General features: G+C 39.0%; 4 long non-coding RNA genes across 5 annotated transcripts; 2 read left to right on the top strand and 2 right to left on the bottom strand.

Moving 5' to 3' along the window:
* Positions 1-16840: 16840 nt before the first annotated feature.
* Positions 16841-23097, bottom strand: LOC122989861. The gene is made up of 3 exons (XR_006405184.1): positions 23010-23097; positions 20404-20688; positions 16841-17349 (listed from the first exon to the last, which is right to left on the bottom strand). It is a non-coding gene; the product is annotated as an uncharacterized LOC122989861 (long non-coding RNA).
* LOC122989860 lies at positions 21768-23107 on the top strand. Its single transcript, XR_006405183.1, has 4 exons — positions 21768-22076; positions 22224-22289; positions 22474-22632; positions 23018-23107. It is a non-coding gene; the product is annotated as an uncharacterized LOC122989860 (long non-coding RNA).
* Positions 23108-30927: 7820 nt separating this feature from the next.
* LOC122989865 lies at positions 30928-34013 on the bottom strand. The gene is made up of 2 exons (XR_006405188.1): positions 32946-34013; positions 30928-31409 (listed from the first exon to the last, which is right to left on the bottom strand). It is a non-coding gene; the product is annotated as an uncharacterized LOC122989865 (long non-coding RNA).
* Positions 34014-37756: 3743 nt separating this feature from the next.
* Positions 37757-40835, top strand: LOC122989868. Of its 2 annotated transcripts, none has more exons than XR_006405191.1 (2): positions 37757-38744; positions 40011-40835. It is a non-coding gene; the product is annotated as an uncharacterized LOC122989868 (long non-coding RNA). The 2 variants fall into 2 exon arrangements; XR_006405192.1 differs by having other exon boundaries at positions 37757-37906.
* Positions 40836-61603: the final 20768 nt, after the last annotated feature.

Below are 61603 nucleotides of genomic sequence, written 5' to 3' on the forward strand. Positions count from 1 at the left end.
GTTATAGCTAACATGTTAGCAAAAAAGCTGCCTTCTTACACATCCAGCAGACCAGTAGCAACATGATCATCCCACTGGAGTTGTGTTTGTGTCCACCTGTTGAATGTAAGTCAGGGAGTGTATAGTGAGTTTACACAGTCTAATGGTGAAACAATGGCTGATTCATCAATTATTTGACAGATTAAATAGCCTAAATTACAGCAACTTTTATAACAGATTGTTAGTTTCATTATAAAATTCATTTTCAATTACACTCATTTAATAACAACTCAGTTTTTAGTGCTGTAGAAATCCTTGACCTCATATTTTTACATAAAATTGTGATTCCAATGAGCTCCACATTGTGAGAAATACTAAATTCAAATTTGTGAAAAAAGAGAGTACTCCTATCAGATCAGTAAACCGTAAAAACGCTGCAGAGTTTTCTTGCAAACAATTAAAGTGTACAGTAGGGGTGTGCCCGAATACATATACATTGTTCAGCAAAGCACAAAAAGTGGGGTTTTAATAAGAATATTTGTTTCATACAAATATTTCAAAAATCATTTGTTTTCAGGAAGAAAAATAAACCGTGTCAAATACCAGCGTGCAGGTCGGTTACATCGTTATCTCAATGTCTCTCCTCTGCTCCGCTGTGACGTCTATCAGCAGGTCTCAGTGAGGGGAGTCACATCCACCTGCTACGCTTCCAGAGTTGGAAGTGTTCCCCAGAGATAAAGCTGAACTACTGACACACACTTCATGAGCACTTATTATAACACTTTAATTTTCTAAAATTAAAAGTGTAATAAAAACAAAAACAGGATTTTTAAGCCTCTTACCACTTTTATTCAAATACAAATACAAATAATTTTACTGCCTCAACAGATACAGATACAAATACAAATACTGGGCTCTCTGCACATCCCTAGTGACAGTATGTATTTAGTGTTTCTCACCAAAATGCACTCTGTGTAAACAGAACATGAACATGTTGAATGTGCTTCCTAATACAACATTTAGCAAAACATATATTTTTAAGTCCTGCATTGTTTACATACATTTTTGCTAATTAGTCTTCTTCTTTGTTGATGTTGGTGCATTGCTAAGCTTCTTGGCACGCTAAATCAGTGGACTAGCATGAAACTTGAAGCAGGAATATACAGTATATATTTAATCAAAAGGCTAAATATTCTATAATTGTAGCTTTTAAAATCTGAAGGTTTTTCTGTTTTATATCAATGTAAACAAAGAAGCAATTTGAAGATGTGATCTCTGGGAAACTGTGATGAGCATCAACTATTTTCTGACATTTCAAAGGCAAATAATATAAACTGAAATTATTCTGAAATGAACTGATAATGAAAATAATCACTAGTTGCAGCCCTAATTTATATAGTATGAAGTACAACTAAATCAATGAGCTGAAAGAGGCTCAATGCTGAACTGTGATGCAGAGATGATGATGATTGATGATGATGATTCTCAGTGGGTTCAGCACTATAAGACACTTTCACATTTCATATAATTTAGCCTTGATGTAAGAAATATTGGGTTAGACTGTATTTTACATGTAATTTCCTTAATTTGTTTCCTGTAAAGAGCTATAATTTGGCACTAAGTTTTACTAAAACAGAGACAGTGTTTACGCTACACTAATGAATTCTTATTAAATGCTAAGCTAACATAACCAAGAGTCTTGAAGTTGGTGCACAGCAAGTCAGTTAAACATGCAAAAATATTACATTCGTCAAGTGTACCATTCAATATATGTGAAGAGTATAATTTCCAGTAAAATAAATGATTAATAAATGTGTACTTGGGTTTGTATGGAGCAGCTCTTTAAATAGAGCAGCTGGGTACCAAATTACATAGTTCTTTATTATTAGGAAATAATGGACCTGTAAATAACTGCTGTGCCAGAATGGATGTTGATTATTAGAGCTTTAGCAAAGGTTAAACTGTGAATATTTTGTTATCGTTGAGCAATTACAGCTCTCATAAGTCAAACCTCACAGGAGCTGTAGAACGATGAGGTCCTCAGATTTTAAGATACTCATTTATTTTAGAATTGGAAGACAAATTTGATGTTTAACCTTTTCATAAAGACAATGAAACAAACTTATCAATGAAAAAATACACTGCAGGGCCTCAGTGCTTTGCTCAACAACACTTGAGTGCTTTATTTCGCTTCTGATGGACACAAAAAGGCTGCAGCAGGGTTCCAACCATCCACTTATCTGTTACAGGATGGCCCATTCTTCAGGCTCAAACTCTCAGCATCCAAAACGCTGTTTCTCCTCTTTTGTGTTTTCATTCTGGGGCTGAAAGGAGGTTGTTGAAAGGCTCAGCGCCTGGCTCTAATCCCTGATAGCAGGTTTGTTTTCGTCCCTCGTTGTGAGTTTGTCTCTGTCTCTTTTTGCTGGCACACGTTAGCTGTGTACATCATTTTTTAGCGGCTGACTTAAATTCTATCTCTCCGTCCCAGGTGGCTTTGATCCGCCGCACACGCTCCCTCATCTTCCCTCTTCTCTCCACGCTCTTATTTATTTATTTTTTTTGTCTCTTTCTTATTCTTCCACCTCGTGTTGAAAGTTGCCAAACTCCTGTCCTGCAGGGCTTTAAAAGGAGAAGAGAAGGTGACAGGCGGCCAGGCATGAAAAGAGAGGGAATTCAAAAGCGGTCCCTCCCACAGCGATCCGCAGCGTCGTCATTTACTGCTGGAGACGAGCGCTTGCCCACATTCACATTTTAGAGCCGCGGAGAAGGAAGTGCTGATGTGCAGAAGAATCTGCTTCCAGCTCAACATCAGCAGCATAACAAGAAGGCAGGAGGTCAAAGGTCAGAGGGTGAGACTCCTGACAATACAGCAGCAAAACTGGATGTGTGATGTCGTGTTTTAGTGATATGAATATATATTTAAGGCTTACTTTGCAATTTTGTTTTATTTATTATTATTTTTTATTATTTGTGTAATTTTATTTATACATTTTTGTCTTAATTTAGTCTTTCTTGTTTCTGAACATTAAGTAAACACATTACTATTTATTACTATTATTTATTTTTTAACATGTTTATATTTTTATACTTTTAATTTTTAATATTTAATGGATTAACTTTTTTCTTTTTTATAGATGTCATATTTTTTTACTTTTTTCTTTAGGTTTTTTATTATTATTATTATTGATTGTATTTATTGTTTGTATTGATTATATATTATTGTCTGTATGTACTTTGTTCTTTGAATCAATTATATAAAGTCTATATTTTATTTTGGCGATCTTGTCTGTTTTGCATTCCAGTTGTTGACACCTGTGATTGACGATCACTGCATCGTCTTCTCATGACATGCTTACTGTATGGTTGCCTACGGTTACAACCAATCACTTTCCAGTTTGATCACCTGTAGAAGTGTTGCCATCATTTTGAAACATGTATCTATACTGTGAAGTTTGTTAAGTGCTGTTTGTTCCTGAAAAATATCGCACTGATTGAATCATTGTGGGACATTGTGGGAGCAGAGACTAGTGAACATTATATAATATTGATCAGAGACCAGGGTCCATTAGAAATAAGTAGAAGTTGTTTATACTGTATGTAAGTAACAAAGGAAACAAAAGAAGAAACCATGATAAATACAGATACAGACACACATCTACACACAGCCAAACAGATGTAGAATCTCCTCATTTTCTGTATTTTCACAAACAAAATAGAAAGAAAAAATAAAAAGACATTTGTAAAATCATTCAGGGCCCAATGTGTTGATGCGTAGATCCCTGAATAAATCAAATCGATAAACAGTAACTGAAATGGCTCGTAGGAAGAGGAGTGTAAGAGAGAAAGAAAGTAAAGAAAACGGAGGGAGAAAAGAAGGAAAGACAGACAAATTGATTTTAAAGTCTGCAGAGTGTTTTACAATGATAAAAACAGACGTGATGCTGACTGTGATGGATTATCTGCAGCGAGTTTCAAGTCTTTACTATGTTTTTCTAAAACAAAAAATAACATTCTCGACTTTAAAAAGACAAAGTTATGATTTAGAGAAGGGGAAGAAAATCCAGGAAAGTCTGTAAAGTTTGAGACCTGAAGCTTCCATCTGGCTGTTTGGAATATTTCACTCAAAGTCTTTAAATTCAGGAGTTTTCATCCGGTGGATTTGAAGAGGAAGATCCTCTCTATCGGAAAGACAAACACACTGAGGTACTACACACACACACACACACACACACACACACACACACACACACACACACACACACACACACACACTCAGCGTTTGTGCAGGAAGATTACAGAGCATCGTAATCTCTCCTGGATAAACAGCATTAGTTAAATGATTTGGACAGTAAATATGAAGAAAGGAGAGACAGAGATTAAGAAGTCTGACTCCGCCTTCTGTCTGCCATCCTGACCAATCACAGCAGCCACAGAGCTTTACTGAACATGTTGATGCTGAAGACAGTTTGGAGGCTTTATTGTCCACGTTATGGAAAAATGATCTTTGGTTTCACTACACGTAGTATTAGAAACAATAGAAAAAAAGATTGATTTAATACAAGACAATGTTGAGGACAAGCAGCAGGGACACAGCATCAGCAGGAAACATGATTTAAAATACATAAATACATTAAAATAAAGTACGATAAAGTAAAATAGGAGAAGGGTTAGGTTTTTGTGAAATTCAAATTAGGCTGTGCATGGTGGCTCTAACTGTTTATAGCGCCTCCCTGAGGCTAAGAGTTCAAAGTGCAGATGTAAAGAGTCTGAAGGATCACTTATAACCTGGGAGGCTTTACTTTTTATATTTAAAGCCTCTGGAAACGTGGTTTGAAATCATAAAAATGCGTATATGATATCAAAGTTGAGTGTCTCATTAAGCATCCGCAAAAATCAGAATGAAAATTAACATTCATAACTATTAGAAAACTTAGTTTTAATTCATATTTCTCACTTGGTCACATCTGGGGTTTCCCTATAATTTTGCTAGACATATTTACTTTTCTCTATTGCATATATATATATGTATATGTTCCAGTCCCCCCAATGTGGTCAATGTGGCTCTTTAGCTGCTAAATGTTCCACCACATATGTTAGTGCAAATGTGCTGTAAGGCTCGATTTATGGACGATCAGAACTGGTTCTTATGACTTGTAGTCCGACCACATTGCAAATCAAGTGTGTTCATAGCAGTTATGAACTGTCACATTCAAAGATGGAGTGTAAAGCTGACCGTCATAGCGAGGGGAGGGGCAGCAGGGGAGACATAGCGTTGCACTCTGTTGTTCACATAAAAAGTGACAGAAATACAGTATTGTCCTTAATATAATAAGATGTTTCATTCTGGGAACTATGTTTGAAAAAGTGAGCGTTGTCTTATATTCAAGGACCAGACAATTAAATGTTTACAAGATCGAATATTCTTTTTGAGAGAGAGAGTAAAACCGACTTCTATAGAGTGTTGCATTATGGGTTATTTGTAGCATTAATGTTGTTAGGCTAGCGAGTTTCTTCCAGTCTGTTTATGGTGAGTCAGTCAGCAATTAACAGTGTTTCATTAGTCCAGTTTAACCTGCAGGAGTTTCTGAACACTCGTGTGACGTATTTTTAATTCATGATGTCCAAAGTCTGGCGTCTTCACCGCAGAAACGGACCCCAGACTGAATGTGCCAAGCTGACAGGAGAGAGAGTGATTATATGACTACACTAACTGACTAACAGGTGTTGGAAAAGGCAAAGGCAAGTTTGTTTGTAAAGCACATTTCAACATCAAGGCAATTCAAAGTGCTTTACATAGAACATAAAAGGCATCAAGAAAGAATATTAGTATTAGATTAGTAAAAGTATTAGATTAGAAACAGAAAATAATCTAAAATAGAAAAAGACAGATAAAACAGGAGAATAAAAGTTACAGTGCAGTGTAAGATACTAACCCTCAAATTTGGTTTAATAAAAAGGCAAACAGAAAAGTCTTTGGCAGTGATTTAAAAGAACTGAGAGTTGCAGCAGACCTGCAGTTTTCTGGGAGTTTTTTCCCAGATATGTGGAGCTGAAAGTTGAAAGTCTGAAAAAACTGAAAGTTGCTTCTCCATATTTAGTTTTGACTGTGGGGACAGAAAGCAGACCTATCCCAGACCACCTGAGAAGTCTGGATGGTTCATAATGTAGCAGCAGATCAGAAATGTATTTTGGCCCTAAACCATTCAGAGATTTATAAACCAACAGCAGTATTTTAAAATCAACTCTTTGACAGACAGGAAGCCAGTATAAAGATCTGAGAACTGGAGTGATATGATCCACTTTCTTGGTCTTAGTGAGGACTCGAGCGGTAGCATTATGAATCAGCTGCAGCTGTCTGATCGATTTTTTTAGGGAGACCTGGAAAGACACCGTGGACAAGTTTTTCCAAATCCTGCTGAGACATAAGTCCTTTAATCCTTGATATATTCTTCAGGTGATAGTAGACTGACTTTGTAATTGTCTTAATGTGGCTGTTGAAATTCAGGTCTGAGTCCATGACTACACCAAGATTTCTGGCTCGGTTTGTGGTTTTTAGCATTATCGACTGAAGCTGAGCACTGACTTTTAATCACTCTTCCTTGGCTCCAAAAACAGTTACTTCAGTTTTGTCTTTGTTTAACTGAAGAAAATTCTGGCACATTTAACTGTTGATTTGTTCAATACACTTACTCAGTGCTTGTATTGGACCATAGGCCCCTGGTGATACGGTTATGTAAATTTGTGTGTCGTCTGCATAACTGTGTATTTTGTTGTTTTCCATAATCTGAGCTAGTGGAAGCATGTAGATGTTGAACAGAGGAGGCCCCAGAATGGAGCCTTGGGGAACTCCGCATGTCATTTTGATCCGCTCAGATGTGTAATCTCCTAGACACAAAGTAGTCCCTGTCCTTTAAGTAGGATTCAAACCAGTTTCGTACTGTGCCAGAAAGTCCCACACAGTTTTCCAGTCGGTCTAGTGATATGTTGTGGTCGACCATGTCAAATGCGGCTCTGAGATCCAGTCATACTGATACTGAAATTCTGCCACTGTCTGTGTTTAAGTGGATGTCATTGAAGGCCTTAACAAGAGCAGTCTCGGTGCTGTGGTGTGGTCGAAATCCTGACTGGAAGACATCAAAACAGTTGTTTAGTGCCACGAACTCGTTCAGCTGTCGAATAACAGCTTTTTCAATCCTTTTACTACCTCACATTTAAAAATGTGAGGTTTGATATGGGCCTATAATTGCTCATTAGTTAGGTGTCTAGATTGCTGTTTCTTAAGAGTGGTTTTTCAGGGCCTGTGGAAGACACCTGAGAGAAGAGACGTGTTTACAATTTGCAGAATATCTGAGGCCATGCAATTTGAAACAGTTTTGAAGAAGCCTGCTGGCAGAATATCAAGGCAGCAGAAGGATAATTTCAGATCTTGTATAATGTTGTTTTGGTTGATAGGATAAAATTGTGCCACACTACTTGAATTTTCTCTTGCACTGGAGGGAATCATTAAACAAATTAAACAAAATGGCAACTCCACCTCCTTTCTCATGCATTGTAGCTTCACTCATAAAACTGTAGTTGGGATGGGTTGACTCGATAAACACAGCTACACTGTTATCTCGGTCTAAACAAGTTTCAGTTGAAAACATAAAATCAAGATTCTGCTTGACAATAAAATCATTGATTAAGAATATTTTTTCCTGCCATAGACGTTACGTTTAATATAGCTAGATTTAGTGTGTTACAAGCATTATCCGCCCAATTTTTTGCGACAGGCTGTGGCTGACGAGGAATGCATGCAATGTCGGAAAAAGTGTGGGGGGGAAGGGGGTTTCCAGGGCTATATGACCAAACAAAAGGCACATCTAAAGGAGTATAACAGCCCCTTTAGACCAAAACTGGGTGCTAAAGAGGCTAAAAATCTCTGACATGGGTGAAATGTCACTACTATGAGCGAGGCCTTTCATATGTTTTACACTTTTGATCTGTCATATATATATAAACAATGATTAGAGCAGCTTTAAGTCAAAAACCCAACCTTCCACAAACACTGCTTAATTAATTAATGATTGAGGCGACAACATCTGTCTTGAGTGAAGTGAAATGTGAATGAAGTCTGGAACCAGGACCTGACTGATGGTGAAGGTACTTAATAAGGCAAAAAAAGAATCAATATTATTCACGCAACAGCTAATCAATAAAGGAAATGCCAAAATAATCAATTGTCATATTGAGCTAATCAAAGACCTTTTTATCGAACAAGACGGTAATCAATATTAACGCTGTGAGCTTTAAAGAAGCACAACTCGAAGGCTGAAATATTCTTCACACAGTAAGTATTTGTGTGAAAAATATGTCTCTAATAGTGTTGAATCCTCTTCATTTTATATTCTTGTGAAGAACAACCTGTGAAGGTCAGAGGTCACGCAGCCTTTTAAAACCACTCTCCTCTGAATGAGGAAAAGCACTCCAAACTTTTCAGTTCCTCTTTGTGCTTTTTCCTGGAATCAGACTCGGCAGAGATCGTCCTTGGTTGTGAGACAAAGCGGTTCATCAGCGTCTTTGTTGTCAAACCAAACGACGCGCTTGACATCAGAGTGAAATACGGTGTCATGGCATATAGGAGACATGTATTCAGAAACCAAAAGACTTTATACTTCTTTGAAAAGGGTCTTTAATTTTACATTTTTATCTTCGTCACCTATAACCAAACGTGTACTCTCAATTTCTTCAGAGATTCTGGAGAAAAAATCCTTTTATATTAGAAATTCAAAACCACTTTAAATTACATTTATTAAGACAATTAAGATGAATTGTTCTTGGAATAAATGAAAAATAAATAAAACAAATGGAATAACCAATAATAAAATTAGTCTTTAATGAAAAAATTCAGGGTATTAAATGTTGTTTAATCATGACGGATTTAATTATTATCAGTTGATGAGATGATTAAATGTCTTCAATTTGCTTGTTTTGTCTGACTAACAATTTATTTTAACAATTAACTGTTGAATATGACAAAGATAAACAGCAAATCCTCAAATTTGAGAAGCTGGAATCAAAGAATGGTTGGCATTTTGTTTGAAAAATGACAAGCAATGATCAAAATGATTGCTGATTCATTTTCTTTCAATCAACGAATCAATTATTCGACTAATTGTTGCAGCTCTACTGTACATTAACTGACTGTATTTATTTTAATATTAATATTAATAGCAGAAAGACAGGCACCTGGCAAAACATACACTTACTCCCTGTAAATAATCAAAATAAAGTTTATTTTCTTAAACAAACAAGTGAAAATGCACAGAATAAGCTTTTTTTAGTACATGCTGTTCCTTGTTTTCTGTTCAGATTATCCAAAAGCGAGTGTAGTATCGGAATTTTTTGTATTATGTTTGTTCTGAAGCAATTAAAGGGCAGGTTTACAATTTTTCGAGTGTGTCTTAAAACAACAGTCAGGTGTCCATATGAACAGTGAAAGAGGTTTTCCTCGCTGTAATCATTCCTCCTGTTCATACTGGATATTAAAAGATCCCCTTTAAATGTGCTTTCAATGTAAGTGATGGAGGCCAAAATCCACAGTGTGTCCACACAGTCATTTAAAAGTTGATGTGAAGCTTATATTCAGCTTCAGCAGTCTGAGTTAGTCATATCAAGTGGATATCTGACACATTTACAGTCTTTTTAGCATCAAATTCCCTCTTTGTGTTTCCTCGGACAGTGTTTCCCTGTTGAGCTTCAGATCAACTTTTAAATACAATTTTGCACAGAAGGAGGACTGTGGATTTTGTCCTCCATCACTTCCATTGTAAGTGCATTATGAAGGGATCTTCTAATGGTCAGTATGAACAGGAGGAATGATAACGGTGAGAAAAACCTCTTTCAGTGTTCATATGGGCACCCAACTATTGCTTTAAGACAAATTTGAAAACTTGTGAACCTGTCCTTCAATGTTTGGGGTGAAATAATCAGCTTAAAAAGGCATAATACCAATGCATTCCAACTTTTGTATTTGTCACTCCGTCGCTTGCCAGGTAGACCGAGAACTTTAATCTCTTTTATTCTCAAATTCAATGCTTCCGTAGTTACTGCCTTTGTCGGGCAGTATGGCCATGAGTTTTGGGTTACGACCAAAAGGATGAAATCATGGAAATGAGCAGCTAAAGTTAGTTTCCTTTGCAGAGGACATGTCTTAGTAATTAGGACATCTGCGCTATCTTGCTTAGCCTGCTGGATAAATGGGGGAAAAATGGATGGATGGAAAGACAGCCATTTTTAAGGCATGGTTGTTATTGGTTTTAATTTTTATATAAAGAAAACAACATCACAGACACTCCATTTCAAGGAGAGAAGAAGCTGTTGGGATCCTGATGGGTTTTATCTTAACTGGTAAAACATAGACCGTGCAGTTCATAAAGAACATTCTTGTAATGTAGTCACATGTCAGCTGTATGAGCTTTTAATCTTCAGACTCAACAGTTAAAAGCAGCTCAGAGCGTGGAGCAGAAGCTGCAGTTTAACGTCGGCGGCTGACTTGGACAGAAACTCGACATGAAAAGAAAGCATTATGAAAGCACCGAGAGGAGCTTAATTCATCAGAACTGGATTTTCTTCAGCCGCTGCACATTCAGCCTGTCAACCTGCCGTCATTAGACGTCAGCCCTGATTGGAAGGCTCTTTTGAAAATCAGGAAGCTGTGATTATTCACTATCATTTAGAGGGAAAGACAAAGGCCTCCAGGCTGTTTTATTTCAAGATTGCGACAAGGTAAATTGTAGTTCAGAGCTCCTCAGAGAAACGTCTCAACGGGTTTGAACATTTTAACACAACGCAGGAAAAGAAAAAGAAGGTGGAGAGAGTAAGAGTGGCAGCAGTCTTTAAACCTGCAGTGCGGAACTTTTACATATAAATGAATGTCCCTTACATTCAAGCCCTTGCAAAAGCCTATCACCACCAGACAAATCTCTCTGCATTTCACAGTATAGGGAGTTTTTAAATCTCACGTCAGACTGGACATTCCCACTCTGGCTGTGTGAACGAGAGACTTCTGCCAGCTAAGCTAGCTAACTTCCAGTTAGCCCTCTGCTAACTTGAATGGAGATAAAATTATTTAACCGTGCAGCTCTTCCAGACTTTCCAAATGTTATCGGACCAAATGGATCAAATTCTAATAGTGAAACGAGTCATTCAGGGAGGTTGTGTGACACTTAAAGCAATTTATCCACTGTTTTACAGCCCCAAGAGTAGCAGCAGAGTAGGCTACGACGAAGGCTATGACGTAAGCACGTGTCGACAGTGTTTTTGTAATAACTCTCACTGCCAGAAGGGGGAGACAAAAGTCCTGCACTCGAGCTTTAAATACTGACAGGTGAAATAACTGCAAGAACTATGATCCAATAATAACAGTGATAACAGTATAATGGTATAATAGTAATAGTGCGAATGACAAAAATAGGGATGCTAAGGCCATAACGTCTCTTTTGCTTCAGCTTAACAGAATTTTAAGCTCTGTATTGGATCTGATGATAACAATAAATAATAAAACTTTTATTTGTATGGTACTTTTTAAAATAAAGTTACAAAGTGATTCATAGATAGTGATTCAACAATAAAAGGGAAATGCAAATAAAAACACAATGAGATAAAAAGTTAAAAGGAAGGGAAAAATACAATTTAAACTGTATTACAGTATTTATGATATATGCACGGTTCAATACTGAGTACACATCTTCAAAACTCTTCACACAGCCACACACTGAGCTTACTGGGAACACCTGACCAGTGTTCCCAAGTTACTTACACCAGTCTGCCCAGATGTCAGTGTGTCTGTCCCTTCACCCGTCTTTTGCGTTGTCTTCTTTTATTTTGTCGTTTTGTTTGTTGCCTTCTTTTCTTTTAACACTGACAACACTCTCATACACCACTGATCCCTACTTGCACACCTCACTTTAATTATCATTGTATTTTACGTGATCAGAAGATCAAAATTAACCAAAATTAAATTTTGATCTTCACCTAAGATGTTCCTGTGACCAGCCAGCACCTGTTTGCAAATATTGGCTGTGCATGGGGAGTTCTGTTCACTCATCGTCATTGTAATTTAATTTAATAAATTTCAGTTTGTTACTGCTCAGTTTGGCGTGCATCTCCCTCCTTTGTTGTAACCTTTCTTTTTCTCTGAGTGAATTAGTCTTTGTTAGTTTCTATTGATAAGTGTGAAGTTAGATCACTTTTTTATTATGTTTACGTTGTTTTTTAATCGTTGATAGTGTAAGAAATGTGTTTATTGTGTAAAACTTTTCATTACAAAATACAGTAAAATTACATATAGAACATACTACAGTGTATTCTATAGGAACGAGTCATAGAAATACAGCAAGAAACGTTTCAGCAGGCTTTAATTTTGACAAATTTCCTTGTTTTTTGGTTGAATATAGATGGATTTCAATGTGGTTATGATTTGGCTGTCTGTATGTTATTTTACATGTTAAATGTTGAGTTTTGGAGTGAGGATGTAAATATAAAATGTGCTGCAGATCCACAGAGTTTTGTTGGTTGTGTTTGAGTGAGAAAAGTATTCAGGAAATGTGAAGGCTGTAGTCGCTCACTCCAAACCAGATAAGAGGAAGTAAAAAACTACTTTATTCACATGATTATCAGTGAGTAAGAGTTGCAAATTAACAAGTTTAGAAGAGAATAAATGAGTTAATGTTTGTGAATGAGGCTTTGTTTGACCTCTATTCATCATCACCTGTGTTCAGCTCAACTGGTCAACTTCCACTAAAATAAAATACTCCATCTTCTGTTTTCAGCTATGTGCTGCCGTGTAAGAAAAAAATATAAATTATCATTACAGGGAACGCCTCAGGAAAAAAAAAAAAAGTGCCACAGAGTGATGAAGCAGCAGCAGCAGCAGCAGTTGATTAAAAATTAATGGCAAACAATTGTCAGTAATAAACTAGAAATTGCTCGTCATTAAAAACAGCGAGGTGTATATTTTATTATTTACTATCAAGGCGTCAGCAGTCTACCGTCTTCAGACACACTGCGACATCGCCTCCACCTTCTGACAGATTAATTTGCATTAATGCTTTCTGAAAACCTTGCCGTTTAATTTTGCGCAGAGTAATTGGAATGAGCGTTAGTGTTTGGTCGCAGCGGATCCATTAAACAGCAGTCATTTCTACAGGTAGCAGCGCATGAATTATAGATAGTTATCCCACCGCTGCTACATCTGTGGACTTGCACTGTCATTGTCTGTCTGTGTGAGAGGAACAGAGACAAGAGGTTAAAGGTTGTTTCATTTTTTTCATTTATTTCAGAGTTTGGAGATTGTGATACTGTGAGAAATAGATCACCTAAATTAAGAAAAAATATAAAATACACACTTCCTTACCTAACCCAAGTGATGTGATATCGTCCTGATCATTTCAGTTTCATTAAAGTCCCCTTTTGCAGTCAAAAATAATGTAAAAATGTTTTTAAATGTATTCATAATAGTTTTGTTTTATTGAATGAAGCAAAAAGGTCTTTGGGTAAATATCAGAAATGCTCCTTTTTGTCTCAGCCGGCTGTTGGGGGCGTGTCAGTGTTTGTGTGTGATTGACATTAGCTTGCAGGCTACCAGTGTGAAAAACTGCTGTAGCTACAAGTCATGGAAAGACAGTGTGTTGTTAGTAGTATTATTGAAGAGCAATGACCAAACCAGCATCTAACGGGTCCGTAGTGACATTTGCAGGTATGTTTACATGCTGTTTAATATGCTGCAGCTGAGCAGCTAATTAGCTATGTAGCTGCTAACTGACGTTAGCGGTGAATGTTTGTTTGGAGGCTCGTTCAACAAGCTAAGCTGCAGGACAAATTGCTTGTTCATGTTTGTAAGTGAGATAAGAAGGAGACTTTAGCAGGAAAGCTAATGTGGGTTGTTGCTTAGAGTCTGTTGCTCTTGTGTTGTGTAGCAGGATGCAATCAGGCTCAGTGTGACCGTCTGCTCTGCCTGTGATGGGACGACACATTATCACTTTGTGCAAAGATATGATTTGCTGTACAGAAATAAAGACTATAGACGGTATTTCATCGAATTAATGTTAAACAAGGGGGCACAATTATGAAATCAAAATAATTTAAAATACAGATTTCTCCCTTTTGGTTTCAGATTTTTTCTCAAAGAACACAGGACACATGCTTTACAGAGCAGAAATGTTGCTGTAGTAGGCAAAGAAATGTAATTTAATTTCAGTTAGACTTTGACTAAGCTGCAATGATGTTACCTTACCAAAGTCAAGTGAACATAGGCTTTGATTGATATAGAATATATGATAGAGGATGTTGTATTGCTGTATAGAGTGTATGCAAAATTGTGATTTGTGATATTGGGCTATACAAATAAAAAATGACTTAACTCAGGCAAGTACTGGAGTTATAGCATGCGTCTTTTTCTGTAATTTAAAAAAAAAAGCAATTTAATTTCGGTTGAACTTCAAGGTTGCACCTGTCAAGAGTTGAGAGAGGCCAGATTAAGCTATTTAAGAGAACAATTTTGCAATTTTAAAGCTTGAATTATTCAATTAAAGGAAAGTAATAAGTATATTTATATTTAAAATTAGTCATTTTAGGTAATAATTTATCATTTCTGCTATGTTTTACTCATTTGATGGAAATATTTATCAGAAAATGATCCTCAGACAGTAACTGGTCTCTGCAGATGTTTACTTTTTAATCATAAATGAAGTAACATGACCGTTTATTTATTTATCACACTTAAAACACACACAGATGTGCATCCTGTTATTTTTTAAGCTGCGACATCTGGAGTGTCAGTGGTCATTTAACCCAAATAAAGGATAATCTGCTGCTGCTTTCTGTGTTTAAGGTGCTTAAATGGACATTATGATGTTGGTTTTACTATTAGGAAGCTCAGTCATGAACACAGATGAAGCAGATTTAAAAAAAATTAAGATATAAAGTGGAAATTATTGGGTTAAGTAGGGGTCAGGAGGGACACATTTTCCGTTGATTCATTTGTCTATTTATGTTTATAGTTTATTCTATTTTTCTCTGAATGTGAATTTCTCAGAGTTCGGGTTCACATCATTTTCAGCATTTCTTGAGTTCTTGAGTAATATGTTCTAGGAAAGAAGAAAGGGAAACATCAAAATGCATAGTTATATCGTATAAATGACAAACATGATAAAGAACAAGTCAAGTGAGAATAAAACAACAGGGGAGACTATAAAAAGGGATAAACCAAGTTTTCTCATGTTTCAAAGAAGTCAGCAGGGAAAATAATCAGTCGATTCTGATAAAAACAGATTTTTATAAACACACGATTATTTCACACTCACAGCGTCACAGCATGTGTGTGATTTTAATTACTTTTTTGCTATTTTTATTCTCTGTCTCTGCGGGTTTGGGTTGTTCTACTGGTTTTGCGTTTCATGTTCCATTCCTTTCGTCTTCCATCAGTAATGGAAATTAAAGTTTCAACTGACGCTGCTGTTGTGCTTCCCTCAAATCAAATCAAATTTATATCAAATCAAGTCACTAACCCGCACCCGTTAAACAGTTTGAGACAACACTGGAAAAGCAGCCCTTTGATTTCCAGAAAACTAAACAACATTAATACTCAGCAAACACTCATCTCCTTCAGACTGAGAGGATTGCATCTTTCTCAATGGAGAACTTGGAGAACTGGGTGTGTGTTTGAAATTTTACAATCACTTTAGTGACTTTTTGGGAAGACCTTAAAGGATAAGACTGTCAACAATTAACTGAAGTACTGTGTGTTTTTCCAAAGCCTGATACATCTTATTCCTCTCTTATTCCAAACACTATTAAAAATGAAGACAAGAGTAGTCGTAGGAGTAGAGTAGTTCTCCATGTAGTTCTCCTCTTGAGTTTGTACTAACGTTGTGAATTTCTCCAAGAAGTTCAAAGTCAAGAGGTTGTGATGAACAGAACCGCGTTCCACAGAACTACTCTCCAGAGACTGAAGACATCATTGCTTTTGTTAGTCTTTGCAGCTGTTTCTAAACAAACTAACATGACTGTAATCTTCGTGGTGAAGGAACATGTCACCCAGTGCAACGGTGTGACTCACTGATGTGTTTTTAGCAGTTTTTGGAGAACAATGGAGGTCTACAGCACAGAGGATACCTGTCAGCGGATCAGTTCATTGTTAGCTTGGCTCTGCACATGTGATTTGTTGACAATAAGAAAAAAATATTAAAAAATATAGAAAATCGCCAGCCTGGAAAGTAGCGAAAGCCCTCTCAAGATGTTGCTAGAAGATGTCATGTCGTAATTGGCTTATCAGTTACAACATTACACAACTAAATACAAGATAAAAAATAAAGACAATTAAATCAAACTAAACTTAACTGACTCTAAGTAGCTACATTATAAGCTATTATTATTTAATCTCTATGCATCTAAATCTACCTCTAATGTCTGTTATTCAGGGTGTTGTACAGACTGTGAAGTGTCTGAATAGAGAAATGATCCAGACACTGGAATAAACTAATAATAATACATTTTGTTTGTTGAGACAAAGTCTACAGGTCGGTTGTCAAAGAATTTGCTGTCACAGTCTACAAGTATTTAGCACCTGATTTACTCAAGGAGCAGTTCATTACACAATTAACTCTTGAACCTGTCTGTTACTGCCAAAAACTAGACCCAAACATTCAAAGCTATGTTTTCTTTATCCACTGTTACCTGTAATCGAGGAAGAATTACTTTAAAAATAAGTAAACCTGAAACTAATTCAAACTTTGTTGGAGCCTTCAGATCAACAGATAACCAACCTCAGAATTTTCTTGTCCATTTTTCTTTATTGATTAATAAGAGTCATTAGAGAAACGTCAGAGGAAATGAAAAGAAAATGGTTTGATGGAGCAGCAGCTTATGATTCCTGCTTTTCATGTGTGTTACTTCCCTGCTCTGCACAGTTGGACAAGCTCTACCATCACTGTCAGAATACTAAGAAAGAAATCTACTACTTCTGAGATAAGTGCAGCTCTGAACATGCCGCTGTCAGCTTTTGTTGCAAGTTTGAGATTTGAAGATTGATTTTACTTAAAAGTCCTGATTCAGCAAGAGGGGTGTCTGTCCCGTCAAAGGCCCGCTAATGATCGGGTAGAAGAAAAGAAAGACGAAGGGGAAAAGAGGATGAGACTACAGATTTTTTTATTTTATTTTTTTTGCATGCATTTTCCCCTCCTTTGAACACACTCTGAGCCGTGCCACTCGGTGAGAGCGATGAAAAAGCGATGGCGTGTCTGATAGCTCCATCGCCGCGAGCCAACTTAATAAGAGGCTCCAGTGTGGTTCGACACTGCTGGAGCTTCTGGACCGATAAGAACCGCAGATCTGAGGAGACAGGGAGAGGCAGAGGGCGAGAGAGTTAGACAATGAGAGAGAGGAGAGAGAGACAAGCGGGGGGGTTAGACAAGCGTTTTAATGCTTATGCCAGCAGGTTGAAAAATGATTATCTTGCTGTATGGTCGTGACGGTGTGTATGGAGGCCTGACAGCAGCCAGCGGCTCCACTCATTAATAAGGAGAAAAAACCGAGTGTGTGTGTGTGAGACGGCGTTAAGACTGTAATGTTGTCAACTAAATTCTGACATGCCCTTTACCATCTGACTGCAGGCAGAGCAGCAAACTCAAGAACTTGTCATATTTTAATATTTCATCACATTTTGCTGTTCTGCATCAGATTTTAGTTTATACTTTTTTTTTTTTTACACAGCAGCTGAGTCACAAACCAGATTATACTTTATATACTGAACATTACATCCACTTTCAAGCCACATGTTCCTTAAAATAATGTTATATTTAGAAGAACTCTGTCTTAAATAAATGAAAAACCTGCTTGAGATTAGCTAAGGGAGTTATGCATGGAGTTTAATTTTGCATAATGTTTGAGACCATCTTAAAAATTTGCAAAACCTTTCCTTTGGCTGCAGAAAAAACAAGACCTTTATATGAGAGAGAGGCTTTTATTAGAGACATATTTTATAGTATTCCATTTAATTCATCTGTTGTCTTTATTAAATCAGAACATTGTACATTTCCACAGCATTTTATGTTGTGTAATATTTACCACTCTGCTATCTGAGATTGTCTTTTTAAGCTAACTACTGTTCTCACTCACAAATCGCCTCTACTTTGCAGTTTTTTCTAACACATTTAAGCTACTGTCATTTAACTCGATTATCCCTGCCTTTCCTGGAAGTCTCTCAATCTGAAACATCTCCGGGAAGGGCTGAGTTTCACTGACAGCAACAGCAATTTAAATTAAAAAAAAAAAAAAAAAAAAAACCTGCAAAGTTGGAGCTACTGGAAAGACTGAAAGTGAATGGGAGCAGTCTTTTGTTAAAAGAGGAACCCAGACCTGCAGAGTGTTAATATATAACATGATTCTGCTGTTTGGATAGAATTTGTGCTGTGGAAATGTGCCACATGAGTCATTTTTGAACAGGTTTTTCCACCCAGTTTAATGTTTTTCATTTGGCTTCAACTGTCACATTTAAATTCCATCATCATAGATTACTCTGCCAATTTAGCACAACACTCCTATAATGTTGTTGGACAGTTTTTAAAAAGGATCTAAACTGATGCAGCAGAACCAGATATATTCATCTTTTTTATTCCACCAATTCTTCTTCCTGGTCAAAACCTGCTGCCCACATTACCCACAATGCAACTCGATCGCCGTTAAGTCTGAAGCTGCGTCTCAAATCACATACTTCTGTTAGTACACTTTCATGTAGTACACTGTGTACACTATGTACTTACTGGCTTAGTGTACAAATTTCTACAGGGTAGTGTTGTCTCAAATCAAACACAGCCATTGTGCACTTACCGGAAATGATGATCGCAAATTAGCATGAGCTAGCATTAGCATTAGTGTTAGCATTCGCGCTACCAAATCATTACAGACGGCTAAATTAACCCAAAAAACATACTGATGGCTTATATTCGACAACAGTATAGTGGTGCTTAGTGCTAAAAAACACATGTATAACTTACATTTGTATAATGTGGCGATGTTCACCGTAGTTACAACGTACCCGGCCGCCATTTCCAGTTTGAAAAATGGTCCCTCACCTTCTACTACGTAGCCAAGATGGCGACCATTGAGGGCGAGAAGCGTCCATAGTTCCACACTCAACTTTTTGACCGCTTTGAGTACATCATCCAGGTACTCACAGTGCACCGCATTTTTCCATACTTCTCAGTGTGAACGCACTTATGCACTCAAAATGTTAAGTGTAAGTATGAACAACAGAACAACAGAAGTATGAGATTTGAGACAGCATGAGATTTGGAGTGTTATGCTTGTAGCAGCTAATGTAGCCTGGAGCTGCTAGCCTCCTGCAGAGATTAGTCAGGAAAGCAGGTTAAGGTTAGACTTAAGATTACAGATGCAAGCAGAACTTCTGGGGTCCAAGCTCATAGTGCATCAAGCGAATGCAAGTACACTAAGGACTTTTGTCAGGTCAAATTTAGTTTCTGTGATTCATTTTAACATTAAAAACATAGCACAAAAAGTAAGGAAATTTGTTCTAACAGTGCTTCTTGGCAATAAATCTTATACCGTTGGAAAGCCTGTTTATTTCCCTTTGAGATGGTGCCGCATTTGTAAGGAACATGCATTTGTGGGATGAGCAGCAGAGCTGAGTATGTGGGTTGTACCCATGAAAAATATGCCATATCGTCTCTGCCAATGCAGCTTATTCTGCCATTGACATTGTTTGGTGTTTGGTGGATTGGATGATTGAAATTTGAAGAAACAAGACATATTGGCAATTTAACAATTTATTCATTCAACAAACAGGAGCCTCAGTAGCGTGTGGAAGAACCATACACAGCCACAGCAGCCTGGCACCTCCTCCTCCTGCTGGTCACCAGCCTGGTCACACACTGCTGTGGGATGGCATCCCATTCTTCAACCAGCATTTGGCGAAAGTCAGCCAATGTGGTTGTGTTGGTCACTCTGGCACGAACAGCACGCCCAAACTGATCCCACAAGTGTTCAATGGGGTTGAGGTCAGGACTGCTGGCAGGCCATTCCATCCTCTCCACTCCCAAATTCTGGCGGTAGTCTCTGATAAACCCCATAAACCGACAATGCTGACACAAAAATAAGAGTCAGTTGAACTGACCAGTATTCATGTTGGCTGCTTAAAAAGTGCAACTGCAAGATTGTAACCTGGGTTGTTGGTGTTAAAAAGTACAAATATACATGTAAACTACTGAGGCAACTATAAATTGTACTTATTTGTGATTGCACAATCTTTTATTAGACCATTTCCACCTGTTATTTGTGATTGCACAATCTTTTTTTAGACCATTTCCACCTGTACTCAGAGCAGAGCAAACTCATGAAAATATTTCATTAAAATGTGTCATTACTTACTTCGTTTTGAGGTGCTGTAGCTCATCTTCCATTTCCTTTGTCTTTCTCTGGGAACGGCTGTAATTTTTTTTTTTTTTTTTTGCAGTTCCTTATAAATGGCTTGAGGCACTACACCACCATCATCCTCATCTTCAGAGTCAGTGAAGTCTTCCCTTCTGATTTTCTTTGTTGTCGGGACAGGAGATGTGCATAATGGTGTCCTTTTCTTTGCTGCCTTTTTTTTCTTGAAGTAGTGCTGCTAGGCCTTTTTTTTCCCGCCATTGCGGCAGATGACTTCTGACTGTTCTACAAAGTAATAGATAGAATTGTTGTGTAATTGTGTAATAACACACACACACACACACACACACACCCTCAACACACTTCATCTGACAGCACATAAAATAAAGTAATAAATACTAAAAAACATAATTACATAATCAAATAATTAGCTACATAAATGAAAGCACATTTATTTCCACATTTAATTATATATGCTCACATTGCCATTATTATGGAGAGTTATATTGCCCTCTCCCTCTTGTGGTAGCTAGTAATTATTAAATGTTATGTGTTGAACTGGGCACGCAGGTGCTACATTCTTTATCCGTCATTGTGAGGTAGCAGTGAAAAAGAGTGTCAGACTGTCTGGAGGTCTGGGAAGTCATCATGCAGACAGGATATTGTGTCTGTAATCTTTCATGTGCTACTCAGGCTACTCCTTTCTTCAGTTACTGCTCATGTAGGGGTGGAAGTTTGGTAACTAGGGGCGTAATATCCAAGCGGCAACCTCCAGGGCTGAAAATGAAGCCGATGTGGAAGTGCCCAAAACCTGCATTCTCTCTAACGGCCATCAGGGGGCGACTCCACTGGCTGCAAAAAGAAGTTTGACTGTATGGAAGTCTATGAGAAAATGACCCTACTTCTCTCTTAATTTATTACTTCAATAAACTGTTTCCTAATGAGTTTATGGTCTCAATTGCTAATTTCAAGTCTTCTTCAAAACAGCATGATGTTCATTTTGTAATGAAAATGTAACAACGTTGCTTACGTAACGTAACCATTGCGTGTAGGCGTAGCTGCTGCTATTTCACAGTGTGTTTTCAATTTACTAAAGTTAATTGTAACATTGTGGTCGCCTAAAAACAGTCTTGTTCAGCGTTTGGTTGTAATAAAAGACTCATCAATGAGTCAGGTGATCAGTTTTTCCTGTGAGTACATTCTGTTTTAACGGTTTTAGGCCTGTTTTTCGCTAGCGAAAATTAGCATCAGCATTAGCATTTTCACTGTTAACCATAGATTGTAAATGCACTGTGCTAACCAAGCTAGCAGCTAGCGCTATGGTCAGCTCAACCCTCTGGTCCAAATACGGTCACTTCTGGCTCCAAAAATCAAACATGGCGACGGCCAAATCCAAGATGGCGAGGGTCAAAGCGCTGCACTCGAGGCTTCAAAACGGCAATGTTTCTCTAATCGTTTCCCATTCACTCATTCAGTTTATTTAGCTATACATTTCCAGGACAGGAAATTGAGAGTAGAGTGCTATTCCTCTCTAAATTTTGCACTGGCCTTACTGGTAAATGATGATGTGGTCCATGGTGATATACTTTGATGTGTTGTTGTTACAGACCATGCCTAAGAGGATGTATGCAGAGTCACAGAGTGATGTAGATGATACAAATACATCAAATACGGTATGTCATATTTTCCATAACAGTATTCAAACATTGTTTTTCATAGCTTCAGACTGTGTTGTAGTAATTGAGCTGTCATTGCTCTTAGTTTTACTAGGCTTACAAACCTGTGTATAATATTTGTTTTCATGTCGTGCTCAACATTAGGATGATGCCCCAGTTGATGATGAAGCTGACAACAACAGAGCTCAAGACAATTCTCCAGTCTCCTCAGTATAGCACTTTTTTTCCTGAAATACATGTATTATTTGCCATAGTTTGCCAAAGTATAAGCTATACTTGGAGTCACAGAGCAGTTCAGGGCTTCAGGGTTCGGCAGATTCAGTATTCTCATGATGTTTTTTCCCCCAAAGTCCAACCTCTCATGCTTGTGTTCTGTGTGTCTATGCTTACTAAGGCGGCTCTTTAGGTTAAAAACCCAGCTGCCTCAAGCAATGATGCGGCTCGTTCAGGTGACAATGCAGCTGCCTCAGGTGATGACACGGCGGCTGTCTCAGAGGACAATGTGGCTGCCTCAAAGAGCACCTAAAGCATTAGCAGGCATTTGGTAGTTCAGGTAAGTTGTGCTTATCTGTTCTTTTCTTATCCCTTTGGATGAATGAATTTCCTTGAAGTATATATATATATGTGTGTGTACAATGCAGCTGCCTTAGGCAATGTCGCAGCTGCCTCAGACAGCACCCAAAAGCATTATCAGGCAACATTTGGTCGTTCAGGTTAGGTGTTCTCACTCTGTTCTTTTCTTATCCCCAATGATGAATGAATTTCAGTTTCTTTTTTATAAAAAATATGTGAATGTTTTATGTATCTTGACCCACTTAGTGCACTGCTCTCTCAGGTTAGTTGTGCTTGGCTGTTCTTTTCTTATCCTCTAGGATGAATGAATTTCATTTTTTTTTTTTTTTTATACATGTATTTTTTCTGTGTCCTCACCCACTTAGTTGGCTGCCTCAGGTGACGACGCAGCTCTCCCAGATGATGACGCGGCTCTCCGAGATGACAATGTTGCTGCCTCAGACAGCGCCCAAAGCGTTGGCAGGCAACACAGTCGGTAGCTTAGGTGAAGTGTGCTCATTGTTGCTGTCCTCTAGGATCAATGAAGTTCAGTTTCTTTGGCAGCATCTTAGTTTGTGGTACTTTAATTAGATGTAATTTGGCATACTTTATATCAAAATAAAAGGTCTATTGGGCAAAAAGACAGACATAGCTAATGTTAATGTTATAGCATGCATTGTACATTGTTTTCCAATTAAAATTTTTTTGTGAGATTTCAGACACACTGATTGCACCCAAAAAGACGAGCATACACTGTTCGGTTTTAGAAATCTCGTTTAATTCCGACTCATACTGCACAAGTACGGTCCAACCGTCAAGCCACAACCTGAGTGCTTACACTGTATGTGAAGAACAGAAACTAAAAACAGCCCGTCAGCCCCCGCAGACCATTCAAAGACAGTTCAATTCAAATTTTGATCTCTTTCTCTCTCTCACAAACACTCACACAAACACACACACACATAGTGTTGTGTTGTCAGCATCAGCAGGTGAAGAGCAGTGTCTCTTTCCTGCCAACCTTTCGTGATAGTCGTGACAGAACATGAAAGAGGTAGGTATGTTGTTACTACAGCTCCATTGACCCAGCCTCCATGTTTTCAGTCCACATGATTGTGTTGTGTTGTCATGGTGCTTTGAAACACTCTTGTTTGCTTCTTCGCGCAGGTGCAGTGAGGAAAAAAGGCACTGACTTTGGAAAATCGATTTGTGAGTTCGCTTCAACCTTGCACGGGGCTGACGAGAGCTGACCAAAGATTCTGACACGCCAGAAATTCATCCGAAAGCTGCACAGAAAATGACGGCTGACAAAGCTGAAATTCAGCCTGACTGGAGTAGTGCGACTCAAAAATCTGGTCAAAAACTAGCTGAAACCATGCAGTGTATGCTCAGCTTTACGGTTAAAATTATAATGAGGCATTTTTGATACATTATGAATTTTTTATGGAAAATGTATCATTAGAAACATTACACTAAGTAAAACTATATTACTTTGACTAACAATATAAAACAGTCTTTGCTGCTACCCACAAATTGCACAGGACCTGCTGAAGAGGATCGAAGGATATCTTGACTAGCAGAGATGTAGTTTCACTTTAGTTTACAGTTCAGTTTGGTTTTCACATGTAGCCAAATATCCTCTAACAATGGGAAACAATGGAAAATAATGTATCGTCTTGGAAGCACTCTGACTATTTCAGTTCTGATAAGTCATATGGCATTAAATGGGATGTATAACCTGTATGATTTGGTAGTACAGTGTCTATAGAAAGCACATATTTAGTCTTTATTACTGCCTACAAACTGCAAGGGATCAGCCAGAGATGGTTTCACTTTAGTTAACGATACAGTTCCGTTCTACAGTCAGTTCATCAGTTTAATTACTTTCGCTAAGAATCCATCAAGTCATTTGACTTGGTTTTAATTAAAACCTCCTAAATGTTCCTGGTTCTAATCTTCCCCAGCTGATCTGAAATGTATTATTTTGTAAAGGGGGAGGGGGAGGAGGAATAAGATTTTAAGGGTTTTTTGATCGGGTAGAGAGCGACATTTGGTAACCAAGGAGCCGGACACTAAAAAGGTTGTCCTGAAGAAACAGACGCTACCGGTATCCTGCAGATAAACCAGCTCAGATCTACCACCCCTTGCTCGGCCCTGAAGCCAGCCTTCCCGGTGTCTGCTGCGAAACAATGACGATAGATACTCACGGTTTTCCTGGAAGGTAACGAGATGCTACCAGTATTCACGCTAAACAGACACAAGCTCCTGTGGTGGCTTGTTGCACCCTCATGTCCGATTGGTTAAAAGCAATGTCTATCAAACGGTAAGAGCTCAACCGGAAGCTAGAAGGTATTTAGTGGTAATCCGGTCACATGCCCAGTGGCAGGAAGTTAAACATGCATTAAAACAATATTAACCAATAAGTACATTTCAAGCTGAAAGCATGCAAATAAAACCAAGCACAGCAATAAAAGCAAATTAAAACAATACATAAAATCATCCAATATAAAATAGCCACAGCAAAACATTAAAATGTAAGGAAACATAAAACCGATACTTCTACCGTGTGACAGTGTCATTTCTGAGTGACTGTTTGTGAAGGTTTCTGCTTTCTCTGCTGTTTTCTGGGCAGACAGCAGTCATGGCTTCAAGTGAACAGCTAATCCACCAACTATAAAGGTCTGTGTAACCTCTCTAACACAATTTCACAAAAGACTGCTCTGTTTGTTCTGCTCGCAGAAATAAAGCTAATTACAAAAACCCGCCCAAACGTCTTGACCTTTCCCTCTGGGTAATTACAGCTTCTCATTTCTATTCTTTATTTTGTTCTCTCCCCTCCTTTCTTTCCCTGGTGTGTTTGCCTTCAGAGCTCAGCCTCATCCTGCTCCGCTCTCCTCCTTCCATCAGCTGGACAGTCGAATGAGAAAAAATACAACAAAAAAAACAGATCTTGAGTTTAATTTCAGCCTCACCTGAATGCAAACACAGCCTGTCCTCAGGTGTCCTCGGTGCATATTTATTCAGTGAAGGTCAAACACAGCTCGGTTATGAAGCGGAGTGAATCTGGCCCTGTGACCCAGTTGTACACTATACAGTAGCTAGTAGCTCTGTGGTTTGAGTCTGTAATATCCTCAGTGGAAAAGCTGTAAATTAAAGTTGAAAATACCAGCATGCAGCGTACATTCAACACATTTACTGTGTATTATCCCACAATGTAATGCACAGAATGTGATCCAATTTCATATACGAGATAGGTACGAGGAGATAAATAAGGCATGAACCAGTATTTGTATCAAAATTTGCATAAAAAGACCAAAAAAAGTCACTTTTGTGAACAATTATATCCAATTTTAAGCAGGTTGTAGTAGGGCTGGATAATATGGCCAAAAATATTAACATAATAAACGTCAAATCATTATTTCTTCCAGGTTTAAAGGCTGATTTTTGCTCCTGAGTGAAAGTTGAAGAAACCAGATGGTTAATTGTGGTTTTAAACTATCTAACCAGCTAAAATTACCATTTGCTCCACTCCCAGAGTCAGCAACGCATTACACATTCACTTTTTTCTGTTCTTACTCTTCAAAAAAAAAAAAAAAAAAAAGCCCCAATTCTAATATATTCTTACCACAATTTTGGCATTGTGTGCCCGCCACAGTTTACTTTGGTTTCCACAGCAGCGAACTTGTCCTCCATGGATAGCGATTTGATGTTTACTGTGGTAAATTGCTTCAACAGAAAACTGTGTCATCTGGCAAGACATCCCACTGATAGCATTCAGCAGTTTCTTGTCTGTGTCTGTTTGTGGGACTGGCTGAAAGGGGGTCGATCACGAGGCAGATCCATGTCCGTGCAGAGGTGTTTCTAGGGTGTTGAAGGTGAGATTCAAGCAGCAAAGATGTTTAAAATGGAGAACAATGCAGAACATACTGTGTTTATATGCTCTTGTGTTGCGAAGCCCTCCGTGACTATGACCTCAGATGTGATTGTACAAACCCTCTAACACGATGACGTTAGTGATGTAGCATTTCCAGGAAGTAAATATTAAGATGCAAGCACAGCAGTCATATTCACTTCCTTTACAAGACGGAAGTCCCCAAAGAAAAAAAAGAAGAAAAAACCTGGACGTCTTGATGAACATTGTGACAATTAACTAAAGAACGTTATTTCAGCAATAGAGTTTAGGACAGGAAATCCAAACGAGCTAAATCAGATGCTGCACAGAACCTATTGTCATCCAGTCAGGACCATACCGGTGGGTGTTATGGACCTTCAATGTTTGAAGATACACTCACCAACTGATAATTCATGGTAAGCAGCACAATTTAAGGTAATATTAAATTATATATTGGCTAGCTTCTCACTGTTATGGTATGGCTTATGTTATGTTATGTTATGGCTTTGATTGATCATTCACCGATCTTGTGAAATATTTAATGCATCACTATGCAGGAGTTTGCATATTTTCCAGATGAAACAGCAGATAACCAAATCTGATTCATCTATGTCATTGTTGTCATGGATCCGATGCACAACCTTCTTGGTACGGCAAGACCTGTTGTCCGACTGTGGACAGAACAAGCAATTTTAACAACAAAGAGTTTTGATGAACTTCAAACTAGAGTGGAAAACATCAAAGAACCTTATGAGGTTGGAAGAATTCCCTCAGGAATTTCATATGGCTTTACAGGATTTACAGCAGATCAGTGTTTTGTATGAAGAGCCTTGTCAACAACAGACACTATGACATGTGGTTTGACTTTGTGCAGGCTTGTATCATACTCTGCTCCACAGTCATATCCATCAATAAACTGGAAGTAGTGGATAGAAACCTGCTGACATTTCTCTCAAAATTTGTCAAACTGTTTGGGCCATTGCACTGCTGCAACCCAAATACGCATTTACATAATTATTTGAAAGAGTGCGTGTTGAACTGAGGACCAATTATTCTTTCTGGTGTTCATCATTTGAGCGTTTTAATAGTACTAAGAGTACTGGGAGAGTTCAATAACAACAAAAGGACGACTGAAATCCAGATTATGAGCCAATTTCAGCAGAGTCAACAGTTTAGCATGCCATGGACATGTGATGTGATTTACCAGTATTTTTTGAAGGACAAATGTTTGGGACTTTGTCACGCAATGACACAGCTGATATACTTTATGTGAAGTGTTTTTATGTCAGCAGAAAAGACTTTTCTTAGAAAACTGTACAGTGGTGCTGCTGTCTCTGTTCCACCAGATTATCTTGGATGAGCTTAACAGACATGCAATGTTGACAATGTATTATCAGATGTACACTGAAAATGCCATGGAATGCAAAAGGATAACATATCTGAATGCAACTTACTCCATAGATGGATTTAGAGCAGAGAGGTCAGCTTGATATGCTAAGTGGTGTGAGGAACCCATCCCTGACCCTCTAACAGAACCGAGACCAGCCATTATAAAGCAGCTTGCAGTTGTTAATGCTGTGTCAAAAAGTACTGCATTCAGACATGTCATTGCAAAAGTTTCCTGGCCTTCATCCTCATCTGGACAGATGTTTTTTATTGAAAGCCAGTAGAAGTTTGGAGCTTGCAGGGAACAGACACCTCATACCCAATATCATTTCTCCCTGTTGTGCCCAGTGCTGGAAAATGAGTGGTAAACAATATCCACTGTGTAGTTCAGCAACACAAGAGAAAAAGTGATTGTAGTCATGCCACTCAACCCCTGTATGTAATGAACAAAAGTGTAAAAAAAAAAAAAAAAAAAAAAAGATTTTGAACAAAATAAAGACAAAAACATACAGTGGTAGAGGTCATGGATCTTGAACGTCTTGAAAGTTTGGAAATTGCTTAATCTTAACTATTATATTTTCAAGGTTAACAATTTACAATTTCATTTAGCAGAAGCTTTTATCCACAGTGATGTACATCTGAGAGCTGATACAACACAAGCGAGGATATATTCAGGAGACAACAACACGAGTAAGTGCCCTTTTTCTTTTGTTTGTTTGTTTTTTCTCTACTTCCAGTCCATAAAGTGCAGATTGAAGTGTTTTGTGTATCTTTTTTTATAACATCATTGACCATTGCTAGTGGCACACAAGGTAATTCATCATAGCATACTTACTTACATAAGGCAAATCTATTCAAGCTGCAGTTTATGAGTCTGTAACTGAGCCTAATGTATTTACACAAGATGTTTTCTTAAAATAGAGTTAATACCTTTTAGAAAAAGATGTAACCTCTGGACCATTAGTGAGTCAAACCCCCCCCCCTACTATCCTGATTTGCATTTGTATAGCTCGCAGCATTTACATGTGAAAGCCTCCCTCAGTGTTTTGGGCTGGGGGTTCAACTGCCAAGCTTCTCTCAGCTTGTAAAACTGCTCGAAAACGTCAATTCCTGGCAGTTTTCTGTGCTGCCTACAAATTCCCATGAACAGTCTTTAACCTGAACTTCCACGGCGATTTGCAGTGCCGCTTACGGATGAAAATCCCACTCTTCGTGCAGTGAGGGGGTCACACATGACAAGATCTTTTCACCAGGAGGAATCCCCAACGAGTCTGTCGGGTCATGACAACATACACGAGAAATGACACAGGAAATGACGTGGTACCACGTGCAAGACAGGATTTCTCCCAAAAATGGATGTCTGCAAGAAAGCGGCGATCCAAGATGTTTGTGCGCTGAATTGCAGCGAATAATTACAAGGAAGAAGAAGAAGAGAATATGGGTAAACGAATGGATTGGGTTACAATTGTCCGTTGGAGGTAAATAAACTTTTTTGCAATGAAATCTTAGGCATTGTGGTTCAGCACAGACAACAAAGTTACAGATACTGAAACACCAGCGTGCCTGTATGCCAATGTATTCAAATAAAATCCTATATTTTTGTGCCCTATAACTATATTACTGTACTGCAACTATTGATATTTTTTATGTAATTGAATTATAATGTAAGAGTCACAGTCTTAAGTCATGAATTCATATTCACAGTACTGCAGACAGTTATTATTTTTTAATCATCTCTGGCAAATGCAAGAATCAATGTACCAAACGAAGTTTAATTCCTAGCCTTGACTGTTCTTTTCTTCTATTGCTAGACACCATCAACGGAGGCAGAATGGTGCATAATAGCCCGAGACTTTGAATTGAAATGGCAATTTGCACATCGCCTCGGTGCGCTTGATGGAAAACACATCAACATACAACCTCGAGCAAAAAGTGGCAGCTTGTGGCACCGTAATTATAAGGACAGGTTCTCTGTGATGATGATGGCTGCTGTGGATGCAAATTATATATTCATCTACACAAGTGTGGGTACCAGAGGTCAGGGTCTCAAGTGCTGGACTGTTCGCTCACTCTGACCTGTGCAAAGCAATGGACCGGAGCCTGCTGAACTTTCCTCCACCTGAGCGTTTGACAGCGGTGATGCATTCCCTTCATATATACATACATTTCCTTTGAAGCCGTATCCATTCAGGCAGATGGACCACAGTCAAAGCAGACTAAGCTACCATATAATCCACCACATGCTCGGAGCCAGACAACATGGTTAACTATGGCCTCCCTATGCGTCCATAGCTTCCTCCACGTGTACCAAATGAAGTTTAATTCCTAGCCTTGAGTTTGCAGACTGGGAGAATGCTGACCACAACATAGTTAATGGAGCCTGGAGGAATCAAGGGATGGGGGGGCTTTACAGCTGGTGGAGCATAGAAGGGAGCGCAACCCAACAGTCACTGCACAGATGCAACAAAACCTGCTATTTTAGGAACACGTTTTGTATTGTAGGGATGTCACAGCAGTTATTTTTGTAAATTAAGCATTTTTTTCTTGTTAAATATGTGTTTGTTTATATATGTTTTCACGTCTTTACCAAATTACCTTTTAAGGACTTTGTGGTTTGAAAAGTGCTGTACAAATAAAGATTATTATTATTATTGTGGTTATTGTGGTCTGTTATTGATTCAACACTTCAATTCAACTCTTTTATAGTTTCAAGATACTGTATTTACAAGTCGCATATACTTTGTGATGTAACTGTTTCAACTGCATGTTCAGACAGTTTTTTTTAACCTATGTTTCAGACATTTATAGAAAAGGTATATTAAATAGCATTACAAAGTGCATAAAATAATATCCTGCATATTACTGTACAGATTCCAACCAGTGTTCATTTTTTTTTAACACTGCAATGTCAACATTGCTTTTATTTCTTTTACAACAGTAAAATAAATATGAATGTCACAAAATCAAACATGCAGAGGTGTAGCAATTTCACTACAATGGAAAAAAAACTGAAGAAGCAAAGGTTTTTACAGGCTTTCATTTGGATCGTAGTTTTGCAGTGTTTGCAAACAGCTTTGAGATCAAGAGCCCTCATGTGATATGCAGGTGGACTGATGTACAGTGCTGGCAGTGTTCCTTTTCAAACTAGTGAGATTGGCTGGGTCTTGTATTTGTCATAATTCAGATGCTGCCTGGTCTCTAAATGTAGTGAATGCATCAGGACTTGGGTCAGCATCAATAACGAGCTTCTGCAGCTCCATGTCAGATTCTGACTTCCCCTTGCACTTGACTCTCCTTGCACCTTCCTTCTGGCATTTGAATTTTGGTTGCAGGTGAAGAAGCTTCCTCAACAGCTGCTGGAGAAGCTCTTTCATCTAAGTGTTCAAGGGGAAAACCCGTACGTAATGCACTAGCTGATGGTGCGCCAGCTCTCGACAGCCGTGTCCGTGACACTGTTGGAGTGATCCTGAAAGATCACCCTGCTCACCGAATGGCACATCAAGCTGGAAGAGAGGTGAAACAGAAATGGTACCAGTGGACATCACAGCTCTATAGAAACAGCAAATCATTATTCTCAACTTTGACATTAACAGTGTAATAAATTTTACTTTACTCATGAAAACATACCTTAATATTACACTTGTATTTTATTCGTTGTATAGCTCATACTAATGTATTTCAGTAGTTCTTTGCATAAAAGCAATATAAAAGTCAGGGATGCACTTCACCATTACATGTACTGTGTGTATTTTATAGTATTTATAGTATAGTACTGTATAGTTGTACTGTAGATGATGCACAGTGAATGAGTTTATTAGATTCTTGCTCGCTCTAAAAAAAAAAAAAAAAAAAGCAGAATTTAAATAAGAAATATATTAAAAAGAAGAAGACAAGAAATGAGAATATGATATAGGCTGTATAATTTACAGTGGTCTCACATGCACAGTGAACAGTATATTGTTTTATAAAGCCATGACCCCGAGGAGCCACCTTTGCCTGTTTGTCAAGGGTTTGTTCCCACTCCCACTCAGTTTCAAATTTTATTAACCTCGAGTACTGCGTTCTCAGGAGTAACGCCCTGATCTTAACCTCCTAAAGGCATCATGAAGTCTATCTCTCGTCATTACAATATGATAAACTAGCTTCTACTGGACTAATGAAAAATCAATCTATTTTGCTCGCCTGGTTGTTGAAGAGAAATGGCAGTTTCTCTCTGACTCTTCTCTTTCTCGACCCAGTTGTGGTGCAGCTCATTGGAAACATCGGAAAGGCTTCGGTGCTCCCGCCAAAGTTCAACTAAATTTTCCTCCATTTCTTGGGTCCAAGCAGAACTTTTCTTATAGCCATGCTTGTTGATGTTGTCGTGTTGCAGGTGTTACGACCCCTTCCCTAGGTTTCCATTCAACCCGTGTCTTGTGCTCTTATTGGCTGTAGCTTGTTGCCGCCAGTATTACCATTCACACAACACTTTTCACACCACAGGATTTGGATTCCCTGACAGGTCCAGTCTTTGATCTGGGGCTTTTGTCAACAATCTCCAAAAACTGGCTACAATCGTGTAGTATGAACTTTTCTTTTTTGAGAAAAAGAATCTGAAACCAAAAGGGAGAAATTTGTATTTTAAATTCTTTGATTTCGCGATGGCACCCCCTAGATTTACATTACTTCAATGAAATACCATTCCATCATCCTCTTACAAAGCAGGAGACCTTATTTCCATACAACAAATCAAATCTTGCATTAAGCGATAACGTGTTGTTCTGTTATCGGCAGAACAGACGGTCACACTGAGCCTGATTGCATCCTGCTACACAACACAAGAGCCACAGACTCTAAACAACAACCCACATTAGCTTTCCCGCTAAAGTCTCCTTCTTATCTAACTTAGAAACATTAACGCACGTCTTGTCCTGCACCTTAGCTTGTTGAACGAGCCACCAAACAAACATTCATCAGAGGAAAGTGCACCGCTAACAGTTAGCAGCTAGATAGCTAATTAGCTGCTCAGCTGCAGCACATTAAACAGCATGTAAACATACCTGCAAATGTCCTGTTAGATGTTGGTTTGGTCATCTCTCTTCAACATCCCAGTTAGCGATTTGTAGTTGGATGCCTTGTCGCTACAGCGGTTTGTTTACTTTGTCTCTGTTCTGTATGATGTAGCACCGGTAGCCTGCCAGCTGCTGTCAATCAAACACAGACTATGACACACCGCCCAAAAAGCATCTCAGATATTTTTCCATTTTTTCTTTATTGTAATACAAAACTATTAACAATAAATTCAAGAAAAACATATTGACATTATATTTGAATGCAAAGAGGGACGATTAAATGTGATTTCAGTTGGACTTTAAACAGCAACTAAAAACTATAAAACACAAAATGCAGTCCTGTAGGCGTCAACATAAACAAAACGAACATTACAGATACCGACAAAAGACAAGCTGTATGTTGTAGAGTCACTAAGATTATACAGTTTATATATGCTGTATGTAACCATAATACAAACTACATCCAACAGTGTCATCATGTATCCTGTATTTTCTGTAAAATTCACTTTAACAGACAAACAAACCAGCAGACAAACCGTCTAGTTGCTGTCGGCCAATTCTCACAGTCAACATAATTTACTTCATCTGCATCACTGCAGAGGGTTTAATATCTGGCAGAGATCCAGAGTTTTTGTGTGTGTGTGTTTGGTAAAAAACCAAAATATCTGCTGGAACAGGCGTCTCACAGAGGAGAGCTGAACCCTGCAGCATACTGGTGAGGCAAGGTCAAAGGTCAAACTCAAGAGGGCTTGAAGAGTGTTGAATATTTGGAGTCTTACTCCCCCCCATTTATTCCCCTCCTCTTTCCTTTCCTTCTCGTGTCCATGGATAGATCTCAAGTCTTTTATTTGAATTTTCCTCACTCGTCGACTGGAAGTTGTTCTGGTCCGCCATTTTGAAGGCCTTCTCAAAGCTCTTATTTCTGCACTGAGGAGCAAGGAGGGATCTCTGAGGAGCCACATATTGGATATCAGTCACAGACACATTAAACTCAAGTCTATCACTCCTAAATTTTGTGTTTTATTTGTTTGGTGATTCACCATAAACTTAAAAATCTGTTAATTGTCATTCGGAGCAACAAAAGAACCATAAACAACTTTCTTCATTTATTCTTTTCATGATCTGTCCTCGTTTCCTCGTTAACTTTTATTATGGATCAAATTAAAGTCAGGGAGAGTCTGTCAGTCAGCAAGAAACACAATTTAAACACATTTATATTTTACATCATTTATCAATATGTCCATTTCCCTGAAACATTTAACCTAATGATAATTTCCAGTGTTCAAAACACACCCTAATCATATCCTGGGTTGTTAAACAATTAATTCCCAATCAGAATATCAATAAGTACAAATGCAAATAATACAAACACAGTCTGCCCATAGAGATGGTTCCTGGCAGTAATAACTGTGCATTTTTATTAGTATAAGCACAGCACACATGTGCAGACACTCCATCAAAAGTCTCTACAGCTGTTGAAGCCGTCTGACAGCTGATCCAGCTGTGATCAGCAGCCGCCGTCATCAGTAATGGACGTTGCTTCGCATGACGCGTCAGAGGAGAGCACGTCTCATTTCTCTAAAAACATATTTCATCGTTTCCTCTCTCCTCGCATGTTTTTCTCACGTCTGTCCACGTATCCTCGGTGGGAGGGACTAAGACGGAAGGAAACATGGACGCGGTTAACAGACTTGAGATTTACCCGTTTTCTCCTTTATTCCTTTGCTTTGCTCTTTTCTCTCTTCCCGAGCATCTCTGTTTCTCCTTTCCCCTTTCCTTTATTTTTCCTTTTATTTTATTTTTTATGTCTCCTTTTCTTTTGTCCTCTTTTTTCTTTTTTCCTCTCATCTCTGCACTGCAAATTGTTCTCATCTTTTTCCTTATTTCTCCTTCTCTCGTCACACTTTTTCATTCTCCTTTCCTCTATTATCTTCTTCACCACTTGCACCTGCACCTGTTCACACTTAACCCTCCTTTTCTCTCACCTTTCCTCTTTGCTTTTTCATTCTTCTCTCTGCCTTGTTTCCTTTCTCTCTCTGCCTCCTTTCATATCCTTTTTTTCATCTCCTTGTTTCCTTTTTGTTTTCTGCTTTTCCCTTTTTCCCCTTTTCTTCCTCTCTTTTTGCCTCACCTCCTTTTTTTCTAGGCCCTCTCATCTCCTTTCTGTCTTTATTTTTCCCTCCTTCTCCTCTCTCCATGGTTTAAGCAGGACTGAGGATTATTTGTGTGTGTGTGTGTGTGTGTGTGTGTTGTACAGCAGTTAGCTTGCACTCCATGTTCTATTATTATCATCACCTCAGTGTGTAGGCGTCCATTAGGCAAACTCATATGCAACAATATGCAGATTCCTCCATTTGCACGGATCATAAACTCCTGCAGGCCTTCTGCTACATCATCATCGCCACCATCATCATCACCAACATCATCTCCATCAGCAGCTGCCAGCGGCAGCGGGCGGTGAGCCGAACATCACAGGAAGTAAATTTGTGCCCCCATTCACTCAGCAAGGCTTTCATTAGTTTTCACCCGCGGTGCGAGAAGTCAGTGAAGGCATCATGTGAACATTTGCATCTCTCTGACAGGAAGAAGCGTGATGTCGTCAGCCGCAGGACGCCGACGTCACACAGTTAATTAAAAAAAAAATGATCTCATTATTTTAAGGAGCTCTTTCTGTTTTGTTAATTGAAATAAACGGATTCAACGATGCATTTTCCACTAAACCGTTTATTTGTCTCTGAAACATTTTCCAGAACAGCATGAACCTGGAAATCTGTTCTGAAAAATATTTTATAAAATCAAAACAGCTGCAGACTTTTAAAATAAAGCAGAAACAAAAACAAACCCGCATTAAGGAAAGATAACATGACAAGCTCACCCTCCTGGCTTCAAGCCCTCCGGGGCCCGTTTCACCAAATTTGCAACATGCGAGCTGCAGCTTGCAAGATGAGATCATTTCCTCTCAAGTTAATTTTAACTCATTTAACTAAACAAAAGAAACAACATACTTGCGACACATGCATGGGCATGAGAGAGGACTGTAGGAAATTTGTCTGATCCGATCTGCGTGTAACCAGTTCTCGCCAATCCCTTTCATGAAATAGCCCCTGCTCTGTTTCCGGGTCGCCATAGTAACTGGCTGCACCTGACAGGTGGGAGTGGCCAAAGGTTACAAAAGGCCACACTTTCTCTTTTGCTGGGCATCCTCATACTCATAAATGGTCTCCATAATGCTACATTTTCTTTAGGTTTGCACTTTATACCACAGTACACACATACGTCCACTCATCCAGACATGCTTTACACCACTGACTCCTTCCACATCCCCACAGCTTATCCTATCTATTTATCTTCTGGGGAACATGAACGTCTGTACAAACCTGAATTCCAATCAGTGTTGCCAAATAAGACAAAAATCCCAAAACCTGTTACAGTAATTAAACAACAGGTTCAGTTTTCCAAGTTTGTCTCAACAGGTGTCCATATGAACAGTGAAAGAGGTTTTCCTCGCTGTAATCATTCATCCTCTTCATACTGGCTATTAAAAGATCCCCTTCAAATGCTCTTACAATGTAAGTGATGGAGGCCAAAAATCCACAGTGTGTCCACACAGCTTCTATTCAGCTTCATCAGTCTGAGTTAGTCATATCAAGTGAATATCTGACACATTTACAGTCTTTTTAGCATCAGATTCCCTCTTTGTGTTTCCCTGTTGAGCTGCAGGTGGAAGTATAGTAACAAAAAGAGGAACTTTGGCACTAAAAAGACTGTAACATTGAAAGATATCTACTTGATTTGACTCATTTGGATGGTTGAAGCTTCATATTAGCTTCAGGTAAACTTTTAAATACATTTTTGCATAGTCTGTCCTCCATCACTTCCATTGTAAGGTCATTATGAAGGGATCTTCTAATGGTCAGTATGAACAAGAGGAATGGTTACAGCAAGAAAAACAGGTTTTAATGTTCATTTGGGCTCCTGACTTGAAAAACTGTGAACTCATTTTAACTCTAAGTTTTAACTCATAAGAACATAACAACTTGTGAAGTATTTTATCACGTAACTGATGAGAGAATAATTGGAAGAGGAAATAAATAATTTAGTTGTGATCAACTGAAATGACATTTGGTTTTTGGCTGTCATCAGCTATCAGTCAAAATTAAATTAAAAAGTCTCAAACATGACAGCATGCTTCGGAATATATTAGCTGTAATGTAACGAGTTTCTCGTTAATGAAGTCAAACATGCTCAAACGCAGCTTTGGTCCTTTAATTTCCGCCTTAATTTCTCGGGGAGTTCCTTGAGGAAGAACGTAGCAAATCTGTTCCTGATTCTGGCTTCAAATTAAATCCTTCCTATTTAACCCCAAACAAGCCTTTACTTGTTTTCAATAAACAAATGTAATTTAACATTTCAACAGGCTGTTGGATCTTTAACCAGGCAGTGATGTTGGCTTAAATGGTTGGATGAGTGTTGGAATGAACGTAGGCGCTGCTGGATGCTGCCTGTTGATTTCAAATGCCTTCTTGTTCTACTGGCGGCTGTGGGTGGACGACAGCACCGCTAATTAATGCAACCATCAACACCAAGTACAACTGAGTGAAATGATTATCCAAATAGATTCTAAAAAGTGTGGAGACCGGTCCTTCTCAGGGGATAAAATCTATTTAAAATATTGAATCACTCCTCTGATTTAGTAAATCATGTGTGTTCTCACATTATAAATCATGTGAGGACATGAAAAAACTTTCCTCTTCCACTCTCAAAAACATGTTTCTCTTCTTGTTCCTTCAGTTGGATGTTGTAAGTGTCTACAAGCAAGATTTGGGACGATACGAGTGTGATGTAGGAGCTTGAAGCCTCCAGTGCACATACAGTTGTTACATCCCAGTCGAGGGGAAACCTGGACATAACATGTTCAGAGCCCCCTGCTCTTCCCAGGCCCAAGAACGGTCAGTCCGACAACCATCAAAGTTCACTGTAACAGTTTATTTTGTAGAACTTCGGAGTTGAGCAATGCCCAAAACAACAAACTAAACTTCCCTATGGAAAAACAAAATAGAAACAAAAGACAAAGCATCACCCAACTCCTAATCAAGAAAAACAGGAAAAAAAAAAGTTCTTACTCCTACAAATTAAACTGCTACCAAAGTTTGTGCAAATATTTACAATGCAAGGGAGAAGAGCTTGCCTAGTAGACCTGGCTGACATTAAATCTGCAGCGCTTTACCACTCATATACATGACTAACACACACACACACACACACACACACCTAACAGGATGGGCCTCTGTTGTTGGACGTGGGAGAGAGAGAGAGAGAGAGGGCGGGAGCCGGCATCAGCTGGTGTTTAAATCGTCCGTTCTGGCCAATCAGCTGTCCCGGCACCCGGGCCAATCAGAGAGCACCACCTGCACGCAATCAGACACGCACACACACTAGAGGGGTGAGGAAGAGAGAGAGAGAGAGAGCGGTTATTGTAAAAATAGAAATACAGATGACCAGCAGGAGCGAAAAACACAATAATGAGCGAGGGGTCATAACACAGTGTGAACGGACTTTCAGTGAATGAAAAGATATCTCATGTCCAGTAGTTAAACCTCTGAAATGAAAAATATTTGCATATTCATAGATTGCTTTGAGTAATTCATGTCTAATGTTTTTTTTTCCCTCAAAAGAATTTAAATTATCTCATTAAAATCCTTAAAATTAAATATCCTCCTTCTCCCCTACTGAAAAATCCAGACGGTATTTTGTCTTCGAGCACGTCTGGAGAGGATCTTTAAGTAAGTAAGTAAAGTAAAAATCACGTTCATTTTCCCCAACGCTATGTGACTCACAGTTTGAGCTCTTTTACAGCTTCGATCAACATGAAACTCTCATCAGAATCATGAGAAGAAAAGACGAACTGTGTTAGAAAATATCTGTTTTTTTGGTAAAAAGTTGACGGTACAAAACGAGACATTTTATCAGGAAACAGCCGATAACTGAGCTTAAAATTCAGCCGCGTTCACCAACAACAGCAGGAAGAAGCTAAAGATTATGATGTTACAATCTACAGAGTCACTTTTAAATGACTTTAAATTTAGTTTAGTTTAAAACTTAAGCGACGAAGCGTTTGGAATTCATTACGCTCCGTTTTGCGCCCATAGCAACAGCAGCCAAGGCTTATGGGTATTGCAGTATTCTTATATGTCCACCAAAATAACGTTAAAAAAATTGAAACTGGTGGTCATAATATAAAGTTTAAAGCTATAGGATCTCTAACATTATCCAGGAGATTCCTGAGTCTCTATGCTCAGTAACATTGAGGAGATTGAAATGAGGATACAGAATAACACTCTCTGATATAACCGAGTAGGCAGATATAGTACATTTTAGATTAAAGGAGACACATTATGCACATTTACAGTCTGGGCTCTACTGGAATATCTCTGCATGATTAAAATCCTTATTTTACTGGTCCTTTTATGCAGCTCCTCAGTTCAGCCTCTGTCTGAAACAGGCCGTTTTAGCTCCTGTCTCTTTAAGGCCCCGCCTCCCAAGGAGCCCACTCTGTTCTGATTGGCCGGCTCTTGGAAGCTGTTCCAGAGTTTATGTAAACAAACTATATAGTGGCAGGATTTCACTTATTTTTTCTTTTTCTCCTTCTTTACTCCAAATGTCAACTTCTCAAACACACCCGTACATGTTCAAGTGGACAGTATTAAATAATGCATGGAAAGACCTTAGCAACGACCTTAGCAACCAAGGCTACTGAACGGACAGTCATTGGTGGACATGCTCAGCTTGTCAGCAAGGGTAGAAAAAACGTTGCAAATGCAAGTTTTGTAACTTCTAAAACTTAACATCCAACATCCCAAAAGGATATAAATGACAGAAAGTCACAAAAAGCATAATATGTCCCCTTTTAACCTTCTTATATCTAGTGACAGCAGTGTTATGTGTGTTATGTGTTACAGCATAGCACATACTCTACAGTATTGTATCAGAGACATGGACACCATTAGAAGCAATCATTCTTTCCCAGTGACGGTTGTTTTCTCTTCCCTCCAGCAGCAGCAGCAGCATCATCATCTGGCGAGCCCGTGGTGGTCTCTCTATCCCAACCTCCCCCCTCCTCAACCCTTCCCATTCTTCATCGATTTCCACGGAGCAGATTCCTCCCCTGCCGAACAGTTCCCTCCTTGTACAACGAGAGCGCATCTCTGACAGCTGAGGCCAACTCATAGCCCGTGGCGATCGTCTGGAGTGGACGGACGCACCGAGCAGACAATGACTCGCCTCAAAGCAGCGGCAGATGTCCAAGTGATTGCTGCAGACGCTGTCTTTCATTAGAGAGCCTACAGCCCAGCTCACAGCCGCTTCCACTGATTGGGAGAGAAATATATTTAAAAAAAAAAAAAAAAAAAAAAAAAGAAAAGCACTCTTCTTGGAGTTCAAGTGGCCGTTTGCACAATATGTGCTATTGTAGATGAGTGTATTTTTGTGCCAAACAGGAGCTTTATTATTGAAGAAAAAAGCAAGAAGAGGCCTTTTATGTGGCCATCAGGGACCTTGAGAGTAAACTGCTGCTCAGAGCTGAACGAAGTGATTTGTATTTGTAACAGAAAGATATTCATCATATCAGCTTTTGGAATAACAACCCCTCAGATTGATAAATTGAAATACAGCTTCACCCTTGTTCTTACATTATCTCTGCCAGCATGAAAAAAATTCTGTGATCACTATTGCGTAACCTTATTCATAATTACTTTACAAAAAAAAAAAAAAAGCCTCTCAGGGTTTCATGTCAAAGTGTACATGTAAGCTAATGAAAAAATATCCATTACTAAAAGAGAAAACTCCCTTTTTATGTGTACTTTTTTTTGTTCTTCCTGTCTACCAGCAGTGATTAAAAGTGAACTGTTGACATCATGGTGGTCGACCGCTCACAGAAAAAGGAAAAAATTTTCCCCAACAATGTGTTTCATTGTTATTAAGCCAAGTGGGTGTCCAGGAAAATTCATGACCAATCAATCACTTGAACTTGTGATTAATGATCCGGAACACGACTACAACTGCCGTCCTTTAGCGTCTAGCATATGCTAGCAGTTATGCTAGTTGTCAAGCTAGGGATGTCAATTTATACGTTGGTAAAGTGAATGTCCTGACGTTACTTTTCCACTATTTAACAATGGCAGATGAGGGTGTTTAACTCCTGAAATAGATGTAGAAAAAATTCAACTAGTTTTCATTTAGGGTTCTAGAAAATCTGGCTTTTTTGCTAAATAAGAGTACTTAATTAATCCCAGTTGGAAATTGTACTGTTACAGCAACTTACAGCAAAAAAAAGACAAAGATAATGAGCAAAAAAACTATACGATACTTTTAAACAACAGCTTAAAATAAGTGGTACTGTACATATATACACATGTGTAATTATCTACATGTGCAAATAGTGAAAGGTGTATGAGTCCAGGGTGTTTGTATTACATCTTAGAATAAATATTATTTACCAAATTAACAACTATGAGCTGACAATACAAGATCTGATAAGATTTGTGTTGTACTTTTCAAGTGTAACTTATTAACATAAACTATTTATTTATTTAATTAGGTGTACTTGATGAGGCACTGGAAAAAATACAGGAGTTGGGAGAACTGGTCTTACTCTGTCTGGACCCTTACTGGATAGATGGTGTGCGTCTGATGAGAAGGTATAAGGTTCTAATCCAAACATGTCTTCTTTTTATTGTTTGTTTTCTGGAGATTATTTGAACCGTCTGCATCCAGGATTGTGTGCCGGTCCAAAGCAAGGAGGATTAGAATCGCCATGGTAAAGAAAGAGGTCATTAGGCCAAGTCCCAGATGAAAGCTTAAAGCTTATTGATGAGCTTTTTTTTTTTCATGTTTTGCCGGCGTGTCGCTGCTTCGCCTTCGGGAGACGGTTCTGGCAGAGATTTTTGGAGCGAGCGTTTCTACAGTGAGTCGGGTTTTAATCACATGGTTCAATTACTTTCACCTTGTACTGGGATCCGTTCAAATCTGGATGACGCGGGAGCAGATGAGACAAACAATGTCTGTGAAATTCCAGCAGTTTAGTCCGAATCTGACGGTCACTGGTGACTGCACAGAGATCAGAGCCCAGAGGATCCACCAGTTACCCCCAGTCTGGCAGCCCAGTAGACCAGTACAGCTGCTGCAGGGTGGAGAGTCACCACGGTCCTCCAGATGTTGGAGGTCAGGTCACATATCTGTTAAAGTGAGCACAGCTGGCCTGCTGTTCTCACTGCAGCCATTCAGTCACATCAGACACCTCCTCATCACATCAGACACCTCCTCATCACATCAGACACCTCCTCATCACATCAGACACCTCCTCATCATATCAGACACCTCCTCCAGACACCTCCTCATCACATCAGACACCTCTTCATCACATCAGACACCTCCTCATCATATCAGACACCTCCTCCTCATCACATCAGACACCTCCTCCAGACACCTCCTCATCACATCAGACACCTCTTCATCACATCAGACACCTCCTCATCATATCAGACACCTCCTCCTCATCACATCAGACACCTCCTCCAGACACCTCCTCATCATATCAGACACCTCCTCCAGACACCTCCTCATCACATCAAACACCTCCTCCAGACACCTCCTCTCCTCATCACATCAGACACCTCCTCATCACATCAGACACCTCCTCATCACATCAGACACCTCCTCATCACATCAGACACCTCATCACATCAGACACCTCCTCCTCATCATATCAGACACCTCCTCCAGACACCTCCTCTCCTCATCACATCAGACACCTCCTCCAGACACCTCCTCCTCATCATATTAGACACCTCCTCATCACATCAGACACCTCCTCTTCTCATCAGTCAGTCACATCAGTCACCTCCTCTCCTCGCCAGTCACATCAGACACCTCCTCTCATCAATCAGTCACATCAGACACCTCCTCTTCTCGCCAGTCAGTCACATCAGACACCTCCTCTCCTCACCAGTCACATCAGACACCTCCTCTCCTCGCCAGTCAGTCACATCAGACACCTCCTCTCCTCCTCAATCAGTGACATCAGACACCTCCTCTCATCAATCAGTCACATCAGACACCTCCTCTTCTCGCCAGTCAGTCACATCAGACACCTCCTCTCCTCACCAGTCACATCAGACACCTCCTCTCCTCGCCAGTCAGTCACATCAGACACCTCCTCTCCTCCTCAATCAGTGACATCAGACACCTCCTCTCATCAATCAGTCACATCAGACACCTCCTCTCATCAATCAGTCACATCAGACACCTCCTCTCCTCACCAGTCACATCAGACACCTCCTCTCCTCACCAGTCACATCAGACACCTCCTCCCCTCACCAGTCACATCAGACACCTCCTCTCCTCACCAGTCACATCAGACACCTCCTCTCCTCACCAGTCACATCAGACACCTCCTCCCCTCACCAGTCACATCAGACACCTCCCCTCCTCGCCAGTCAGTAACAGCAGGTGAAGCCTCCAAAAGAAGTTAGGGAGCGTAACCAGGAGCTCCATGTTATATTACGTCACTGTTTTATTACCTTTAACTCTAACCCTCTAACTACATTTAGCTAAAAATATTTCTGTACTTTTACATTTTTGGATTGTGAACGAAGAACTTATACTTGTAGTGGAGAACTTTTAGAACATTGTATTTATAGTTTTACTAAAATAAAAGATCTTACCTCTTCCACCACTGTCATATCTATTTTCTCCCCAGCAAAACATGAATGTATGTGCCAAAGTAGTGGCCTTGATGAGCTCTTCATCTCTCCACATCCTCTCCGCTGTGAAACAACTCCCAGTATCTGTAACCAGATCACACCGAGCTACGCCACTGACCATCAGCTGACCCTGGACTCAGCCAGCGGTAGGTGTGTGTTTATTTGACCCTCACCAAACTCTGTGTGCGACGCATCTCCGTTGTCTTTCACATCAGGGGCACATGACCTCAACCGAGCCACAGGACGAGTCCTCGCTTGTGTCGACCATTTTGCAATCCGGACTGACGCATCAGGGCGGATGATGAGACCACATGGGAGAACATTAACATCGAAGGTCTCTTGCATACCGTTGAATAACCTATGGCTCCGGTTTCAAACCTGTCTTCATGGTTTTGGTCTGCGAGGCACCTTTAATGACACTAGCAGAGAGAGAGCAGATTCTGATCTCACGTCAGCCGCTTCATAGAACTTGCTTGCAGTGAGCTGAGGGCGACGCATGCTAATCAAGAGGGTGCTTTTTTGGATTGATCCTGTGTGTTCCCTCTCTCCTCAGTGATCCTTGACATTTCAGGTGACACCTCCAGACTGCATATGCAGGAGTTCAGCACAGCTGCCAGGAACAAAACGGTACGGTGGAAGTGTGTGTCTGTGGGACATCTCCAAACCGTACTGCTGTTTGGGTGTGTTTAATGTGCGTTGTGTGTATGCTTCATGCTTCTACTCTTATGTTACTTATGTTCAATGTAAAGCACATTGAGCTTACTTGTAATTAAATGTGGTGTATAAATAAAAATACTTACAGCAGACGTTTCATCAACAATCTTTGCACTGGCGGTAAGTGGTTGCGGTCAAAGGGAAATGAAGGACGCTGCTCCAGCAATGACATCACTGTCAGAGAAAGCTCTGAAAATAACCGTATGTGAGGACGTGTTTTTATTAGTATTTTACGATTAAAATGACCTCCGTATGCTTTGTACAGAGTAAACTGCACACAGTTCCTACAAGAGGCTTTAGGCGTACGCACTAAAAGCTCATCCACTGATTCTGAAGTGATGCTCTGACAATATGAATACATTTATATATATAAAAGAAACATTTATTATAAAAGCTGTTATGTGTCAGTTTCATGAAAGGCACAGTAAAGTGTGTAGTATCCCCTTAAACTGACATCTATAAATGAATTTATGGATGTAATGAATTATTTTTTTTATCAAACATTAATAACATGTGTGCTGTGATTATTATCCAACTGTATAGCTACCGTTGCCATGGACACTGAGACAATACTTTTGAGCACAGGTATGAAATGAGAACCATCTGTTTAATAGGAACAATGTACCGTTTAACAAAAGCTATTTACATGAATTAACCTCAAGCTGATGTGGTTCCTCACACCTTCATAATGATCTATAGCATCTGGCCTTATTTATCACTTTCACTGCTTCATATATCTGAGACTGGAAATGTGTACAAAGACATAGTTGCCAAGAAAAGTTGTTGTTTTTTTTTTAAATTAAAGCATACTTTGAAGATCACCTAACTCTGAACAGGTAAAGGCTGAACCGGAAATTAGTTTACATGTTATCTAGCTAGCATATAGCATACCTCGATAATCAAAAACGAATTGCTCAAAAGATAATGTGTAACCCTCGTCCACAAGACGGACAACACCCGCAATTATGAACGTGTGATTTTTGGCAGAGAAAGGGAGAGATTGGGAGAAAATACACTGTTCACCGTCCATAGTAGCGGTTGTAGCAGTAACGAAACATCACAGCGTAGTTTCCCTACTTCCTGTTTCGGTTGTTTCATACCGTGAAATAGGAAGAATCTCGGTGAGGAAAGTGAAAAAGCAGCACTTGCTCCCCTTCCCTAATTACCATCAAGGCCCCCCTTTAACCTCAACTGCTCCAGTGGATCTTGCTCAGTAGCCAGAAGTTCAGGACTGGTTGTACTGGGCAGCTTCCAGGTTGTTGTAACTGTGAGTGTGATTAAGACGTTCCTGCAAAAGAGAGTGAAACTTCCCTGAATAAATAAAAGTTTAAAAAAAACTGCAAATAACACCATTCTCCTACAGCCAATAAAGTTTATAAAGTTTATATTTGTCTAGTTTCTTGAATGAATAAATAAAACATGGATATACTAATTAGAAAGAGTAATAAAATACAATTAATTAAGAAAAATGTAAAAAAATAGCAAACTATTTGTCACTTATATCGAACACCACTTGTGTTTACACACTATTGCACACATACCACAGTAGTAATAACCTACAGACCAACTGTTGACCTCAGGATGAAGTTTTTGTGATATCAAAGTGATGAAAAATGTTCCAAACCAGCTGAAAAACAGCAGAACTTCCCTTTAATAAGTGACAGGACGGAGGCGGCGGCGGCGCGGTCTCATATAAACACGTGTCTGCTCGGAGAAACACACTCAGCATCTTCAGATTAAACCAAAGTGATTGCAGGCCCACTGAGGTTATTTGAACCTTTATTACTTTTCCCCGTGTGAGTTTCTTGTCAGAGCTGGTTAGCTTCCACTCCCACCTACATGGTTGCTGGAGGATTTGAATAATTCATGCTATCTGCGTTATTTATGTATTCGCTTATTCATGAAGGCACAAATGTGTGTGCACCGTGTCGCCGCTGCTGGGAGGTAAATGAAGACATCCGCTGAGTTCATGGCGGCGGAGGAGAAGCTTTGTCTTTGGTATTTTTTTTTTTTTTTTGATTGTAATAGTGTCAGGAAATTGGATTCTGCACCAGTCGTCATCGCACAAAAAGAGAGAGCGTGACCGATCGTTGTACGGCGACTAGTCGGACAGAGGAAGGCTTGTTCTGTCTTTTTGTCTTCCTCTCTGACTGACTGAATGTCACCCTCGCTTTGTCACTTCATCCGAAAAACAACACACAAAAAAAAAAAAAAACGTAGAGCCTCAGGCCAGGGCTTCCCTCAACCACCATCACTAATCTCATTTACTGCCTCGTCCTCTGACAGCAGGCAGAAACAGACGGGAGAGAGTAAGTAATCTGGAAAAAATGAGGGAGTGGAGGACTTAGAGAAGAAGAAGAAGAAAAAAAAAAAAAAGGCAGGGAGGGAGAGCGAGGAGATAAGGGTAAAGTCAGGAAGCCCACAGCAGATATAGCGGCGGCTCAGATAACAGCGACGTCACAGAGCTGATCAGCAACTGCACTGTTAGCACTGATGTAGTGATCTGAGAGCGTTAACATGACAGAGAAAATCCCCGAGTACAACCGCAGAAAACCCACTTTAACTCTGTAATCCTCACATACAAACTGTTGCTCCCACAATTCAATATTTCAATACGGTTCAAATATCAGTTGTGACCAGTAAAAAAAAAATATATAATTAATCATTAAAATCATATATTCTGCCCACAGTTTAATTCACTGGATTCACTGGAACTGGATTTTGATACTTAAAGAAATTACAAATGTACAATAAGACATTTTTGTGTATTATTCGCTTCTAAAAATCTGATTTTGTCATTTATATTACAAAGTGGCATTTTCTCACTTACCTTCATTGATATTCCTCTTTTTGTGCCCTGCTATTATCAAGGTGAATTTCATTTGTGGTGCCCGAAAACTGGAAAAAAAAAAACACATCTATAAAACAAACAAAGCAACAAGTATTTTGAGAAAAGTTATTCAGGATAATTCACAAACTTTGTACTTTCTTTGTCCTTACTATTTATATAAATGCAAACAAGCAAATCACACTTCACTTAAAGAAATAAAACAAACATTGTATAAAACATAACAAATTCAATTATAAAATATTATTGTCCAGGTCATAAAAACAAAGTTTGAAGGTAATAACAGCCATTCTCTATACTTTATAGGCATAAACAATATAGGAAATAACACTTAATAACTACCCAGGAACAAATAACAAGTAAAGATTTGTGACACTGTGTTCGTTGTTTGGACTAAAAAATGTCAGAAAACCATCAAAAATGTCAATAACTGTTTCCCAAAACCCAATCTGACGTCCTCAAATGTCTTGTTTTGTTCAGAACACAAAGATATTCAACGTACCGTCATAGAGGACAAATGACTCCAAACGATTCATCGATTAATAGTTGACAACTAATCGACTAATTGTTGCAGCTTTGTTTGTTCGGTCTTGTTTTAAGACCTGTGGAGGTAGATGACGTATTTTGAGTCTTATCATATGAAATGTACTTAGTGAACTGGAAACCAAATGTACACATTTTGACCGTAGCAATGCAAAATATGGCTCAGGTCTGAATGAATCTACAACCTCTTTCCTCTTCAGCAATGACGTGTTGGGTGCACGAGGAGGGTCTGACTCTGCTGTTTTGTATTTAATTACCCTTTAAGTGACTCGTGACGATGCTAAACCTATAAAACGTGAGGAGAGAGAGAGAAGCTGCTCCGTTCGGCCTAAAATATTCCAATATTCAGTTTGTGGTTTTAAGGTTTAGCGGTCACAGCAGAGCGTCTGAGTCGTTTCCCCCAGAGATGGAATCTGATCGCTGCTGCCTTAATATTTCGGCTCCTCCAAAGCGAGAAGAGAGAGCTGCGGGGAAATCTAACGGTGTGACTGATGGAATTAACCACAGGGAATCTCCCCGGAAAACGCTCGGCTAAATGACGCCTCAGTCATCAGTGACAGAGGATGATTATACCGAGGACTGAGGGGAGTCTGTCAGCTGAGAGAGACAGGAAGGAGGGAACGAGAGAAGAAGAAGACGCTCCGTTGATCCATCAACAAAAATGTACGCTGCAGAAAACATTTTTGTTTGGGTTTTTTTTTTTTTTTTTGAAGCCATTAAAGAGAGATCATTCCACATGTTACAAGAAAGCTAGTGGTTTAGCCTCGCTGCGTCACAATACAGAGGCAATATTAGAAAGAGAGACATTCACAATCCTGTAGCTCCAGCTGCTCAATTTAGTTTGACATTTTGGGAAATATGCTTACTTAGTTTCCAAGAGTTCAATAAGAAAGATTGATACCATTCTTATGTCTAAAGTAGCAAGCTAGATGAGAAACGACTAGCCTAGCTTAGCATAAGACTGGAAGAAAGGTGAAACAGCCACCCTGGCTTAAAAGATGGGTTCATCATTTTTCAAGTGTGTCTTAAACCAACAGTCAGGAGCCCAAATGAACATTAAACATGTTTTTCTTGCTGTAATTATTCCTCCTGTTCATACTGACCATTAGAAGATCCCTTCATAATGACCTTACAATGGAAGTGATGAGGGACAAAATCCACAGTCCTCCTTCTGTGAAAAAAAATGTATTTAATCAAATCAAGTAGATATCTTTCAACGTTACAGTCCTTTTAGTGCCAAAGTCCCTCTTTTTGTTACTATACTTCCACCTGGAGCTCAACAGGGAAACACAAAGAGGGAATCTGATGCTAAAAAGACTGTAAATGTGTCAGATATCCACTTGATATGGTTTAGTAGCAGTAAACAGACTGTAGTCAACCACCATCATATAACCGCAGCATCTCAAACAAGATCGACTTTGCCTTTTCTGAATATCAGCCAGAGGAACATCGCTGTTGGTTCCCGGTTGAAATCAACAGTCCAAAGAGTTATAATTCAGAGCAGAACTCAGTATGCAACATGAAGACTTAAAGCTGACTCGAAGGTTTGTTAAAATTAAGTATTTTGGCTCTTTATAAACAGTATAAACTCTGATGAAGATGTTGTGTCAAATATTCTGCCCCCTCATGTACAGTAAATAAATGTGGATGCACAGAATCAATATAAGAACACAACGACACACTTCAGAGTGTATTTATAATATTCTAGACGTCTGTAGTCCTGCGAATTCTTTGAGAACTTATGTAGCAGATTTTCATATAATGTATAATTTTCTGCCATATTTTAGGGTCTGAATTTGTATTTGTGTCCATTAATATTCTGTCTTTACTCTTATTTAAATGATAACTTTATGTTCTGTGTTTTTTTTTTACTGTTTCTGTACTAAACCTCTCCGTTCCTGCTCGGTGAGTCCATCATTACACTTTCAAATGCTAGAAACTTTGTGTCCTCCGCTTGAATTTAAAGTGAAAATTGATTTCAAATTCTACTGGAGGTCAAGAAGTATCCAAAGACACCAAATATGTCAGGCTGAATTTTTTTGGGGGGGAAAAATATGTGTAAGATGATGCACAAGACGTCTAGAATACAGTGTGTTGATGTGATGGAATAGTGCAGCCGTTAAAAAAATATGAGGTTTGAATATTTCATTTTGTGAACATTATAAAGTTTCTATAAAGAGCTGGATCGAGTATGTATAGCGTACTGTGTTTGATACATAGTGTCATGTAGAGTGTATGAAATATACTTAAAACTCCACCACAACACAGTTTTGTGAATAAGAATCAAATTTGATGCAGCAGAACCAGAGATACAATATTTTTTATTCCACAAACTTCTTTCAAAACTTGAAGCCTACATTACCCACAATGCAACATGAAAGCAGACGAGTTCAGTCGGGAGCATAGACTGTATAAAAATATGGACGTAGTCACCGTGATGTCACTCGTTGGTTTCTGAAGAGCGGTTTTGAAGCTCAAAGCGAGCCGCTCCGGCCGTCGCCATCTTGGCGGTGCGTGACGCTGCCTAACTCCCAGCCAATAAAAAATGGGCAAAGAGGCGGGGCCGAATGGCTGAAACAAGCCACCTAGCGGCTGGCGGACCTGTCACTCAAAGCACCCATCTCCTTCATTATGCATAACTTTACGGCTTAATAAAATTTAAACAGGTGAGTTATAATAAAATTCACCCCCGTACAGTTGTCATGAAAGAGGAAATTAGCTACAGAGACCAAAACCGTTGTTTGTACCAGGCTGTAAACATGTTTATTTCTGCTGTAAAGTTGGGCATTTTAACATGGGGGTCTATGGGGATTGACTCGCTTTTGGAGCCTCAAGTGGTCATTCAAGGAACTGCAGTTTTTGGCACTTCCGCATCGGCTTCATTTTACAGCCCCGGAGGTTGCCGCTTGGTTGGGAGATTTGGAGCGTTATGCTAGTAGCAGCTAATGTAGCCTGGAGCTGTTAGCCTCCAGCAGAGACGAGGAGCTACAGAGGTCTGCTAAGCTCACTTCTTCCTCCACATCCACAGATTTGTTTTCATTTTTAAATTTGTGGTCTTCAGCCTCATCTGACACCGACTCAAATTACATCATTAAGGCAATCTCAGATTTCAAACAGCTCCCTCTGGAAACACAAAAGGCTTTATTATTTTTTATACTTATGGTTTATAATAAAGTCACTATGCATGTCGGCCAGGCAACTTTTCAGAAATACCATCATTTTGCATGTGAGTAGTACTATAAATGCTCTCAGAGACTTTTTATTGAGAAAAAAACCCCTGAAAAAGTTTTCAAACCAGCACAAATCTCCACATATGAATGTATAGAGGAGACGGTCAGAGTTCAAGGGATATAAGAACCATGTTGATGAGACACTCTGAGCTTTAGTAACACCAAAACATGTATAAATACATACTGATTTGTTCTTTATCAGCCAGCAAGGATCCATATGTTTAGTGTGACATCACTCTGATTGATAAAAAGTTGTGATGTCATGTTTTATTTGTTCACATGACCGAGTTACACGCTGCAGTTGCTTCTCAACACTTCCTGGTTCACACACAGGTCTGGATGTAGCTGTAAAAACAACTTTTACTGGAGAAAAAAGTCCAGAAATTTGACAATTATGAGCCAAGATCTCAAATTATTTTTTCTGTGATTTCAAAGTGGATTTACCGATGCTGATCCTGTACAGAGAAACCGTCTTTGTAAAGTGTAGGAGCTGCTGATTTTGAGATGAAAGGGGTGAGAATTTTTTACACAAATCGCATCAAAAAAATAGAAATTTCAAAATCTATAGTTCCATGACAACCGTGCAAACTCCATCTGCTGAGGAAGCTCATGTGATACGATTAAAAGTCTATAAAACTGCTTCTGAATTAAACTTGTGGTGAGTTTGTGAAGTTAAGTGAGAGTTTAAGAAACACTCGTAATGTTTGTTTTAATGCAAAAACTACTGAAGTTGACAGTTATTGTGGCAGGAAACACGGCGAGGTACAGGGAGAGAGAGAGAGAAAGAAAGATGATGTAATAAAAGTCGGTATCTAATGTGAGATGTTACGGTCCCATGATGTGTGTCTTTGACTGCAGGCCTGTGTTTGTGTGCAGGTCCCTCATCACTCAACCCATGAATAAATTAATACGGAAAGTTTCGAGGCGAGAGTCGCAGCCGGGGAGTCCTGATCCTCACGGAGACGATGGGGATGTCTCGAGTTTTATTTTTTCCAGTCCGACCGGCTCGACTTCTTGGTCAGCGAGCAGTTGACCCCGTCTTCGCAGAGACTGACTGCTCCTGTATCGGGGGGGGGGGAAGCTGCCCACGGCTGACCTAAATCTTTGATGGCACCCCGAGGCCCCATAAGCAGAGCCAATAACCGAGAGACGGCCGTTTGCTGCTTCTGTCCATGAAAAAAACATTGAGCTGGAACAGCCGTTGTGGGCGATTCGTCCATATGTATGAATGTGTTTATGACACTGCTGAATTATTGGGTGGGTTGTTTTCTTTCCTTGAAAAGTGAATTTATATGTGTGGACTGCCGTCTGCGCGCTTCACTGCGCCTGGTTGTGATATGAAATCTGAGCAGCCTGAAGGCAGCATGATGGTGCGTTTGGGTCTCTGCAGACACCAGAGTTCAGAGCTTTTTTTTTTAGGACCAAATGTGAAGAAATTTAAAACCAGATTTCAATCAAATGATGCAGGATAAATTTCAGCCCAAAGGTGGGACAAACTGAAGCGACCGCAGGATGATTTTGTTTTAGAAATATACTGTAATTTATTGAGAGAGGCTGACTTAAAGGATTCAAGTTTTCTTGTGTGACTTATTTTTGAAAATCAACATGCAAACAAAGCTTTTTCATAAAAAAAAAATAGTCAAATTCAGAGAAATGCAGCCAGTTGTTTAACACACTTTATAGCTTCAACCACAGAATATTAAAGTCATGAGTCAAAAGTCCCCCAAAAATCAAAAAGGAAGATATTTTATATTATATTACATATATATGTTATACTGTTCTGAATGAAGTCTTTGATGGAAATTCCTTTAGAAACAAATCCAATTATGAACTCAACTAAACTTTACAGGTGCAATATGTAAGATTTGGCCAGAATTTTAGTTTACTGGAAACCCAAACCCCACAATAACCCTCTAACTATGTAATTTAGGGTCTTATGTACATAATAATAAACATCTAAAAAGTATTAGATACTAGTTTCGATCCACATTTGAAATATTGTTTTAAGTTTTTGTAAACTTTCCTGATATGAGGTTTGAATTGGACGAGGTTATGCTTGTACATTTTTTTTTTAATAAAAATTGCACAATAAATTCCGCAAACCAATCATAAACGATGAGCCCTGGTTGCCGGGGCAACGCTACTTCTTCTTCCTGTCATTTTGGACTGAGGGCAGACCGGACGCTACAATGACTCACTATCGCCTCTCGAGGTACAAAGCGGTATTACGAGACGAGACAAGCTCGAGCTAGCAGGCTAGCATGCTAACCTCGGTAGATATCTCTGCAACACAACACAAATAAAATGAGTGTTAGTATTATTCAGACAAAACAAAAAACGGCATTCATCCGACTTATAAATGCCCCAAATCTTTGGCATTTTATTATAAAGTATCTTTAATTGCAAAGATTTCATAAATGTGTCCACTGTTGTTTTATGTATCAACCCAAAGACTTCCACAGTATATATCTATCTGCATATATGTAGATAGATATATAGATCTCTAAAAGATCTAGTAGATAAGCAAAAACTGTAAGTAATTTCATTCATTTTTTTCAACCACTTTGTGTTTCTCATAGTGGCCTGGCATACTAACATCTGTTTTGTAGAGCTGAAATTAAATGATTAAAATAATCCAGCTATTTGTATTGCATTTCAAAAATGTTATTTTTTATTATTAATAATAATAATAATCAGTTTAATCATAATTTGTCCTCAGTTGTGGCTACGGCCCGTGACTCCTGCTACAAAAAAGAATAATAAAATAAAATATCTCTCAATCTGCAGTGAAGTAGAAATGAGAAAATAGATGATTGTACTTCACATGATATTTTCTCTCCAGGACCACTCATGTTTTCATGAACATTTTGGTCAAAATGTTCATTTTTACAGGACTTTTTTAAGGACACTTATGAACCTAGTCTGTTCATGTAGTTCAGTGTAGAGCTGTATGTGACTGGTTGGTGATTCTGCCTGTTTAAATGATCAACTTTTTCTAGGAAACAAGCATTTATGATGAAGACATCATAAATCTAAAATGTAATGACTTTTATGTGCTGGTATTTGTGAAGTTGAATATCAGACACCCTGTGAAGCACACAGAGAGACGAACAAAAAAAAAAAAAAAAAAAAAAGGAATATTAGGAGATGAGAGGCAGAGAGAGGAGCTTTGTTTTGTCTCATTATTCGTAGGCGTATCAGCTTCCTAACACAGCGGCTCCACGCTGCCAAGCCTTTTCTGGAGGCAGAGGCTAAGTAAGCATGCCGCCGCTGCCAGCAGTTTGTTGGCAAACGCTAACCGCCACCTGCTGCTGCTGTCGAGGTGGCGTTGCCGCGACCTGGCAGAGCATCTGGCAACCAATGTCCCCCGAGGGCCCGGCTCAGTCACCGCCAGCCAGCTCCTGTCTCTGACTGTGGAGGATTTCAAGGGTGTAACATACAATGTAAACTAGATTTTTTTGTCTTATTTTTTTCCCCCTCGCTGCAGATCACAACTCGAATGTACTGAAGGCTTGAGAGGAGGATAAAAAAAAAGAAATCAGAGAGACAACAAACACAAAAATCATTGACAGTTAAGTCCTCAATAAGAGTACATTTACATTTTTATTAATTTTACATTTGAAAGACTTCATTTTCTAATTTATTGTCTCGATTAATTGATTAAAAAGATCAAATAAAATCTGATGAATCCTACATAAATGTTACTTTTTATTTATTATATTGTTTTATATTATTATTTGTTATACTTTATTTTATTTTATTGCAGTTTTGGAACCTTTTTGATTTTTTTTATCACTTTCTTTGAGGGACTGGGGGGGGGGACAATGATGAGGAGACATTAAGTCTGAACTTTTATCCTCTGAAAGCCTCATCATTGACCTTCTCCAGCAACAGTCTTCAGTTTCAAGAGCAGCCAGCTGCTTTGGAGCCACCTGGCCCAGTCTCACAGTTCACAGGGACGCCTTCTCCTGGGCTTCAGTAGTAAAAGGAAACAAGAAGAGGGTTTTTCTCCTCTCTCCAATCCAAACACGGATGAGGATGCTCTGCCATTCCCATCATGGCCTGCACATGAATATAGAGCTGCGCCGCAGGTCAAGAAATGCTTGGCTCCAAATCCTAACTCTCTGACTCACTTGCCCATATCTCCGGAGGGCAAGCCCCAGCCACCAAACAGACCATGTCTTAGCTGCTAGTGTGGCTGCACCAGTGGTCAGAAGCACGCATGGTGTCACAGTCAATACAGCCCTCAACTTCAGTCCGGTCAGTCTCTCCATCTACAACGGTGGCTGTGCAGATGGAGAGCCTGAGGTCTGCCTGGTTGGTGATTCCATACTTAGATTTGTGAAGTCCCAAATGAAATTTCCTACTGTTTACTAGGTGTGAAAATCTTGGACATTGGATACTGAACTTGCCCACTGACTGCCTTCACTATTATTGTGCACGTCGACATGAATGCCACTAGGCTCCGACAGTCTGTTAAACTACTTTTAGACACTGGCAGAAATGATTGAGAGCCTCAGAAAAAATATGCATTTTTTCTGGACCCATTCCTACACATAGGAAATCCAGTGAGAATTTTCAACATGCATCATTGACTTCTCAATTTCTGTGTTGCTGCTGGTCTTTGTTTTATATATTTCTGGACTAGGGAGGATCTCTACAAGCCAGATAATCTCCACTTTAACCATAAGGGAACAAGACTGTTAAACACAAATATCACTTACAGTTAGCAAGCCCCCTGACCGGTGGGGAGGACAGGGCACAATAGTTACTCACACCCTCCTCCAGATATATATATATTGATCCACTATCCCACCCTTTTCTAACCTCGGCTTTCACTACTCCGGCTCTCACAAATATGAGACCCTCTGTCAATAACTATAACCGAAAGGTTAATCAAAAAGATCTGAGGGATCCGTTATCTCCAGACAGTCACATCTGCTCCTCAACCTATGAGTCTCACCACGCCTGTTAATATAACCCTGATAAATGCAAGATCTTTAGCAAGTAAAACCTTTATTTTAAATGATTTTATTACAACCTACAATTTGGATTTTCTATTTTTAACAGAGACCTGGTTTAGGTCCGGTGATTCTCCCAGACTCACTAGCTGTAGCCTCTTCTCAGTGGAGAAACATCCTGGCTTTGAAGTCAATTGTGTCACCCCCGTCTGCTGTATTGTTATTTATCGTCCCCCTAAACCCAATCATAGACTCTCATCTGATTTCTCAGATTTTATTTCCTCCGTTCTTCTTAGCTATGAGAAAATGTTATTGGTTGGAGATTTTTAATATTTGTGTGGGCGTCCCCAGTAATAGCTTTGCTTCTGAATTTTTTAAGTGTTTGTAAATCTTTTAACCTGAAACAGTATGTATCACATCCCACACATGAACAAAGCTCTCACACTCTTTATTTAGTTTTTACTGTGGGTTTATCTCTTAACTCCCTCACCTTGAAAGATTTTGTCTCTACTTACAAAACTGTCATATTCGATATTATTCGATATTGCCCTTCAAGTAGCTGTTTCTTCCTCAAAATGTACAGTTCACTCTTGCTCCCTTAATGAGAGATCTGCTGATAATTTTTTCCCCTCTATTTCATGATGTAAATGACCTGGTTGATCAGTTTAATGTTTCATGTTCATCACTTTTAGATTACATTGCTCCCATTAGGGCAAGGTCAAGGCTCCAGTCAAATCCATCACCTCGGGTAAAAGATGATACTCACCAACCAAAAAGAGCAGAACAAAGATGGAAGAACGTACAAGTCTACCTCCTTAATATGAGATAGTTATTGTCTGCTCATAATTTAATCAAGACAGAGAGACTTAAATATTTAACAAACCTCGTAGCTGCAAAAAAGCACCATTGATCAACTTGTAAATCCTGCTCCTTCAACTGTTTCGGCTTCTTCTATTGAAGACTGTGGTGAGTTTTTATTTTGTTGAGATGGTTAAAGCCTTTATAACATCCCCTACCTCATGTATAACTTCTCCAGATGCCTCCCCTACATTACTGAGTGAATTTGCCTCCATTTACTTGAATAATCTGCTTGGTATTGTGTCACACATACACTTATCCTCCTGCAGCCTTGACACTCTACCCCCCCATATTTTTCAAAGAGGTATTACAAGTCATTGTCCCTCATCTTCTCTCTATTGTAAATGAGTCTCTGTCCTCCAGTTTGTTCCAAGACTATTACAAAAACGCCTGTATTCAGCCCCTTTTAAAGAAACCTGGCCTTGATGCAACACTCTCTCATAATTATAGACCAAATTCTAAATTACCTTTTGTCTCAAAAAATCACTGAAAAGGCTGCTGCTAAACAACTACCGGAAATAATGGAAACTAATAACATTCTCAACCCATTTCAAACTGAAAACTGCTCTGCTGAAAGTCACTAATAAGCACATGAGTGCACATTGTGGTCGTCACTCCATTTTAGTATTGTTAGACTTGCCTGACATCTTTTTTTTTTTCCCACCATTGATCAAACCATCTCGCTGGAAAGACGAAAGCACAGGGTCGGTTTTCGTCCTATCGTACAGAGAGATCTTTCAGGGTGACTATTGATGATTTTGTCTCAATGTCGGCTCATATGTCGTGTGGGGTCCCACAGGGTTCAATCCTTGGTTCAATCTTGTTCAGCTTGTATATGCTCCCCTTTGGTCATATTATTCGTATGTTTAAGATCGGTGCCCACTACCCTGTTATGCAGATGACACCCAGCTTTATGTATCATTTAAATCTGACAAACCTAAAGATCTGGAAACTCTACGCTGTTGCCTTACTGCTATCAAAGATTGGATTTCACTGATTTTTTTTTTTTTTACAGCTAAGTACGGACAAAACAGAAATCTTGAGTATTAGTCTATACCTCAGGAGTTAAGCAGGGAATGTTCACTAACAATATGCATATGAATGCACATTCTGGTCATCACTCCATTTTAGTATTATTAGACTTGCCTGATGTCTTTTTTCACCATTGATCATACCATCTCGCTGGAAAGACGAAAGCACAGGGTCGGTTTTCGTCCTATCGTACAGAGAGATCTTTCAGGGTGACTATTGATGATTTTCTCATATGTCGTGTGGGGTCCCACAGGGTTCAATCCTTGGTCCAATCTTGTTCAGCTTGTATATGCTCCCCTTTGGTCATATTATTCGTATGTTTAAGATTGGTGCCCACTACTCTGTTATGCAGATGACACCCAGCTTTATGTATCATTCAAATCTGACAAGCCTAAAGATCAGGAAACTCTACGCTGTTGCCTTACTGCTATCAAAGATTGGATTTCACTGATTTTTTTTTACAGCTAAATATGGACACAGAACAAAAATCTTGAGTATTAGTCCACACCTCAGGCATTTAGCAAGAAATATAAAACCATCTGCAATAAATCTTGGTGTTGTGTTTGATCAGAATCTGAATTTTGACGACAACATTAAGAAATTGGTTCACTCTTGTTTTTTTTTTACAACTCAGAAATATTAACAAAATCAGTTCAGCACTGCCTAAGAACATCATAGAGCAAATCATCCGTGCTTTTATCTCTTCCCACCTGGATTACTGTAGCTCCATATTTTCTTTTTTAATCGAGTCTGCAATTGCTCGACTTCAACTGGTTCAGAACATGGCAGCCAGGCTTTTGATAAACACTGAACAAAGAGAACATATTACTCCCCTTCTGGTCCATTTATAACCCAGTACTCTGCACCAAGATTACTCAGATCCTCCGACCAACTGCTTGTCCCACAGTCCAGGTTCAAAACAAAGAGGGACTGTGCTTTTACTATTTAATTTCCAACATCATGGAGTCGTTTCTCCCTCACTGTCAGGACAGCTGAGTCTGTAACACATTTTAAAAAAAACTTTATAAAACCCACTTGTATAGGCTGGCGTTTTTATAAGTTTGTTTCTTTGTTTTCTTTGTCTTTTAATTTTGTTTTGTTTGTTTATATTGCTTTTATGGTTGAATGTCTGTTTCCATTTTATAAATTGTATTCCTGTTCTGTTTTCATGCTGTGTATTATTATCAACTGTGAAACTCTTTGTTACTGTTGTTTAAAAAAAGGGCTATATAAATACAATTTACTTACTTTTGTTTCTGTCGTGATGTTTTTGTTTTTGTCTACCTTTTCAGTTAGTTCATGTATTTTCTGATCTCTATATTTGGCTTGTTTTGCTTTTTCTTGTTTTATTGTTGCTGCTGTTGTGTTGTTGAAGACCAGTGAATACTTTGTAGAAGCCACAGTGATCCAAAAAGAAGAATAAAAGAATAATAATCTGTCAATAAAATGTCAGTAAATAGTAAAAATAAATAGCAGTTGTAATTTCAGAGTCAAAGGTGACGTCTTCAAATGTCGTTTTATCAAGCAAGTAAAATCAACTGACTAATTAAAATGTAGGAACATCTTAACATTCATGAAACTTTAAATCTTAGTACCAAATTTGAAATTGTCAAACTAATCCTACATATCATTCTGACATATTGCTGCAGCTCTATTCTCAGTTAAATTGTATTTTAGTGGTTTGGAGGTCTGAATTTTTTGCTCAGTGTGAATGCGTGGATTATCAGACATCATCTGATAATAACATCGGTCTCGTGTGAATCAGCAGCTCAGTGTTTCTCACATGTGAAGAGCTGATCTGTGCTGGTCGATGCCGCTGGGAAATGCATCAGAAAAAAAAAAACCCACACACACACACTGAAACTGAAGTTTTTTCTCTGGATGTTTGCCAGACTTATTCTCATAACACTTCATATATGAAACCATATTTACATTACAGTCTGTCTCATATAGTTTATTTTAGTCTGTTGGGTTCGATTTCACATTAACACACAGGAGCTTGTGACTCATGTGTCAGAATAACCAGTCCCATATGCACCTCGTTTTGCAAACAGGATGGATGCCTGATTGACTGTAGTCGAATCTGACAGCTCTGCACTGTAACGCAGAAACAGTGACATGACAGAACACCAGTAAGATGGTCACATGGTTGCGTACTGGACTGGGATTGGCTCCAGACTAGTTGTGATGTCACAAATCATGCTCGTAAGAACACGTGTTCTGCACAAACTCTGCACATACATCATTCTGCACAGAAAAGAGAACAACATTCGACTGAAAGAAGAAGAAGAGAAACGCATTTTTGAGTGGAGGGAGACTTTAAAAAGTCTACAATTTGACTGAAGGTAACAGGAATTAAAAAAGTAAGTGCTAAAGCTAAAGAGGCCGACTTAAAACATGACTGAAACACACCACCGCCACATGACATTATGGATAGCAGTAAATGGAGATATTTAAGCACAGGTTTCTTCTTCCTCTTCTGGGAGGAAAGTTAAAGGGGACATATTCTGCTTTTTGTGGTTTTCTGTTATTTATATCCTGTTATGATGGCGGATATTAGACACGGTCAAAGTTCTTGTTCCCTGCAAGTCCAAAATCCACGGCTTCACCTGCTTTGAATGCTTTGTTTGCAACTTTGTTTGAGCTGATGTCAGCTTGTCGCACGTGACCACCAAACGGCCGTCTGTTCTGTAGCCTTTTTCAGAAGGGGGGGGGGGGTCTTAAAGAGAAGGGTGCTAAAACGGCCTGTTTCAGACAGAAGCTGAACTGAGGGGCTGCATAAAGGACCAGTATAAGATAAATAGGGAGTTTTTAACTGTAAATTGTGCAAAGATTCAAGTGAAGCTCCAGATTAAAAATACAGGCATGACATGTAGTCTTTAAGGAGGTTGCAGTAGAATTTATGCATGAGAGATTTTCAGCACAAATTCAAAAGGCTCATCAAGCCTATTCACATTTGGAGAAGACGTGAGCCCAAAACCATCAAAAGAAGGAGAGGAATATGATCAGAGTACATTTGTTCAAGTGTTTGTTATACCAAGCTCCACTTTAACTTAATGGGAGTTAAAACTGTCTGTTTCTTAAGATGATTTCTAAGATATTTTTAGTGCATATGTAATAAAGACTTGAATAAAAACAAAACAGCTGTATTAATTTTTCAGTCACACGAGGATGATGTGGATGTTAACAGAGTTAATTTTTTGAAACAAAGTTCACAGATTTTTATCAAAACGTTCAAAGTTTTGAAAAGGTCTCCGCGTCTGTCACTCTCTGTGACAGCAGCGTACTGGTTGGTAAACAACAAACCCGTGTCCCAGCTGTCAGTCATCTCTCACAGTTCACCCACACTTTAATGACTTATTAATCATCTCTAATAAATTAATCAAAGCTGCATGGGAGGAAATTACACATCAAACAGTCTTCATTTTTTATTCAAACAGCTGTCATGACAGCTAAACAACCAGCTAACAGTCCAAATGGAAAATTGATTTCAGAATTTTCAGAAATAAAAAAAAACTTTTTACCTTCTGTACTTACACTTAACATTTTGAGTGTGTAAGTGCGTTCACACTGAGAATTATGGGAAATGCGGTGCACTGTGAGAACCCAGATGGTTCACTCAAAACAGTCAAAAAGTTGAGTGTGGAACTATGGATGCTTCTCGCCCTCAACGGTCGCCATCTTGGCTACGTAGCGGAAG

This window comes from Thunnus albacares, chromosome 10 (genome assembly GCF_914725855.1).
Source record: "Thunnus albacares chromosome 10, fThuAlb1.1, whole genome shotgun sequence".
NCBI classification, from domain to species: domain Eukaryota; kingdom Metazoa; phylum Chordata; class Actinopteri; order Scombriformes; family Scombridae; genus Thunnus; species Thunnus albacares.